This window comes from Gopherus flavomarginatus, chromosome 11 (genome assembly GCF_025201925.1).
Source record: "Gopherus flavomarginatus isolate rGopFla2 chromosome 11, rGopFla2.mat.asm, whole genome shotgun sequence".
NCBI classification, from domain to species: Eukaryota; Metazoa; Chordata; order Testudines; family Testudinidae; genus Gopherus; species Gopherus flavomarginatus.
In genome coordinates, this window is record NC_066627.1 from 16,745,192 (window position 1) to 16,803,955 (window position 58,764).

Consider the following 58,764-nt stretch of genomic DNA (forward strand, 5'->3'; position numbering starts at 1 on the left):
GCCTCTGCCTGGACCACACAGGGCTGGAAGCCCACTACCACCACCTGTTCCCGGCTCGCGGCACAGTGCAGGGCCACATCCCCCCGGGCACCCAGCCCGGCCAGCAGCTCGGCCCACTCCTGACCTTGTGTGGCCCAGCGCACGCCCTCCTCGATTGGCACCGTGTGGCAGCCCACCAGGCCCCCCAGGAGCTCCGCCGCATGCTGCAGCTTCTCCTGCTCCAGCCCAGCCACCGAGACGCCCTCAGAGGGCGCCAGCCCAGCATGGAGGTCCCAGGCCAGCTCGGTCCCTGAGACAGCAGTGGGGAGATCTAGGACGGCGGCAATGCCCCGGTCCAGGAAGAAGCTGGGGGTGAAGACATCCTCTCGGTGCTCCTGGATGAAGCGTGCCTGGAGAGGCGAGACGGGCACCGATAGGACCCGGAACGCTCTGAGCAGCTGCTGGCACCGGCTCTCCGCCTCGGCCACCTGCCGGCGGGGTCCCCGGAAGATGATGATAGCTGGGGAGCCCTGTCGAAGCTCCATGCTGATGTGGGGGGCAGGGAGCTCCTTCTCCACTATGTCCTTGACGATGACCCACCTGGGCAGTGGCTCGGCTGGGTACTCCCAGCTCACCAGCTGCCTCTGGAAGGCCCTCACAGCCAGGCGCCGGAGGAACGGTGCCATCTCCCTGATCAAGCCGACAAAGTCCCCCCCGTCATAGACCCGGATGGACCCGAACTCCTCCACCAGGGACGGCTCGGCAGCCAGGGCCTCCAGTAGGTCCTCCTGGCCCTCGTGATGCACCACGTAACGCTGGCGCACCGAGCGAAATGCCGCTTCCCAGCCGCATGGCTCCTCGGGGCTGGCCAATGCCAGGAAAGTCAGGATTCCCCAGTGGGGACAGGCCCGGAACCCGTAGCCGGCCTCCTCCAGGCGTCTCTTGAACTCTCGCTGCACGGCTGGGCTCTCGTCCACGTAACGAAGAAAGAGGGGGTGTTCTGGCCAGCAGAACCCCACGGCCTCTGCGAGGAGAGAGGAGAATGACTGGGACCCGCCGGGGAGCTGGGAGGGGACTGGCCCTGGGGAGTTGGGCATCCGACTGCCGTGGACTGTACAATAGGGGGGATGAAGCTACATGGGGGGGGTTAGATACCCTTGAGTCCTTCTGAAATACCTCAAATGGTGCTGAGGGGGGCTCAGCAGGGGGTGCTCTCCCCCAACAATCAGTGCTGGCCCCATTACAACACTAGGGGGTGCTGTGCTACAGGGAGCAGGACTTCAGCAGGGGGCGCTCTCCCCCCAGCAGTCAGGGGTGCGGTGGCGATGCAGAAGTTCAGTATGGCTGACCCTGGTGATCTGGGGAACCGGGGACATGCCCACCCCCCGGGAACCCAAACAAGAGGTTGGCAGTTGCTGCCTTTGATGGCTCCCAGCCTGAGTCACACAGCTGGTGCTGGGGCACAGCAACCACCCAGCTGCCTTCTCCTTGGGGTGGTGGAAGGCCAGGGGGGCTGCGAGTAGGGGAGTTGTCCGCAGCGGCCCACAGCTGGAGAGCTTGGGGGGTCAGCGCTGCTCCTGGGAGCCCCATTTCTGAGAAGCACCAGGGAGCAGGGCCTGTGCCAAAGAGGCCAAGGGGAGAGATGCAGGTCCAGCAGAGGGCGCTCTGCCACAGGCCCTGGAACGCAGGTAACGGCAAGGGGGCACCAGTATCACGCTCAATGCACCTGGGAGAGTCCCGGGTTCTTACCAGCCGAAGTGCTGGGCTCTTCAGCCACCTGCCAGGGAGGGCAAGAAAGGGGTCAATTTATTTATGAGCCACGCATGTCCCAGAGCTGGGGATAGGACCCAGGAGTCCTGACTCCCAGCCTGCCCCAACCCCTGAGCTCTAACAATTACACCCCCCTCCAAAGCCAGGGATGGAACCTAGGAGTCCTGCCCTGCAACTCCCCACCTCTCCCCCCAGGTGACCTGCCCCATTTACCGGGCAAGGAGCCGGCAGCCCCAGAAGGTGGACGATTTGCACCAGTTTCATCCAGGTGTTGGGATGGTGCTCCAGGAAGCAGCTGATTTCCTCCAGAATGGCTGGCAGGGTCTGACCGGTCCCCAGCAGTGGGAAGGACACGGACTCCAGGAACGTGCCGTACATGGAACAGAGGCAGCTTCGCACCATCTGGCGCATGACCTGCAGGGACCGAGAACCATGGGGGAATAGATTATGGGAATATGTAGGAAGAGTTTCCTTCCTATCTATCTATCTATCAGAGAAGTAAGCTGATATTCCTTCAGCGAGGCCTCCAGTTCTGGAAGTGGGAACTCGAGGAGAGAGGAGACAGATGGGCGATGTCTGTCCGTTATGCAGCACCCAGCTGGCAATAGAGGCTAAGAAACACAAGGTATTTCGGATTCGCTGCTATCTTAGCTTTGAGGATGATCTAACACCTTTCTTTCCTGGCTTCATTAGCCCGTGAGAACTCCCAGGCTTTTCTCCCCTGGAAGTCTCTATGGATGCCAGGGAAACTGGGAGCCCACTGGCAAGTTCTTTTGGTTTTCAAGATATATTTTTGCTTTTCAGAAACTGCCCGTAGCAACGGCTTCAGTAAAAGTTTCATTTTTGGTGGGGAAAAATTAGTTTTCAGAAACTGTTTCCAGCAACCCGGCTGCTTTTCAGTTACACCTCTGGGGGCTCAGCACAAATGTTCAGTTTACAAAACCTGCTGATGTTAAAACAAAATGGTAAAACAATGGCTATTAACCAGGAAGGGTGTCCCTAGCCTCTGTCTGTCAGGGGCTGGGAATGGGCGACAGGGGCTGGATCACTTGATGATTCCCTGTTCTGTTCATTCCCTCTGAGGCAGCTGGTATTGGCCACTGCTGGAAGACAAGATACTGGGCTAGATGGACCTTTGGTCTGATCCAGTATGGCTGTTCTTGTGTTCTTACATTCAGGTTTTGGTCAAACTTTTCAGTTTGGGGGAGAGAATCCGTTTTGGGGAAAGAAAGACTTTCCAATTTTCCTAGGACTTAGAGAAAAGGAGGGTGGTGACGCACTAGAATGGGTTACCTAGGGAAGTGGTGGAATCTCCTTGCTTAGAGGTTTTTAAGGTCAGGCTTGACAAAGCCCTGGCTGGGATGATTTAGTTAGTGTTGGTCCTGCTTTGAGCAGGGGGTTGGACTAGATGACCTCCTGAGGTCTCTTCCAACCCTGATATTCTATGATTCCATGAAAAGATTCTGATTTTCCCTAACAAACCAGCTACGGTGGAGGGAAAATGTTTGCCACAACTTTACGGTTTATTGGCTTTTCTATGAAAAACCGAAATACGTCAATTTCCCCAGGATGCTGTTTGGTTTGGAACAACGCTAGGTGGAGAACTGCCGACCTGCTCTACAGCATGATATTGCTGTACCAAGGGGTTTAGGAGCCTAAAGACAGAGTAGCCCCTCATTGGCCCTTAGACTTGCTAAGGCCTGTCTAGGCACCTAACCCCCTTGCTACGTCCTGTCTCAGGCATCTAGTGGAGCTCGGTAATGGGGGAGATCCAGGGGCTACAGCAGAGATCCATGGGGTATGGGGTGGCCCCCCCATTACCTCTGGCGCCCCCTGCTGCTGCAGTGCCTCGCCATCCAGCTGCACAAGGTACAGCGCTTTGCAGTGCAGATCCGGGAGGGCCGTGCCTGGCACCGTCAGCACCTTCCCTGGTTGGAGCGCCTTGCTGTGGCCTGCAGCTCCCAGCGCCCTCTCGGCCAGGGCCTGGACCTCCTGAGGGCACCACTCCAGCCCATCTGTCTCCAGCACCACCGGCAGCACCAGCACATCCGTCTGTCCCCAACACAGAGCCAAGGAGCGTCAACAGATGCTTGGATCAACTTCTTGGGGGCTCACCGCTCCCCCCTCTGGGCCTGGGGACAACGGCCCTGGGAGGCTCCAAACAAGGTGAGCCCTAGAGAGACTGTCTTCCTACAGAGCAGCTGGGAAAGAAGGTGCTAGAGATAGAACCCAGGAATCCTGGCACTCATCCCCCCTCCCGCCCCCCACCCTCGCTCTAACCACTAGACCCCACACTCCTCCCAGTGCAGGGATAGAACCGAGGAGTCCTGGCTCCCAACCCCACCTGCTCTAACCACTAGACACCACACCCTTCTCAGTGCAGGGATAGAACCCAGGAGTCCTGGCTCCCAGCCCCCTCCCTGCTCTAACCACTAGACACCACTCCCCTCCCAGAGCCGGGAGAGAAACCAGGAGTCCTGGCTCCCAGCCCCCCTCTAACCAAGGCACTGACCTTCTGGCTGGTGAGGGACCCGCTGACCACCTGAGTGCAGACTCTCTCCTGGGCCCGAAGGACATTCCCCAGCAGCTCCTGCTGGCTCTCGCCAAGCGGCCACCGCTTGGAACATGCCCTTTGGAAGGTGGCCACCAGGGCCCCATCAGCAGCCACCACAGAGATGCTGCTCAGGGGGGTGGTGGGGCGGCTCCAGGCAAAGATGTTGATGGCCTCAGCCACGGCCTCCACCAGCCACGCACCTTCCAAGTCCACACGGATGGCCACAGAGGTGACCTGCAGCCGGGCCGCAGCCTCCAGGGTCAGCAGCACTGCCCCGGCTGCCAGTCCCACAGCCCCTGGCGGGGAGCAGACTTCCAGGTGGGCGTGAGGAGCCCCTCGCCGGCTCAGCGCCCTCCAGGTCACCACGCTGGCCCCGCTGTCCGGGTCAGACTTGCCACCCAGCCTCACCACAGCGCCCGCCCGGAGTCCAGCGCCATCTCCCTCCCCGAGGAACAGGCTGAGCTCTGGGCACGGATGGAAGAACCGGCCCACCGAGGGCACTGCCCTGCCCACCAGGATCAGCAGCTCACTGATTGCCACCTTGGCAGCCAGTGCTGCCTCTCGGGGGCCGGAGAGGGCCAGGGTGCCAGCATCCCCCTGGCAGTGCCCGTTGGCCATCACCTGCCAGAGGGAGGGCACCAGGACCCCCAAAAGCTGCTCCCACAGGTCCATCTCTGGCAGTGTAATGAACAAGGTCTCTGTGCATCGGGCTTCCGGGGGGGCTCCCCGTGGGCCCCGGTGGGGGGGTCTCGGCTCCGTCCTCACCACAGGCCCCTCAGGGCACAGCTTGGCTCTCTCCCCTGCCTTGGTGTCGCTGGTTAGGGGCTGGAGGCATCTCTCAGCTCTGCCCCCGAAGGCCACCGGCACACCAAGCTTGCTTGAGAGTCTTCCCCAGACAGCCAAGACTGATCCCATCGTGGCCTGGAGCGCCCGGCAGGTCGACAGCGAAGCCTGCAGCAGTGCAGAGGGGCCAGGAACGGCTCACTGCCCACGCCTGGTCTTGGAGCTCTGCTAGAGACAGCGCCAGGTGGTGGGTAGAGTGGGCACCAGCAGACTGGACTCCTGGGTTCTATTCCTGGCTCTGGGAGGACAGTGGGGTCTAGTGGTTGGGGGGGGGCTGGGAGCAGGAGGAGAGATGTTCCCTCCACAGGGTGCTGGCCAGCCTGTGCCGCCCTTGCCCTGGGCCCGAAATGGGTGACTGGTGCCAACGCCAGTGCTGTGTCTGGCCCTTGGCTGTGCCAGCAGCCCCCAACAGATGATCCACTGCTCCATGGCCACCAATCCCCCTCCATCCCAGGCGCTCCCACGTACCTGCTGCACCAGCCTCTGTGCACACAGCCCCCTCTGTGGGCTCACACTCCTCCGACCCCTCCTTGGCCCAGGCCCAGCTGGGCAGAGGAGCTGCCAGGGCAGACTGAAACCTCCCTGGACGCCCGGCTGGGGAGTGAAGGTTCCCCCACCCGGGTTTCACTTTCCATTCCTCCCCAGTGCCGGTGAGTTTCATGCTCGTGGGTGGGGCAGGGAGGCCGTGGCCCCAGGAGAAGCCACACAGCTGAGGTGGAGCTGGAGAAGCCAGGGGCTCTGGGAAGCCAAGTGGAGAGATCGCCTGCAGGGCTGGGCACATCCAGAGCAAACCAGGGCAATGGGCCAAGGGTGTAGCTGAAATCTGTCTGCAGAGCGACTCACAAATACCAGCCAGATCTCCTTGTGCCCAGACTGAACGCTGAGCCTCGCCCCCTGCCCCTGGAGTCACTCCCAACAGCAGTGGGGACAGGGCTGGATTCTGCTCCCAGATCCCTGGGGTCAGTCCGGAGTCATGCCCTGCCTGCAATGGGGTCACTCCATTGGAGTCAATGCGGCCAGGTGCCCAGGTGGTGGATTGTGGCCAGTGCAGCATTGCAGCCAGCAGGGGGATGGTGGTTTGCTGGCCAGCCGCGTGAGCTGGGAGTGTTTGGGGGGAGCGTGTGCCCTGGGGGCGGGGGATGGAGAAGGAAGCTGGGGCAGCCAGATGGGGGGAAGTCAGCTGGCAGTTGCAGGTGGATGGACGTGCCAGAGCTGGACTGGATTTATTGCCCACAACCTGGTGGGGGGGGGGGGTGATGGGGGTCATCCTATCTCTTTGCAGTGTTGTCTGTGGCTGTTCCGCATCCCAGCACCAGACAAGCCATCCCTGTGCAGTGTTATATGTGGCTGTTCCCCGGGTGCCCCACCCCAGAGCTGGCTTCATCTCAGAGGCTGGTGCCCCATCATCTCTCCTGGGCTACATTCGCCATGCCCACTGCCCTCCACACCCTGCAGGCAGCCCCAAGGAGGGGGCTATCAGCCTGGCTCAGAGCAGGAATTTTGGGCTATTGGTGTCACTGGGCTCTGGGGCAGCCCTCTAGCATTGCCCCCCCTGGGTATCATGTATGGACCCACAGCAGCTGGACCCCAGTACCTTAGAGGCCATCAGCCAGCACCGGAGATTCATGTGGTATTACTCTAATGCGGGAGAGGAGAGCCCGTAGGTGTTAGGGGGACATCAGTCTGTGTGACCTGCAGAACTCACTGCTTTGCATGTCTGGGACAGTGGAGGGGCAGGGTGCAGACCATGTGTGGAAAGGGGCTATGCTGAGCAGGAATCACAGCCCACCAAGCCACCCTTAGTCCCTCGCGCTGTCCCCTTGCCTGGGCTTCCTGCATGACAGTGGTTCGCCCCGTGCTGAGATGCAGCTAGCTCTGGGGTGGGGCTGCAGGGGTGTGGCTAGCTTGGCACTGAGATGCAGCCAGCTCTGGGGTGGGGCAGCTGGGGAACAGCTGCACATAACACCACATGGAGATTCCCTGGGTTGGGAATTGGAAGAGACGGGGTGCAGGAGATTGGGGTGCATGGGGAGAGCTAGAGGCATGCTGGCAGGGCTGGGGGTACAGGAGACTGGGGTGCATGGGAAGAGCTGGGGGCGCACTGGTAGGGATGGGGTACAGGGATGGGGGTGCAGGAGGTTGAGGTGCACAGGGAGAGCTGGGGGTGCACTGGCAGGGCTGGGGGTACAGGAGATTGGGGTGCACAGGAAGAGCTGGGGGTGCACTGGCAGGGATGGGGTGCAGGAGATTGGGGTGCACGGGAAGAACTAGGGGCGCACTGATAGGGCTGGGGGTACAGGGATGCCAGCTATTGGGGTGCACTGGGAGAGCTGGGGACGCACTGGCAGGGCTGGGGGTGCAGGAGATTGGGGTGCACAGGAAGAGCTGGGGGCGCACTGGCAGGGATGGGGGTGCAGGAGATTGGGGTGCACAGGAAGAGCTGGGGGTGCACTGGCAGGGATGGGGGTGCAGGAGATTGGGGTGCACGAGGAGAGCTGGGGGCGCACTGGTAGGGCTGGGGGTGCAGGAGATTGGGGTGCACAGGAAGAGCTGGGGGCGCACTGGCAGGGATAGGGGTACAGGAGATTGGGGTGCACAGGAAGAGCTGGGGGTGCACTGGCAGGGATGGGGGTGCAGAAGATTGGGGTGCACGAGGAGAGCTGGGGCGCACTGGTAGGGCTGAGGGGGCAGGAGGTTGGGGTGCACGGGGAGAAGTGGAGGCACTGGGATGGGGATGCAGGAGCTTGGATGCACGGGGAGAGCTGGGGGCACAGAGACACACGCTCTACCCCGCCTCCATCCCCCTCCCAGCGCAGGGGCGGGGAGGCCCCGCAGGGCATGCCGGGACTTGCAGTCCCGCGCGGGGCATGCCGGGAGCGGTAGTCAAGCCCCGGGGGACACTGGATCCCACCAGGGTCCCAGCGGAGCGTGGCGCCCCCTGCGGTAAGAGCTGGGCCGGGCCAGTGCTGGGGGGCGGGGGCGGCTTCGGCTCGGAACCCAGGAGTCCGACCCCCTCCCCCAGCCACTAGACTCCCCCCCCCAGGCGGGACTCGGAACCCAGGAGTCCGGCCCCCTCCCCCAGCCACTAGACTCCCCCCCCCCGGGCGGGGCTCGGAACCCAGGAGTCCGGCCCCCTCCCCCAGCCACTAGACTCCCCCCCCCCCCCCAGGCGGGACTCGGAACCCAGGAGTCCGGCCCCCTCCCCCAGCCACTAGACTCCCCCCCCCCCCCCAGGCGGGACTCGGAACCCAGGAGTCCGGCCCCCTCCCCCAGCCACTAGACTCCCCCCCCCCCCCCCCCAGGCGGGACTCGGAACCCAGGAGTCCGGCCCCCTCCCCCAGCCACTAGACCCCCCCCCAGGCGGGACTCGGAACCCAGGAGTCCGGCTCCCTCTCCCAGCCACTAGACCTCCCCCCGGGCGGGGCTCGGAACCCAGGAGTCCGGCTCCCTCTCCCAGCCACTAGACCTCCCCCCGGGCGGGGCTCGGAACCCAGGAGTCTGGGTCCCCTCCCCCCAACCACTGGAACCTCCACCTCCGGGCGGGACTCGGAACCCAGGAGTCTGGGTCCCCTCCCCCCAACCACTAGACCCCCCCCTTCGCTTTCCTCCTAGAACTGGGATAGAACCCAGGAGTCCAGGCTGCCAACTGCCCCACTCAATTCCCATCCCCGAGTGGCAACAGGCAGCCTGGGGCGCTTCCATCTCCCTGGTGTTTCTCCTCCCGCAGGTGCCGGGCCGTGGAGCAGGATGGCCCAGGGGTCCCCTCCTGTGATGTTGACCCCGGCTGGGCTTGTAGCCCGAGGATGCCCACAGCAAGGTGGAGCCAGTGCCCCCCAGCAGGAGGGGGATGGCGACGGCGGGCACTGGGCCAGTGGAGACGTGGGGCCGGATGTGTGGTGGGAAGAGGTGCATGGAGACACGGGGACACTTTCAGATCTGGGTGGCCGAAGGAAGGGGGACCATGGGGGCCAGGCCGTGGGGGAGGGGGAGCAGACAAGGGCTGGGGGACAGGCTGCCTTGGCGCGCCCCCGGCGGTATGGGTGCAGCGTGTGCGGCAAGGCCTTCTCACAAAGCTCCACGCTGATCGTGCATCGGCGATCGCACTCGGGCGAGCGCCCCTACGCCTGCGAGGAGTGTGGCCGTGCCTTCGCCCAGAGCTCGGGCCTGGCCAAGCACCGGCGGGTGCACACAGGCGAGCGCCCCCACCCCTGCCCCGAGTGCGGACGGCGCTTTGGCAAACGCTCGAACCTGGCAGTGCACCGGCGGGCTCACACTGGTGAGCGCCCCTTCCCCTGCCCTGCCTGCCCCAAGACCTTCGCCCGGCGTGCCGACCTGGCTGTGCATGGCCGCACCCACACTGGGGAGCGGCCCTACCGCTGCGCCGACTGCGGCAAGGGCTTCAGCACTGGCTCCAACCTCGCGCAGCACCGGCGCACGCACCAGCCCGATCGGCCTTACCGCTGTGCCCAGTGTGGGAAAGGCTTTCCCGGCAGCTCGGAGCTGCTGCGCCACTGGCGCTCCCACACCGGAGAGCGGCCCTACCATTGCGGCATCTGTGGCCTGGCCTTTGCCCACAGCACGGTGCACCGGCGCCACCAGCGGGCCCACCTGGAGGAGTCGCCCTACCGCTGCGGAGACTGTGGGCGCAGCTTCGCCCAGCGCTCTGACATGGTGGTGCATGGCCGCACTCACACTGGCGAGCGCCCCTACCGCTGTCCCGACTGCCCCAAGGCCTTTGCCCAAAGCTCCCACCTGGCCACCCACCGGCGCAGCCACACCGGCGAGCGCCCCTACCGCTGCCCCGACTGCCCCAAGGCCTTTGCCCAGAGCTCGGCCCTCACCGTGCACCGGCGCACCCACACCGGCGAGCAGCCCTACGCCTGTGGCGAATGTGGCCGACGCTTCCACCGCAGCTCCAATCTTATCCGTCACCAGCGCACCCATACGGCCGAGCGCCCCTTCGCCTGCCCGCAGTGCGGCCGACGCTTCCACCGCCGCTCCAACATGGTGGTGCACCAGCGCATCCACTCCCGGGCCAAGGGGCTCTGCCCGCCGGCTGCCAGGGACTCTGCCAGCTGGGAGGCCTTGGAGACAGAGAGCCCTAACCCTATGCCCACAGCCACAGGGACTATATAGCCCTGCCCTGGCCCTAGAGCCTCGCTCGAATGCTGTGCTCTCCTCAGCCCGTGCTGGGCGCTGCGCCCCCAAAAGGCCCTCAACAAGGTGGGGCGAGCAGAAGGATTGCAACTACCTGGCAGGGAGAGCACTCGGCATGGCCGCTTCACCCAGCTGTGAGGCCCAGCCACGGCAGCAGCAGCGAGACAAAGTAGGCTGGGAGCTCAGGGGCCGCATTTGCATCTTGGGAGTGATTTGCCAGGGAACTGCCCCCTCCATCACTGGGCGCTGTTACAGCCAGACCGTGCTGGGAGGCAAGTGCTAGCTCCACCACCAGATAGGGTCTGGCCGCTGGGATCTTCGCCAGCTCCCGGCTCTGGCGTTCAGGGCCCAGCTACCGCTGGAACGAGGATGAGGATGGTCTGCAGGCTGCATGTGGGGAGAAGGGGAAGCTGGGCTGATGCTTCAGCTTTAAAATAAAGCATTTGTACCCTTTTGCAAGATGATCCCCATTTCCTCAGGGGCCCTTGTCCTGCTGGGAAGCCACCCTCCCCAGTGGTAGGTGGTGTCCCACCCACACATGGGTCATGCCGAGCCTCGGAGTTCATGGGCAGGTGGGGGCAGGACACACTGTCCCAGCATGCTCTGTGAGTGTAATGCCCTCCCCTGGTCCACAGCGCCCAGGTGAATGGAGACAAGCTGAAAATCTTGCGGGAGGGGAAGAAAATAATCTGCATAGAGGGGTAGCAGAAGGGTTCATAGCTGGGGCAGTGGGGGTGGGGGGGCCAGCCTGAAATAGGATGGATTACCGAAACGGCCCTAGTCCCGGTCTGGATGAGCTAAAATAACCAGACTGGGGCCATCTATACAGAATCTGGGGGGGTGGGGGAGGTTCAATGATCTGAACTGGGCTAGGAGTCCCTGTGGTCCATATGGGACTATATTGGCCCAAGCAGGGGGCTTCATAGATTCCAAGGCCTGAAGGGGACCATTGTGATCTTCTCGGCTGACCTAGTATCTCACAGGCCAGAGAACCGTTCCAAACAATTCCTGGAGCGGGTCTTGAAACATATGAGCGAGATTTAGAAATCATCAGCGATGGCGAATCCACCCGGTCCTTGGGACGTTGTTCCTGTGGTTAATTACTCTCCTTGTTAAAAAGCTATGCCTGATCGCATGGACCAGATTGGCTTGGGATATATGGCCTGGCATGTGTCTGTAGGGGTGAGATTCTGGCTTGGTTCTGTAAGAACCCATGAAGGGGTGCTGGTCAATATGGGATTATATGGCCTATGTGGAGGGAGGTCAGATATAAAAGGATTTGGAGTAGAAGACTCTGAATTGGGTTGTGAACCCATATAAGGGGTTGTGGGAAGGGTCTGTATAGAATCACCTCCTGGGGTAGAGCAATCGTAACCTACAAAGCTATATTGCCCTGGTGTAATTATCTATCACATTCAAGTGAACAAGGGGAACAAGTGAAGGTCGCAAGGTCAATCGCTGAAAACGTAGCCAGCAGCTCAATGCAGGACTGTGTCACCCTACAGCCCTAAGAACGAGGGCGCTTGGTGTCCGCACTCTGGACCCTGCCTTGTTTAGTTGCACGGGACAAACAGCAAGTCAATATCTTGGTTGGCAGGCTGTATTCACAGACCTGGATCTTATCTTCCCCGTGGCTTTGGGGGAACAGGGGGTTACCCCATCTGACAGCTGGTCTGCAGGGCCCATACAGATCTATATGGCTTACAGTAGGCTGCGAGGCAGCTGCAGGGCCTATACAGAGGGTTCAGGAGGAGCAGACAGAGCAGGACCCCTGAGGCTCATTTCACTAACCTACCGGCTGGTGGAAAGTGGCAGGAGAGAGGTAATGAAAAGGGTTAATTTCTAACCGCTGCTATATAAGCCTCCCAGATGCTCGCCTGTTTATGGGTGACGGTGAGCAGGCAGTGCAATACCCAGCATGCGCCGCGGGGTATGCAAATCGCACCCCTCCCTCGTCTTCACGCGAAGGGTTGATCTAAGGGGGCGCGCGGCCAGCTCCCAGCATGTGCCCCTCCGTCTATGCAAATGAACCGGCTCCGCCCGCCAGTGAGTGTCGCCGAGTGCTAGCCCGGTGCGTCTCTCCCATAATGCCCTGCGCGCCTACCCGCTAGGGGGCGGGACTTGGGCCCCTTCACGCCAAGGCAGGGGCGGGGCTAACGCAAATAAGCGATATGCAAATGAGGAGGGCTCCTCGAGAGCTCGGTTCCCGGAACTTTCCCTGGAGTGCGGGCGGGTGGGGAGGTGCTGCTGCCAGGTGGGGGAAGGGGAACCCTTGGGGGGTGCAATGCGGGAAGGGTGCAGGGGAGCAGTGAGGGAGGGGTGCATGGGGGTGCAATGGGGCGGGGAAGCATTGGAAGCGGTGCAGGCGTGGTTGGGGGGTGCAAGGGGTGGGGTTGCAGTGGGGGAGGGTTGCGGAGGGTTGGGGGGTGCAATGGGTCAGGGTTACAGTGAGGGAGGGGTGCAGGGGGACCCTAGGGGGTGCAACAGGGCTGGGGTTGCAGTGGGGGAGGGGGTGCTCTGGGAGTCCCGGTGGGGGTTGGTGTTCTGGGAGACGGGAGTAGGGGTCAAGGGGGAAAAACACAGAGGGTGAGGATATTGCATTGCAGGCTGGGTGGGGGGGGGACGCAGAGTCCCCGCGGGGGAGGGAACTGGTTCATGGAGCGCTCCGTAGATCATGGTGGGATGGTCCATATAGGGCTGTGTGGGTGGGTGAACATGCTCATTCATATAGGTCTGTGTGGCCCTGGGGATCTGCTGGTTCCTACAGGGCTGTGCGGATCTCCATAGGAAAGTCTGTATAGGGTTATATGGTGTGTGTTTTGGGGGGATGCTGATCCATACAAAACTGTATGAATTAATGTAGGCTGGTCAATACAGGGTTATATGGCTGGGGGGCCGGGTAAGAAGCTATATGGATTGCAGTAGAATGGCCCATCTCGGGCTCTATGACCTGGGGGCAGGGTTATGCTGGTAAATACTGGGCTATATGGATCTTGGTAGGATGGTCTGTATAGGGCTATATGTCCTGGGCAGGTGCTGGTCCTTACACGGCTGTATGGATGGCAGAATGGTTCATATGGGGCTATATGGCCTGGGATGTGTGTGTACTGGTCCATGCAGGCCGTATGGATGGTAGCAGAATGGTCTATGTGGGGCTGTAGAGCTTGGGGATCACAGTCTGTGGGTCCCTGCCTCCCTTCTCTCTGCTCGCCAGCCCCGCTTGTGACTCCCAGGATGAGCCGGAAGCGAAGGGCAGCCGAGGTGGGGGGCGCGGGCCTGGCACTGGAGCTGCGCTGGGAGTGGCAGGACCCCGGTGGCACCTGGCATCGCTTCGTGCCTGAGCAGAGCGAGGTGCTGACACAGGCGGCCAGGTGAGTGCCAGGGGGGGCGTATCGTGGCCCGGGCCATGGCAGGGGAGTCACAGGCTCTGAGCCACATCCATCTCCCCCCAGGGCAGGGAAGCCCAGCGTGGCTGTGGGCTCCCGTGTGGACCTGCGGCGGATGGTGCAGCGGGATGGGCAGACGGGGCAGGAAAGATGCGTGGCAGCCGCTGTCCAGGACCAGGACTCCTGTGAGTGCCCGGGGACCCCTGGCGGGGGAGCAGTGTTGTCCTGGATGCCTGGGTCCCACGCCTTGTCCTAATCACTCCCAAGTTATGGGGCCCGCTAGGGGTCAGCACCCTGCTGTGCTGCCCGGACACCTGTGTCCCATGGCCCAGTCACGGTCACTGCCCCAGAGGCTGAGAGCTGTTGGGCCCCCAGGGGTGAACGCCCTGCTCAGCCATCTGGACACTTGGATCCGATGCCCGGTCACCATCACTGCCCTAGAGGCTGGGAGCTGCAGGGCACCCTAGGGGTTAGCACTGGCAGGGAGCTAACAGGATGCCCGTGGCCCAGATTTCGTGTGGTGCTGGCAGGGGGACGAAGAGGGGCAATGGCTTCCCTACCCTGCCGATACCTGCCTGGCGCTGGAGCGAGCACGGCGCGGCGATGGGGGGCCCAGCCTAGAGGTGACGTTCAGCCGGACCCGCTACACATTGGACACAGCACAGATGACCCAGACCAACGTCAGAACTGGGTACCAGCGCCGGATGGAGCGGAGGGAGTCAGGTACCTAGAGAGCCAGGACTCCTGGGTTCTCTCCTTGGCTCTGGGAGAGGAGTGGGGCCTAGTGGGTAGAGCAGGCTCTGTGGGGAGCGGGAGAAGGGGTTCAGGCTCCCAGGGCCCAGCTCCGGTTGGCGAGCAGGTCTCGGGCACCCGGGGCGGGGCAGGCCTCGCTGCCAGAGTGTAAGCTCGTTAGTCATTAATCATCCCCCAGGGAGCTGGGAGGAGAATCTGACACCAGGCACAGCTGGGTCACAAGGACAACGCACAGGGTGACTCACCTGGTGCTGAGATGGGGCCAGCTCTGGGGTGTGGCACCCTCCCCTCCCCCTCTGACCCGTGGCCTCTCTTCACAGATGCTGTGGATGATGATGGGGGATCTGAGCCCAGCTTTGTCCCTGGCTCCTCGTCTCCCCAACGGCCCCCAGCGCCGAAGAGACGCCAGGATGTGGGGGCCAGCCCCAACCCCAGAGCCGGGGGAGAGAGCACAGGTGAGGGGTGCAAACTCTGCCGGCCTCTCTTTGCCAGCTGTTCCAGCCCTGGTTTTCTGGCTCTGCCCCCTTCCACTAGATTAGCATCTAGAACAGGGACAGGAAAACTTTTTGGCCTGAGGGCCACATCAGGTTTTGTAAATTGTATGGAGCGCTGGTTAGGGGAGGGGGTCGTGGCCTGGCCCCCACCAACTATCTGCCCCTCCCTGGACTCCTGCCCTATCCATACACCCCCGCTCCCTGTCCCCTGACCGCCCCTGGACCCCCGCTGCCCCATCCAACCCCTCCTCTCATTCCTGACACACCCTCCCACCCCCCCGGACCTCTGCCCCATCCAACCACCCCTTCTCTTTTGGGGGGAGGGATAGCTCAGTGGTTTGAGCATTGGCCTGCTGAACCCAGAGTTCAGTCCTTGAGGGGCCATTTAGGGAACTGGGGTAAAAATCTGTCTGGGGATTGGTCCTGCTTTGAGCAGGGGATTGGACTAAATGACGACCTGAGGTTCCTTCCAACCCTCATATTACATGATTCTTCCAGCCCCCTACTGCCCCATCCCACCCCTCCTCCTTCCTGACTGCCCTCCCAGGATGTCTGCCCCCATTCAACCCTCTGTTCCCCCCCTTGACCCCATCCACACCCCCACCCCCTGACCACCACCCTGAACTCCCCTGCCTTCTATCCAACCCCCTGCTCCCTGCCGCCTTACCGCGCTGCCTGGAGCACCGGTGGCTGGTGGCGCTACAGCCATGCCACTGCCACCACACAGCACAGAGACCGGGTCAGGCCAGACTCTGCAGCTGCACTTCCCCAGGAGCTCGCAGCTCTGCCGCCTAGAGCATTGCACTGGCGGTGAGTGAGCTGAGGCAGGGGAGAGGCCAGGGGCTAGCCTCCCGGGGCCAGGCAGGGCAGTCCCACAGGCCATAGTTTGCCCACCTCTGATCTAAAATGTGTGCTCAGGAATCCCAGCTGCCCCCACGCCCCCGCCTTGCTGCTCCTGGAGGAGTCACTTCGCATCGGTTCGTGCTCAGCCTCATTCTGCGTAGCCACCAAGCAATCCGGGGTGCCGGGCACCACCTTGGCATTACTTCCCCCTTCATCAGCTGGCGTCGCCAACAAAAACGTCCTGGCTACAATGATTCCCCAGTGGCGACGATGTGTGGGGATCTATCAGTTAGCCAGTTTTTAATCTACGTCAGGCACTAGCCCACAGTGCTCAGTTTTCAGTCGGGTCACACAGTGCCAAGTCACACACGCCATATAAAGTCCCTGTATCAACGAAACCCGTAACGTCACCAACGGATGAGATCAGCTTTGTTTGTTTTCCATGAAACCTGCCTGGCCTTGCTGAGGTTCTTGTGCTTTAACCAGGGATTGCTTGAATCCCACGGCAGCTTTTGTGTTATTCTGCCTGGGCTTTTTGTCAGGCTAACCGGCCTAAAGCTACCCACTTGCGCTGCACTCATCGGCTCTTCAGGAATGTTCCCTCTGTCCTGGGGTTGATTTCAGATGAATGCCAGCAGGTCGGAGCTCATCTCGGTCAGCTCTTTTGTGACTCTTGGGTGCGAGTTAGGCAGCCAAGCTGATTTGGAAATGGGTGTGGTTTATAAGTGCCTCCCCTATCCTGCGCTAGGAGTGTGTGACATCGGCCTTGGACGCTGCTGGCTCCTCGTGGCTGCCTGGGAAGGGACTGGTGGTGTGGCTGGAGCTCTGTTGTTCCTTGAGCATCAGGTCCTGCCTTGGTTCAGGTCCCCGGGATCCCTGCACTGATATCTCTTAACACCCCCTCCCCCCCATTTCTGTCTGTCACCCCCAGAGGCCATCAAGACCCTGATTGTGAAGGGGAAGGCGCCGGTGGATCCCGAGTGCTTGGCTAAACTGGGGAAGGTAACGCAAGACCTCCTGCCCTGGGGCTGTTCAGTCCCCACGCCCCTGAACCAGCCAGTCCCTGCCCTGGGGCGAGATCAGGGCCAGCGCCCCCTAGAGGGAAAAAGCCCCATGCCCCATTCCCTGCCCCCTGAACCAGCCAGTGCCTGATCTGGGGCAGGATCAGGGCCAGCGCCCCCTAGAGGGAAAAAGCCCCATGCCCCATTCCCTACCCCCTGAACCAGCCAGTCCCTGACCTGGGGCAGGATCAGGGCCAGCGCCCCCTAGAGGGAAAAAGCCCCATGCCCCATTCCCTGCCCCCTGAACCAGCCAGTCCCTGATCTGGGGCAGGATCAGGGCCAGCGCCCCCTAGAGGGAAAAAGCCCCATGCCCCATTCCCTGCCCCCTGAACCAGCCAGTCCCTGATCTGGGGCAGGATCAGGGCCAGCGCCCCCTAGAGGGGAAAAGCCCCATGCCCCATTCCCTACCCCCTGAACCAGCCAGTCCCTGACCTGGGGCGGGATCAGAGCCAGTGCCTCCTAGAGAGGCAAAGTCCCACATCCCTGAGCCAGCCAGTCGCCCCTGGGGTGGGATTGGGGCCAGTGCCCCCTAGAGGGGACTTCCCCACACTCCATCGCCTCCCAGGGCTGGCTGCGGCTCAGGAAGTGCCCATCTCCCCTCAGGCCCACGTGTACTGCGAAGGGGACGACGTCTACGACGTGATGCTCAACCAGGTGAGTGCAGCGCTGTGGCCCTCCTGGCCGGGGAGCCACCTGCTCAGGAGCTGGGGGAGGGGGGGCTGCTGCGGGCAGAGACCCCCCCAGCCCTGTCCCTAACGCCCAGCCCCCCATCTGTCCATCCATCCCCCAGACCAACCTCCAGTTCAACAACAACAAATTCTACGTCCTACAGCTGCTGGAGGACGATGGGCCGCGGAGCTACAGCGTCTGGACGCGCTGGGGGCGTGGTGAGCAGGGAGGGGGCCATGGGGGGCTGGGTGACTATCGTGGGGCACCAGACATGGGGGGGGGGGTTGGCCGGGGGCTGGGGTTTGGCGGGGGCTGGGGTTGGTGGGGGAGAGCAGTGTCCCCCATCACCACATTTGTCGTGTCCCTGCAGTGGGGCGGCCGGGCCAGCATGCACTGGTGTCCTGCGCTGGGGACCTCACCCAGGCCAAGGAGGTCTTCACTAAGAAGTGAGTCCCCCCCTCCCCTCCCCAAACCCCTTGGAGCCTGCCCCCTCCTCGCCCCCCTCTCCGTTCTCTCCCCAGGTTCCTTGACAAGACCAAAAACCACTGGGCCGAGCGGGGCAACTTCCAGAAAGTGCCTGGCAAGTACGACCTGCTGCACATGGACAGCCGGCCCCCTGTGAGTGTGTCTCCCCCCTTACAACCCCCCCCATACGACCTGCACAAGGACAGTTGCCCCCCTGTGTGACACCCCCCTTACAGCCCCCCCATAAAACCTGCACATGGACAGCCCCCCCATAAAACCTGCACATGGACAGCTGGCTCTCCGTGAGTGTTGTCCCCCCCTTACAGCCCCCCCCATACAACCTGCACAAGGACAGTTGCCCCCCTGTGACACCCCCCTTACAGCCCCCCCATATAACCTGCACATGGACAGCCGGCCCCCCGTGAGTGTGACCCCCCTCCATTACAGCCCCCCCCCGTACGATGTGCACAAGGACAGCCGGCCACCCGTGTGACCCCCCCCCTTACAACCCCCCATACGACCTGCACAAGGACAGCTGGCCCCCCATGAGTGTGATCCCCCCCCTTACAGCCCCCCCCCCGTCCCCCGTAGGACCTGCACATGGACAGCCGGCCTCCCATGAGTGTGACCCCCCCTTACAGCCCCCCCATACGACCTGCACAAGGACAGCTGGCCCCCCATGAGTGTGATCCCCCCCCTTACAGCCCCCCCCGTCCCCCGTAGGACCTGCACATGGACAGCCGGCCTCCCATGAGTGTGACCTCCCCTTACAGCCCCCCCATACGACCTGCACAAGGACAGCCACCCGTGTGACCCCCCCCGTACAATGTGCACAAGGACAGCCGGCCCCCCATGAGTGTGACCCCCCCTTTACAGCCCCCCCCGTAGGACCTGCACAAGGACAGCCGCCCCCCTCCCCCTTGAGTGTGACCCCCTACACATAGCCCCCTACCCCATACGACCTGCACATGGACCCCGAAGCCCATGCAGGCCCCTCCAACCTGCGTGGAGAAGCAGTGGCCCTGTGTCCCACCTCCATGGGAGCAGTGGCGGGATGGGGGTGCTCCGGGCACGGCTGGGAGATTCAGTAACAACCCTCCCCCCCACCCAGGCCGCGGAGCTGAGCTGCACAGGGGCCCCCCAGCCCAAACCGGCCTCACGACTGGACCCCCGAGTGCAGGCGCTGCTGGGGCTGATCTGCGACCTCCAGGCCATGGAGGAGATGGTGCTGGAGATGAAGTATGACACCAAGAAGGCTCCTCTCGGTGAGCCCCCGTGGACGTGGGTGGGAGGGATTGTGGGTAGTGGGACCCGGCGAGTCTGACCTATTCCCCCCAGGGAAGCTGACAGCAGATCTGGGCTGTGGTTGAGAGGGTTCTGGGGGGCAGGGGATCTTGGGGGAGTTGGGGGACCTTTGGGGGGGACCGGGTGCCAGTGGTTCTGACCCGCTTCCCCCAGGGAAGCTGACGGTGGAGCAGATCCGGGCTGGGTTTGAGGGGTATCTGGGGGGCAGGGGCTCTGGGGGGAGTTCAGGGGCCCTTGGGGGGGTGCCAGGCGCTGGTGGTTCTGACCCATTCCCCTCAGGGAAGCTGACAGCAGATCCAGGCTGGGTTTGGGGGGGCTCCGGGGGGAGTTCAGGGGCCCCTTGGGGGCGCTGGGTGCTGGTGGTTCTGACCTGCTCCCCCCAGGGAAGCTGACGGTGGAGCAGATCTGGGCTGGGTTTGAGGGAGTCTGGGGGGAGGTCAGGGGCCCCTGGGGGTGCCGGGCGCTGTTCTGACCTGCTCCCCCCAGGGAAGCTGACGGTGGAGCAGATCCGGGCTGGGTTTGGGGGGGCTCTGGGGGGAGTTCAGGCGCCCCTGGGGGGTGCCAGGCACTGTTGGTTCTGACCTGCTCCCCCCAGGCAAGCTGACGGTGGAGCAGATCCGGGCTGGGTTTGGGGGGGCTCTGGGGGGAGGTCAGGGGCCCCTGGGGGGTGCCGGGCACTGTTGGTTCTGACCTGCTCCCCCCAGGGAAGCTGACGGTGGAGCAGATCCGGGCTGGGTTTCAGTCACTGCAGAAGGTGGAGGCGGTTCTGCGGGCCGGGGACACTGGACGGGCCCTGCTGGAAGCCTGCAACGAGTTCTACACCCGTGTGCCCCATGACTTTGGGTCAGTGCCCCCAAGTGCCCTACCCTGCTCCCCCTCGAGTGCTCCTCCCAGCATGCCCCGCTGTGCTGAGTGCCCCCCGCCCGCTCCGAGCACCTCCTGCCTAGGGTTGCCAACTTTCTATTTCCACAAAACCAAACACCCTTGCCCCACCCCTCCTCTGAGGCCCCGCCCCCTGCTCACTCCATCCCCCCTCCCTCTGGCACTCGCTGTGCCCACGTCACTGGGCTAAGGCAGGGGGTTAGGGTACGAGGGGTGTGAGGGCTCGGCTGTGAGGGGTTTGGAGTGCAGGGGGGGCATTCAGAGGGCAGGGGGCTGCAGCGTGGTTGGAGTGAGAGCTCCAGCTCGGGGTGCAGGAGGGTGCTCTGGGCTGGGATCGAGGGGTCTGGAGGGGGCAGGGGTTGGGCACAGACTCTGGGCAGCGCTCACTTCAAGCAGCTCCCAGAAGCAGTGGCATGTGCCCCCCACCCCCCCGGCTCCTATGTGGAGGCACAGCCAGGTGGGTCTGCACACTGCCCTGTTCGCAGGTGCTGCCCCCGCAGCTCCCATTGGTCGGGAACCACGGTGCTTGGGGTGGGGGCAGCGTGCAGTCCCCTGGCTGCCCCAGTGCCTGGGAGCTGGAGGGAGGACAGGCCACGGCCTCCGGGAGCTGCGCGGAGCCAGGACAGGCACGGAGCCTGCCTTAGCCCCGCTGTGCCACCAGCTGGACTGTTACTGGCTCTTTCAGCAGTGCTGACCGGAGCTGCCAGGGTCCCTTTTCGACTGGGCGTTCCAGTCAGCAACCGGACATCTGGCGACCCTACCCTGCCCCGCTCTGCCTCCTCGCTGGGGCTTCAGGTCCCACCCCGCCCCCCAGGCCTGGCTCACTCTGCTTCTCCCCCACACACACCCAGGCTTCGGACACCCCCATTGATCCGGACGTGGCAGGAGCTTCAGGAGAAGGTGCAGCTGCTGGAGGTGAGCGGAGTGGAGAGAATCTGTCCCTCCATCTCTGTGTGTCCATCCCCCTCTGACCCCTGACTCCCCCCAGGCCCTGGGCGAGATCCAGATCGCCGTCAAGCTGGCGCGCTTGGAGCTGCACAGCCAGGAGCACCCGCTGGACCGGAGCTACCGCATGCTGGGCTGTGAGCTCTGCCCCCTGGAGCGGGACTCTGCCCACTTCCAGGTTGGGGGGTTGTGAGGGGCCAGCAGTGGGCAAGCTGGGGGGCAGGGTGGAGTGGAGAGTGGTGGGGAGCAGTGTAGGCTAGGGGGGCAGGCAAGGGGGGCAATGTGGGGCTGGGGAGGCCAGGTGAAGGGGCGTGACCAGGGGCATATGGGGGGTGGGGCCTGAAGGGGGCCAGGTGGGTGAGGAGGGGGGTAGGGCTAGGGTTGGCTCAGGCCCCACGGCTCCCCCCAGGTGCTGGAGCGGTACCTGCTCTCCACCCACGCACCCACCCACCGTGACTACTCCATGGAGCTGCTGGAGGCTTTCACCCTGCACCGGGCCGGCGAGCCCCCATTCCACACCAGCCTGCCCAACCGGTGAGGGGCCAGGGGAAGCTATCCAGGGGGCTGGGCAGGGGGGCCCGGCAGGGGGGCCCAGGGGTGGGAACAGGTGAGTTTGTCCTGTATCTGGTGGGTTACATCTGTCTGTGCAACCAGGCTGCGCCCCCCCCACCCCCCAGCTCTGTCAGCTCCTTCCCAGCGTTGCCCCCTCTCCAAGCTAAGCGAACCCTTCTGCTCTAGTGCCAGGCACGGGGGAAACTGAGGCACGCAGCAGCAGAGTAAAAGTGTTAGGCAATTCACGCTTGTCACAGGAATGGCCGGTGGGGTGGGGCTTGGATCCCAGCCAGTAAAGGGGCTGGGTACTGGGGGGGGGGGCTAGGCATGGGAGGGAAGGTTTAGGGGCTGGGAATGGGGCTCACTACCCCTCATTTCTTCCCCCCAGGATGTTGCTGTGGCATGGCTCCCGGCTGGGCAACTGGGTGGGGATCCTGAGCCACGGGCTGCAGGTGGCGCCCCCTGAGGCCCCCGTCACTGGCTACATGGTGAGACCCCCCCCTTGCCCCCAGCTGCCTGCCTGTCCCCCCTCTGCCCTTTCCCAGCTCCCCCCCCCCAGCCACTCTAATCCCTCACCCCCCCATCTCACCCCCAGTTCGGGAAGGGCATCTACTTCGCAGACATGTCGTCCAAGAGCGCCAACTACTGCTTTGCCTCGCGCCAGCGCAACGTGGGCCTGCTGCTGCTGTGTGAGGTGAGCACAACCCCAGAGCCAGCCGCCTCGCAGGGAGCCAGCCTGGCCCAGAGCACCTGGGTTCATGCCTGGCCCTGGGAGGGGAGTGCGGCCCTGGGATTAGGAGCCCGGACTGCTGGGTTCTCTTCCCCCTCTGGGCAGAGCGGACGGGCAGTTGTGGACTTGGTGCCTGTCTCCCATTGCAGGTGGCCCTGGGCGAGTGCCAGGAGCTGTTGGAGGCGAATGCCGAGGCCGGGGAGCTGCCGCCCGGGAAGCACAGCACCAAGGGGCTGGGGAAGCTGGCGCCCGTTCCCTCCAATAGCATCATGCTGTGAGTACCGGGGAGAGGGCAGGGCTGGCACAGCATGATGGGGGCCCAGAGGGGACAGCATGAGGGGGAAGCTCTGCCCCCTGGCACAATGGCACCGCCCCTTCGCTGCTGCTCACAGGGGAGACTCGCTTGGCCCCAGGAGAGGCTGGTTTGCGGGACTCTCCTGCCCCCCACCCCCATTTATTTCATGCCCCCAGGCAAGACACTAACCATGCCTGCTCCAGCCCCCCTCCTGGACTCCCCCATGGTTTGGTTCCAGGCCCAGAGGAGACATCGCCGTGTCGCGTTTGAACAGCCCGGCCCAGCTGCCAGCTCAGGGCAGTGGGTGAAGGCCGGCAAAGGGAGAACCCGGCCTGCAGGTGCAGCGGGTCAAGCAGAGCCAGGTGCTCAGGCCCCAGGGTGCTGCTCGGTGCCAGCCAGCTGGGGGGGGGGGCGCTCCAGGGAAAGAGCAGAAAACTTGTACAGCCCAGGAGCCCTGCCTGCTCGGTGCTGCTCCCCCAGAATGCGGGGGAGAGAACTGGGCATCTGGGGGGCTGAGCTACCCTCACCCTGACCCCCACCTCGTCTCCCCCCAGGGATGGGGCCGCAGTGCCGCTGGGCCCGGCCGTGGAGACGGGCGTGACAAACCCCCATGGCTACACCCTCAACTACAATGAGTTCGTCGTCTACGACCCGGGCCAGGTGCGGATGCGCTACCTGCTCCAAGTGCGTTTCAACTTCACCCCGCTGTGGTGAGCCCCCTCCAGCTCCTGGCGAAATGTCCCTGGGCTTCTTTCTACAGCAATAAATTGTACCAGCCCTGATTGCGCCCTGCTGCATTTCTGGCTGCAGCCGCTAGGGAGCAGCATGCTGGAAATGGGGGGCAGGGCTGCTGAGCCAGGAGGCATGGAGGTGCGACCCTCTCACCCTCATTCAGCCCCATGGAAAGGCCAGAAGCAGTAACACAAGGGTGGGGCCTGATAGTTACCAAGTTTACCAAGGCACTGGGGGGGGGGGGGGGAAGAGGCAGCCAGGACAGCTGAACAAAGGCTGGGTTCTGTGGAGCTCAGCAAGTGGCTTTATTGTGGTTCAGCCTCGGCCCCCTGCAGACAGGCCCACTCCAGGAAATAGACGTTGCCCAGGATGTCGCCCACAGCCAAGAGCAGCTGGGAGGCCGGACCGGGCCAGGGTTGCAGGCAGGAGACGGGGGCAGCACAACGGAACTGCCCCAGCTGCAGAGAGAGAACCAGGGGTCAGAGTCTGGGGCTGCAGGTTGGGAGTGAGGGGCACTAGCTGTGCTGGGCAGGGCTGCACCAGCAGGGGGCTGCAGGGTGGGGCACTAGCAGAGCTCGGGGTGGGGGGAGCAAGGCTGGGCTGGCAGGGGGCTACGAGTGGGGAGTGAGGAGCATCGTTTCATGGCACCCACCAGTCTCCCCGTGATGTGCTCCCAGATCTTGATGTCTCCATCCAGCGCTGCCGTCACCAGCACGTCCCCGCAGCTGTGCAGCGCCGTGACCTTGGCGCTGTGGATCTGAGGGGCACAGGCCGTGAAGGGGTTAACATGTAGGAACAGGAGGCCCCTGCCCCAGCCCAAAGGGTTTGCGGGATCGGCTGCCCCAAGGGTTCACCCCAGACTTGCCGCTTTCGGGGAAGAGAACGAACCCTCGGCCCCCCTGCACCAGGCTCAGCAGGGGCCAAGCCCCTCGGAAGGGCGGACAGACGGGCGTGCAGGTGCACGCAGCGCAGCCGGGGACCACTCACCCGCTGCTGCCGCCACCCCGCGCTGCTCCAGGACTCGGCTGCGTCATCCTCCTTGCTCCACAGGGCCCGAGTCCAGAGCAGCCCGGCCGAGCCGGCGAGGAGCAGGGATGAGTCTGCAAAGAGACAGAGCTGAAACTCCCACCTGCCCCTCACGCCCAACCCAAAGCCCCTGCTAGCCCTGCGGTGCCCCTCACTCCTAACCTGCAGCCCCTGCTCACCCAGCCCTGCGGTGCCCGTCACTCCCGACCTGCAGCCCCTGCTAGCCCTGCCCCCCCCCACTCCCGACCCGCAGCCCCTGCTAGCCCAGCCCTGCGGTGCCCCTCACTTCCCGACTCACCGGGGCTGAGCCAGGCCCTGCTGAACCAGCTGGAATCGGCATCCTCATCCCGATCCCAGAGGTGGATCTTGGCCTCCCGGGATTTCTCCAGTTCCTCCGACTCCCCCACCCTCTACAGAGCAAACAACACTGGTGTGGGTGCCCGGATTCCTGGGTTCTCTGCTGTGGGGCCTAGTGTGCTGGTGGGAGGGAGGAGGGTGGAGCGGAGTGGGGCGGGGCTGGGCACCAGGACACCTGGGTTCTCTGCCAGCCCTGGGAGGGAGTGGGGCCTGGCACATTTGGGGGGGCAGGGACAGGGCTGGGTGCCCGGATTCCTGGGTTCTCTGCCCAGTCACTCACCAGTTCGTACAGGGTGGGTTCTCTCACCCCCTTCCACAGAAGAAGCCGCCCATCTGGGGTCACAGCCACGTCAAACAGGTACTCGGGGGGTTCTGGAGCCCAGGTGTCCGGGCTGACTACGCTACAGGGGCAGAGATAAGGGTCAGAACCAAGAACATGGGCTGCCCCCCCAAATCCCCCATTCACCAGGGGAGCTGCAGGGTCCCCTCTGAACCCCCTACTCACCAAAGGAGCTGCAGACCTCCCCGACTCCCCACTCACCAGAGGGGCTTCAGCACTGTCCAGTGGGCTCGGAACAGCAGCACCTCCCCGTTCGCCAGCCCCAGGACCAGAGAGCCGGGGGCCCCGGCTGGCCCCATGCAGGTAACAGGAGCTGCCACCTCCCCCAGGGGGCGCTCACGCTCCAGGCTGAGAGAGAGACGCAGTCAGTGTGGGGCCCAGGCCAGACTGGTACGGGAAACGGGACCCCGGCGTCCTGGGTCAGTAGGGCATGGCACTCCCCTCCCCACCCCGGCTCCCCAGGGAGAGATGGGGCCAGGAAGGGACCCAGGCGTCCAGCTCAGCCCTGCTCCCCCAAGCCCCCCCCAACCTTACCTGAGGGCCCCGGTATTGGGGTCGCTATGCAGGCCCCACAGCCAGATGCTCCCAGCCGCCGGTGCCACCAGGAGGCTGCAGGAGGAGGTGAAGCCAAGAGCGCACACACTGCGCAAGCCGGCCTGTGTAGGAGGGGAGTGAGCGGGGGTTGGACTGAGGCCCCCTGCACCTTCCCCCAGCGACCCTGACAACCTCCCTCCTGCCCCCCATCCCACCCACTCCATCTGCCTTCCCCCCCACCCAGTCTCCCACCACACCCCCCAGCTTCGGGGGGCAGCCCCCTCTTCCCAACCCCCCCCCCCCCATTCAACCTACCTGCACTGCAGCCAGGGCCTTGGCGTCCCCCCACACAATCAGCTCCCCACACTCCCCGCCTGACACTGCCAGCGTCCCGTCGGGAGACCAGGCCAGGGCAGAGACGGCCCCACGGTGCCAGCCGGGCCCCTCGGCACATCCTGCCAGGAGAGAGACAGGATTCCTGGGTTCTCTCCCTGGCTCTGGGAGGGGCGTGGGATCTGATGGGTGAGAGCAGGGGGGCACTGGGAGCCAGGACTCCTGGGTTCTCTCCTGGCTTTGGGAGGGGCATGGGATCTGATGGGTGAGAGCAGGGGGGCACTGGGAGCCAGGACTCCTGGGTTCTCTCCTGGCTTTGGGAGGGAAGGTATCTGGTGAAGGAGTCTCTTACCCGTTTGCCAGGGTGCTGCCCACCCACGCACAGCACCATCTCCCGACACCGTCAGGACGCGGTTGGCAGCTGGGTTCACGGCAGCGCCACACACTGGGGCACTGTGCCCCACCAATGCCCGCGGGCGGCCGAACTGCAGGCGGGAGAAAGAAGTTAGTGGGGGAGGAGGAGCAGCTAGTGCCCTGGGGCAGGGTCCCCATGTGGGGGGAACAGCACCCAGGTCCCATCTCACCTCGAGGGGGCTCCAGAGCTGCACCCGCCCGTCGCAGCCGGCGGTGGCCACCACGAAATCGCCGTCTGCAGGAAAAGAGCGACACGGAGAGATGGGCACAGGGTGAGAGCCGAGGGCACTGGGAGTCAGACCCACACTGGGGGCGCAGCGCCTGCTCACCTGCTCCCACGAAGCCGGCGCCCTGGTTCACCAGCCCAGGGTGCGCCGGGAAGCGGGTCAGCTCCATGCCCAGCATGTCCCACGCTGCCAGCGTCCCGTCGCGGCCCAGTGCCAGCACGTGCCCAGCCTGCACCGAGAGAGGTGGTGAGGGACGGTGCCTGTGCCCAGGGTGCCCCCTCCCATCCCCCAGGTCCATACCGTGGCCAGGACGGCACTGACAGGGCCGCAGTGGGGCAGGAACTCACGGAGCTTCTGGCCGGTTGCCGGGTCCCAGAGCCGCACGGTGCCATCGCTGGAGCAGGACAGCTGTGGGGCAGAGAGAGGACAAGTCAGGGAGGAGCACAGGGAGCTGCCCCCCCCCGCCTTCCTCCCAACTACCCCCCACTCACCAGCAGAGGCCCGACCCAGACGCAGCCAGTGAGCCAGTCGCGGTGGCAGAAGGGGAGTGAGCGCCAGAGTGGGGGGGCTCCCGGTGCGGGGCCCCCCACGTCCCAGCACAGCAGGGTCTGCGGGGACACAGGCTGGTTAGGCAAGCACAGATACAGCACGTCTGCTCCCCCCACCTCCCAGTGCCCATCTCACAGCACAGCAGCCCCATGCCTGCCCCACGCCGCTGCCTAGTGCCCATCACACCGCACTGCTGCCCCACGCCTGCCCCACACCACCCCCTAGTGCCCAACACACCACACTGCCACCCCACCCTGCCCCCTAGTGCCCATCTCACAGCACAGCAGCCCCACGCCTGCTCCACGCCGCCGCCTAGTGCCCAACACACCGCACTGCTGCCCCACCCTGCCCCCTAGTGCCCATCTCACAGCACAGCAGCCCCACGCCTGCCCCATGCCGCCGCCTAGTGCCCAACACACCGCACTGCTGCCCCACGCCTGCCCCACACCAACCCCTAGTGCCCAACACACCACACTGCCACCGCCCCCTGCCCCCTAGTGCCCATCTCACAGCACGGCTGCCCCACGCCTGCCCCCACACCGCCCCCTAGTGCCCATCTCACAGCACGGCCGCCCCTCACCTTGTCCCTGCCTCCCGTGGCAAGGTGCCGGCCGTTGGCGCTGAAGGCGCAGCAGGTGACAGCAGCCGTGTGGCCCCGCAGGATGGCCAGGGGGGCTGGGGAAGGGTCCGGGAGGGCCCGTCTCAGCGTCTTGGCCAGCCACAGGCAGATGGTGAAATCCTCTGGGGACGGGAGGAAGGCTCAAACTATGGGCCCAAGGCCATGCCCCCGCCCACCCCATCCTGCCCCCACCCCACAGTCCTTTGGCACCCCCAGCCCCACCAATGACCCCCAAATCTCCCCTCACGGATCTGGAAACACCCTGCCCCCAGCCCCTCCCCACATCCTGCAAGCGGCCCTCCTGCCCCCAGCCTTACCTGAGGCAGATGCCAGCAGCTGGGGCGAGGCGGCTAGGCCCAGCACAGCCCCTTTGTGCCCCCTCAGCTCCCACAGGGGGCAGGCCGAGCTGCTCGCCAGCGCCCAGCCGCGCAGGGTCCCGTCCCCGCTGCCTCCGGCCAGCACAGCATCCCCGAGCCAAGCCAGACTGGGCACCGCCACCCCCCCTGCCAGGCAGCGCCGCCCAGGCAAGCCTGCGGGGAGAGGGGAGAATGAGGGAGGCCAATGCCACAAGGAACCCAGGAGTCCTGGCTCCAGCACCCACCCCCACCCCAGGAGTTCTGGCTCCCAGCCCTCACCCAACTACAGAACCCAAGACCTGGCTCCCCAGAACGGAGGAGTCCTGGCTTCCAGCACCGCCAACCCCCCGCCCACTAGACCTCATTTCCCCCCCAAGCTGGGACAGAACCCAGGTGTCTGGGCACTTACCCCAGGGAGTGCCGTAGACCCAAACATCATCTGAATGGTGCCCCACAGCGAGCAGGGTGCCAGCGGGATTGGGGGCCACACAGAGGGCTGGAGAAAGCGGCCCTGAGCCCAGAGCGCCCTGGGCACAGCCTAGGTGCCCTGGCCAGAGCTGAACCTGGGCCACAGATCAGGGGTTAGTGCTGTGCGTCCCCATCCCTGCCGGTGCCCCTCACTCCCGACCTGCAGCTCCTGCTGCCCCAGCCCTGCCCCCCAGCACCTCCGTCGGTGCCCCTCATTCCTGCCGGCAGCCCCTGCTAGCCACCCCCCCACCGGTGCCCCTCACTCCCGACCCACAGCCCCTGCAGGCCCAGCCCTGCCCCCCTCCCTGCCTGTGCCCCTCACTCCTGACTCACAGCCCCTTCTAGCCCAGCACTGCCTCCCCCCCCCCGCCGACTCTGCTGGTGCTCCTCACTCCCGACTCGCAGCCCCCTCTAGCCCAACCCTGCCCTCCAACCCTCCCAGTGCCCCTCACTCCTGACCCCCAGCACCTTCAAGTCCTCGCCCGCCGTGAGGAGGACGTGGCCCCCGGAGAGAAACTTGACCTCAGAGACGAAGCCCCGGTGTGCTGGGAATGTGGCCAGGCTCACAGCCTCCCGCCAGGACCAAAGATGCACCGTTCCGGCCAGGCAGCCGGACGCCAGCACAGTGCCCGCAGGGGAGAAGGACACGGCGCGGACGGAGGCATCATGGCCTGAGAGAACCTGCAAGGGGAGTCAGAGTCACAGCCCAGCCCGCCCCACCGGTGCCCTTCACTCCTGACCCGCAGCCCCTGCCAGCCCAGCCCCGCCGGTGCCCCTCATTCCCGACCCACAGCCCCTGCCGGCCCAGCCCTGCCGGTGCCCCTCACTCCCGACCCGCAGCCCCTCATAGCCCAGCCCTGCTGGTGCCCCTCACTCCCGACCCGCAACCCCTGCCAGCCCAGCCCCGCCGGAGCCCCTCACTCCTGACCCACAGCCCCTGCCGGCCCAGCCCTGCCGGTGCCCCTTACTCCCGACCCGCAGCCCCTCATAGCCCAGCCCTGCTGGTGCCCCTCACTCCTGAGCCGCAGCCCCTGCCAGCCCAGCCCCGCCGGAGCCCCTCACTCCTGACCCGCAGCCCCTGTCGGCCCAGCCCTGCCGGTGCCCCTCACTCCCGACCCACAGCCCCTCATAGCCCAGCCCTGCCGGTGCCCCTCACTCCCAACCCACAGCCCCTGCCGGCCCAGCCCTGCCGGTGCCCCTCACTCCCAACCCGCAGCCCCTCCTAGCCCAGCCCTGCCGGTGCCCCTCACTCCTGACCTGGAGCCTCTGCCAGCCCAGCCTTGCTGGTGCCCCTCACTCCTGACCCACAGTCCCTGCTGGCCCAGCCCTGCCGGTGCCCCTCACTCCCGACCCGCAGCCCCTCCTAGCCCAGTCCTGCCCCATACCGAGCTCACGCTCCGGTTCTGCAGGCCCAGGATGGTCACGGCGCCATCCCAGCCCCCGGTGGCCACTAGCTGCCCGTCAGGGTGGAAGGCAGCACAGTTCAAGGGGCAGGAGAGATCCAGCTCCCAGGTCTGGTGCCCCTGGGCAGAGTCCCACAGCTGGGAGAGAAGGGAACAGTGGGTCAGAACAGGGGCCAGGCGCCCCGACATCTGGATTCTCTCCTGGCTGGGGGAGGGGAGGGGAGTGCGGGCTAGTGATTAAAGCCGGGGGGGGGGGTCGGGCAGTGACCGCAGCCGGTACCTTGAAGTGCCCGTCCAGGGAGACGCTGGCCAGCTGTCTGCGATCAGGGCTGATGCAGCAGCCTGTGACCCGGCCCTGGTGAGCATCAGTAGCCAGGAGCCTGGAAGAGAGAGAGATTCCTATGGTGTCCCCACCGTTGCCCCAAAACCAGCCCCGCCACTACCCTTTAGAGCGGCAGCCCCCCAGCAGTACCTGCTGCCCTCACGCAGGCCCCAGGTCTCCAGTCCCCCAGCGGAGGTGCCCAGGCAGAGGGTCCCGTCAGCCAGGAAGACGCAGGCCGAGATCCCAGCACCGCCACTCAGCAGGGTCTTCAGCTCCTGTGGGCAAGGTGGGGTGGGGGCTGAGACTGCAGAGCCCCCTGCCGGCCTCCGGCTTCCCCTGCCCCCCAGCTCCTCCTGCCCCTAGCTTGCCCCCAGCCCGCTGGCTCCCCTGCCTCCCCATCCTGCCCCCCGCCTCCCTCTGCCCCTGACCCGAAACCAACCAGCCCCAGTGTCGTCCCATGGCAAGAGATCCCCTGAATCTGCCCTGCCCTCCCCCCGGTACCTGGCCACTCTGCATGTCCAGCAGGAGCAGAGTCCCGTCGGTGCTGCCTACGGCAGCCTGGCGCCCGCAGGGGGAGACGGCCACACAGGTGGGGGACGTGGGCAGGGCCAGGGCGATGCTGCGGGTGGGGGGAGGAGGTCAGGGGGGAACGACGCCCAGGAGCAGACAGGCACCCAGTGCTGCCCACCCTCAGAGCTCGGAGACAGGCAGCACCCCACCCAGGACACCGTGCCCCCCAGGAACTCCTCCCCTCCCCCAATGGAGCCCCCAGTCCCACAGGGACCCAGCCCCTCCCCTCCTTCAGGACAGAGATATGCAGCCCCTCCCAGCCAGGATCTCCAGCCCTGCAGCCCCCCCCAGTCCATGGGACCCGCACACCCCATTCTCCCACCAGGTTACAGGAGGGTCCCCCAACCCAGAACAGGCGCCCCAGGCTGTGGACCAACTCAGCCGGGAACAGGGCTGGGGCCTGGCTGAGTGACAGCCCTAGAGGGCAGGCGCCAGGACCTGTGGTGAGGGGCAGGTGGGCGCCTGGGGGAAGGGGTCATGGTGAGGGGCAGGTGGGCGCCCGGGAGGAGGGGCAGGGCCTCCCTTCTACGGTGGCCCCATTACCTGTCAGGGTGGGGGGTATCCTGGACCTTGTTGCGCCAGAGCAGCAGACGCCCCCCCGGGGGGGCCAGGGCCTGGGCCTGGGTGCCCAGCGAGGAGCCGTCGGGCGCATTGGCTGCCAGCTGGGCCAGGAGCAACGGGTTCTCAGAGAGCAGCGCCGCGCCTGCCTGCACCATCGCCCGGAACGCGCCCACCTCGCCCCGGGGTTTGGCGCTGCCCGCTGTAGGGAGAGACGCCTGTGTCAGGGGCACAACAGCCCCCAGCACCCCCCAGCCCCGCCATTTCAGCCTCTGGTAGCTCCCTCCACCTCCTATTCCTCCCACGGCAGCCCTCCCCGCCCCATTACACCAAGGCACCTCCCCATGCCCCTGCGGACAGCACCCCATCTGCACAGGGCTGACTCCTGACTGGCAGCCCCCGGAGGTGCCCCCCACCCCAGGCCACCCCACTCACCGTGCAGGGCATAGGCCTGGCCCAGCACGGGCAGCAGCCCCAGGCGAACGTGGGCAGCCACAAAGCGTAGGTCCGTCAGGAGGGAGCCCAGGAGGTCGGGGCGTCCAGCGCAGACCTGCTGGGACAGCGGGGTCACCCAGGGGTGCTGCCCACCCAGCCCGCCCCCGCTGAGCCCCACCCTATGCCCAGCCCCGCTCCTGCCCAGCCTCTGCCCCCCCCTCCCGAGTTCCCCACCTCACCCCACCCGCCCAATCCTGCCCTCCTACCAAGCGCACCCCCGCTTAGCCATCCACCACCAGCCCCAGTGCCCCGTACCCACCAGGTGGTAGGGCAGAGCCGCCAGGGGCCCAGCCTCGCTGCCCTGGAAGCTCCGGGACACGTCCGGGTCACAGAGTTTCCAGAGATGAGCTGGAGGTGAGGGGGAGACTGTCACTCACAATGCTCAGCAGCCCCTGCCCGGGGGGTCACAGGCCCAGCCGACACTACCCCACGGGGCAACCTCCTGACCTGCTATCAGAGCGTGAGCTGCTCGTTCCAGGCCCGGTTCCTTCAGGTAGCGCCGTTCCACCGCCGTCCGCAGGGGGGCACCGCAGAGGTGGAGCCGCGAGCCGGGGGCCTCCGAGGGGGCCCCACACACCCCCACCAGCCTGGGGAGGGGACAGACGGGGGACAGAGAACACTGGCTTCTGGCCAGCGACAGATGGCGACAGAGCTCGGAGCCAGGTCCTGGGGGCCTGCCAGAGCCCGAGAGGACCCAGGCATCCGGGATCCCAACCCCCACTCCCCTCCCAGAACAGGAAAGAACCCAGGAGTCCGGGCTCCCAGCCCTCCCTCTCTTACCACTAAACCCCACTCCCCTCCCCCGGCCAGGAGAGAACCCAGGCGCCCTGGCCCCCACTCACCACCTCAGGCTCCTCATCAGGGAATAGATGGGGGCCTTTGGGATGGCCGCCGCACGGCCCCCAGCAGCCATGCCTCCCTCCCAGGTGATGGGTGCCCCGCCCAGCTCCCTCCACATGGTGAGCATGGCGAGGAGATCGCACTCCAGCAGGCCTGCGGAGGACAGAGGCTCAGGGACGATTCGCCTGGTGCTGAGATGCAGCCAGCTCTGGGGCACGGTGGCTGGTAGCAATGCCAATTAACAACCCCCAGCACCTCGAGCTGTCTCTTACCGTCTTTGCTGGCCCAGAGGGCGGCGACGGCTATGGCCACTGGCTCAGCCCCGTGCTCCTGCTCCAGGCAGCCCAGTATGTGCTGGAGCAGGGCGGGCAGCACCGGGGGCAGCATCTGGATCCTCTCCGAGACCTGGAGGGAGGGACACAGGACTCTGAGGGGTTCGGAAAGCCCCACGCCGCCAGCCTGGATGCCTGGATCCCCTCCTGTCCCCATCCCTCTCCTGGGGTCCCTAGCAGGGAGAGTCCTGCATTGCCGGCCCAGATACCTGGGTCCCCTTTCATCCTGGCCCCACTCCTGGGGTCCCTAGAGGGCAGAAACCCATGCTGGTGGCCCAGATGCCTGGGTCCCCTTCCATCCTGGCCTCTCCCTTGGGGTCCCGCACAGAAACAGATCTGTGCCGCCAGCTGAGATGCCTGGGTCCCCTTCCATCCTGGCCCCTCCCCTGGGGTCCCCAGATGCCTGGGTCCCCCTGTGGGGCTAAGGCACCTTTTCATAGATGGTGAAGGCTCGCAGATCCTGGGTGAGCAGTGCCAGGTAGAGGGGCTGCCGAGCACCGCGCTTCAGTAGCACCAGCCGCATCTGGAGAGAGACAGACGGGGTCACAGCAGGCAGGGAGCCCCTGGGCAAAAGCCAGTGCCCCTGCCCCACCCAGCCAGAGCAAGAGAGAACCCAGGAGTCCGACCCCCAACCCATCCCTGCTCCAACCACTAGACCTCACTCTCCTCCCAGTGCTGGGATAGAACCCAGGAGTCCTGGCTCCCAGTCCCCACCCCCTCGCTCTAACCACTAGACCCCACGCCCCTGCCAGAGGACCCAAGGATCCGTGCACCTCTCCACCTGGTTGTTGAAGGCTGTCTCCTCCAGCTTCTTGCCATACATGGCGAGGTCCCGGCGGACCAGCCCAGCCCGGTCGCAGGGGTCCAGAGACCCCAGGGGGATGACGACTGTGTCCGCCCGTCGCTGTAGGGAATCTAGGAGTCTGGAGCCCTCACCAATGCTCACAACCAGGCTCACACGCTGGGGGGAGAAGAGAGGAGCTGAGCAGGTGGCGGGGTTGGCGGGGGGAAGGAGAGGGTCCCCACAGGTGGGGGGCGGGGGGGGCTGGACTTACCGGGGGCAGCCGCGCTGGGAGCCAGTCAGAGACGGGCTGCCCACTGTCCCCGTGGATCTGGTCAGCCCCGTCGAGCAGCACAGCAAGGCGCTGGGCTCCCCGGAGCAACCCAGCCACCGCGGGCAGGAGGGACTCCAGACAGCACACCAGCTCCCTGCAATGGGCAGGCAGGGATAGGACCCAGGCATCCAGGGGTGCCCAGCCCCCCCAGCTTTAACCCCTAGACCCTACTTCCCTTCAGAGCCTGGGGGAGAATCCAGAGGTCCTAAGTCCCAGACCCCCTGCAGTAACCACTAGACCCCACTCCCACCCAGGGCCAGGAGTCCTGGCTTCCAGACCCCTGCCACACACACCCCCTTGCCCTAACCACTAGACCCCACTCCCACCCAGGGCCAGGAGTCCTGGCTTCCAGACCCCTGCCACACACACCCCCTTGCCCTAACCACTAGACCCCACTTCCACCCAGTGCCAGGAGTCCTGGCTTCCAGCCCACCCCCCCACACAGACTCCCTTGCTCTAACCATGTCATAACTATAAAGGGAAGGGAACAGCCCTCCTGTGTACAATACTATCAAATCCCTCCTGGCCAGGGACATCAAAATCCTTTTACCTGCAAAGGGTTAAGAAGCTCAGGTAGCCTGGCTGACGCCTGACCCAAAGGACCAATAAGGGGACAAGATACTTTCAAATCTTGGTGGGGGGAAGGCTTTTGTTTTGTGCTCTTTGTTTTGGAGTTGTTCGCTCTTGTGACTAAGAGGGACAAGACATCAATCCAGGCTCTCCAAATCTTTCTGAACCAGTCTCTCATATTTCAAACTTGTAAGTAACAGCCAGGCAAGGCGTGTTAGCTTTATCTTTGTTTTCTCAACTTGTAAATGTTCCTTTTTGCTGAGAGGATTTTACCTCTGTTTGCTGTAAGTTTGAACCTAAGGCTGGAGGGGGTTCCTCTGGCCTCTATGAATCTGATTACCCTGTAAAGTGTTTTCCATCCTGATTTTACAGAGATGATTTTTACCTTTCTTTCTTTAATTAAAAGCCTTCTTTTTAAGAACCTGATTGATTTTTCCTTATTTTAAGATCCAATGGGATTGGATCTGGACTCCCCAGGAACTGGTGGGGGCAAAGGAGGGGGGATGGTTAAATTCTCCTTGTGTTAAGATCCAAGGGGGTGGATCAATGTTTCACCAGGAACTTAGTGAAAAAGTCTCTCAAGGCTACCCAGGGAGGGGAAGGTTTTGGGAGGAAAGGGGGTGTTCCAGACTGAGGAATCTGGCTGGTGGCAGCGAAACCAGATCTAAGCTGGTAGTTAAGCTTAGAGGTGTTTATGCAGGTCCCCACATCTGTACCCTAAAGTTCAGAGTGGAGGAGGAACCTTGACAAACCACTAGACCCCACTCCCACCCAGGGCCAGGAGGGAACCCAGGAGTCCTGGCTTCCAGCCCCCACACACCCTTGCTCTAACCCCTAGACCCCACTCCCAACCAGGGCCAGGAGGGAACCCTAGCGTCCTGACCTGTAACTGGTGGGGGGCGAGGTCGTCTGGCCCAGCAGACGGCTCAGGCGGGCACACAACTGTCTCAGCACCACCCTGGCGCTGGCCTGGTCCGGCCGGGCCCCGGTGAAGTGGGAGACGACCAGGCAGTGGGTGGGGGAGGTGTCCTGGGCCGGGGAATGGGCGCTCAGCTCCCGCGCCAGCGCCGCCTAGGGAAGGGACACTGAGTCGGCTGGGGGCGGGGCCTCTCCAGGCCCCTCTCACCATAACCCAGCACAGCCAGACCCCTCCTCCTCTAGGCCCCTCCCACCTGGCCCAATACAACAGACCTGACCCCACCCCCTCTTGGTCCCCAAGTCCCACCCCCTCCTTCAGGCCCCTCCCACCAGGCTTTATGCAGTAGACCCAGACCCTGCCCCCTGCAGGCCCTGCCTACAATCCATCACCAAGCCCCACCCCTTTCTGCCCCCAGACGCCTCCCCCCATTGCCCATTGGGTGCCCCAAAGCCCCTCCCCTCAGGCCTCACGCAGACCCCTCCCCCAGCCTCACCATGAAGACAGTCTTGCCATCGCCAGGCGCGCCCGTCACCACGTAGAGCCCGCCCCCTGGCCCGCGGCGGGGGGGCCGGCCCTCCCGCACCCGGCCAGCCACGGCGCCCAGCAGCTTGCCCCGGGCACAGAACTGGCGCTGCTGGAAGTCCTGGAAGGCATCTTGCAGCTCCTGCCCCTCCTCCTCCTCGCTCCCAGGGGGCTCCGACTCAGCCTGGGGGTGGGGGGCAGAGACAGGCGTCAGCATGGAACCCAGGAGTCTGTGCTCCCAGCACCCTCCGCTGTAACCACTAGGCCTCACTCCCTCCCCGCCAGGGACAGCGTCACGTTACCTGGAGGAACTGGCGCTGGAGGGCACCCCACAGATCCTGCAGCACCCGGGCCCCAAACTCCTCCAGCGCCTTGACATACGGCCGGCCCTGGGCCACGCCGCCCCACTGGCAGGAGTATCTGGGGAAGAGAGCAAAGCCATGAGGGAGACACCGTGGGGCCCAGAGATCCCACCACACCCACCAATCTCCTGGCCCATTACCTGCGGACAGACGCCACCCCCAAGTGCTGGCTCAAATGCCCCTTCAGAGCTGCCATCCGGTGCTGAGCGTCTTCTGACTCTGCCACAAAATCTGCCCTCCAGGCTTCCGGCACGGACCTGCCCCACCACAGATAGGTCAGGGGCCCCATGTCCCATTCCCACCCCCTGAGCTAGCCAGCTCCCAGCCACTGGGCTGGATCGGCACCCCCTACAGAGGAAAGGCCCCATGTCCCGTTCCCCAGCCCTCCATCATGGGGCTGGATCAGCACCCCATAGAGGGAAAAGGCCCTGTTCCCCATCCCCCTGAGCCAGGCAGCTCGCCATCATGGGGCTGGATCGGTGTTCCGTAGAGGGGAAAGGCCCCATGTCTCGTTCCCTGCCCCTTCCCCACAAGCCAGCCAATCCTTGCCATGGGGTTGGAGGGGAACCAGCATCCCCTAGAGGGGAAAGGGTGCAGAGTTACCCAAGGAAATCTGGCTCGCGGAGGTAGAAGAACGCCTGGCCAGCAGAACCAGAGCTGCGCCGGCTGCTGAGGAACTGCATGACCTCCAGCTCGGTGATGGAGCGGCCCCGAGGGTACGACTTCACCTGCAGCAATGGCACACCGGACTCCATCATCAGCCCCCACGTGGTGGGATCGAGCCTGTTACCTGGAGGGATCCCACCGCTCCCACCAATTGCGCCACGAAGTGAAGGCCAGCCATGCCAGCCCACAGGCAGAACAGCTCTCAGGCAAGGTTAGACTAACAGGCATCATGGGGAAGAAACACACCTGGGCCATTGTGAAGTGGGATTCCCGGCTTCCTCCAACCGGAAGGCTGGGGAGGTTTTGGTCTCCGCCATGGGTCTGTGCGTCTGTGAGCCGCACTGTGTGGGCATGGCCAGCAGGCCAAGGCCAGTGCCAGCCACAAAGAGCTTTGTGCTGAGGTGAGCCTGGATCCCACCGCACCCACCAACCTCAGCAGAACTGAGGGGTTCCCATTGACCTTGGCCACCTCTGAGGCTCCCGTCCCTGGATGCAACACTTCTGGAGCGTGAAACTAAGCAGCATGTTCACAGGCCTGCACCCTCTTCTGTGCTTCACCCCATCACCGGAAGGGATCCCACCCTCACCACCAGCACTATTCTGAGATACCCAAGCTCTGTCTCTACCCAGGGTACAGGACACTCTGGCAGGCTCCGACGTGCTATGAAGCCTGGCATGGGCTGACAGAATAACCCCTCCAGCGGCTTTATACTGTCCTAGTGGGAGCGATGTCATTGCTGCACCAATTTCCCCAACTACTGGAACCCTCCCTGGCGTAATGAGAGCAGCACATCATCTGGCCATGCCCATTACTGCAGGCCACTTCCCAGATTGCCCAGCCCTGAGAGGTGTGACTCAACCCGGGGACGTGGGTGGGGTGGCAGAACGCCAATGCCAGTAGGTACCGGAAGCAGCTGTGCAGGGTCCCCCGTCCTACCACTAGAGCGACTTGGCAGACTGGGTGAGGGAGGCCGCAGCACGATACCCAACCGTCTAGAGTAAATAAGGCAAAATCCCACTTCCCCCAAGTGCGAAGAAAGGCTCAGCGGCCAGGTTCCCGCAGGCAAGGGGGCTGCAGGGCAGTATCAGCCACTAGCTGGATGCGAGGGGCACTGTCTGCTTGTCCCCCCACCTTCCGATACAACTGACAGGGTGCTGGCAGCGCTCACCCACTCGTACTGGGGGGCGTCCGGCAGGGAGTATTCTCGGGGTACGTAGCCGTAACGCTCCCCCAAAATGCCCACGAAGAGCTGGCTCCGGGCCACCTCCGAGAGGCACAGTTCCAGCTGCCTGCATGGGGAAAAAGACCAGGGGTCAGCACCAAGTGGGGGCCCTCGCCGAGCCCCCCACCCCCTCATGGCACCACCCAACTCCCCGACTCAGCATGGGTCCCCCCAGACTCCCCCCTCAGCACAGCACCCCCTGCCCCACTCCCTGCAGCACGGTTCCCCCCGCCCCCTGAACCCTCCGCCCGCAGGGTGGGCACCCACCGCTCCTGCCGCGCCTCCTGCTCAGTGATGCCCCAGCGCAGGTCGATCTCCTGCAGCACCAGGTGATGGGGGGCGGCGCGGGCACGCAGGGCGGGCAGCACGGCCCGGAGCAGCACGTCCCGCTCGCCCTGCATGTCCCGCACCGGTGACGAGATGAACAAGCGGATGCTACGCCACCTGGAGAGGGACCCATCAGACCCTGGCCAGGGGAGCCCTAACCGGCTCGGCCCGGCCCCCTCACCGGCCTCTGCCCACCCAATGGACCCTTGTCACCCACAACTGACCCCTGCTCCCCCGATGGACCCCTGTGTCCCACCCCACCGGCCTCTGCCCGCCCTGATGGATCCCTCTGTCACCTCACCACTGGCCTCTGCCCCCCAATGGGCCCCTCTGTCCCCCCCACCGGCTTCTGCCCGCCCCGATGGATCCCTCTGTCACCTGCCACCAGACCCTGCCACCTTGATGGGCCCCTCTGTCACCTCCCACTGGCCTCTGCCCCCTCAATGGGCCCCTCTGTCACCTCACCACTGGCCCTTGCCCCCCCGATCGGCCCCTCTGTCACCTCCCCACCGGCCTCTTCCCCCTAATCGGCCCCCTGTCACCTCTCACCAGCCCCTGTCCCCCCAATGGGCCCCTCTGCCACCCCTGACGGGCCCCTCTGCTGCCTTCCACCAATCCCTGCCTCCCCGATGGGCCCCTCTATCCCCCCTCATTGGCCTCCCACCGGTCCCTGCGTCCTCAATGGGTTCCTCTGCCCCCTAACAAGTCCCTACTCCCTGCCCCCCCGGACTGGCCCTGCCCCCACATCCCCTGTCCCCCCCATGGGCCCCTCTGTCCCCCCGCCACCGGACCTTTTTCCCCACGATGGGCCTCTCTGTCACTACCCCACTGGCCCTTGCCCCCCCAATGGGCCACACTGTCCTATAAGCCTGGTTGTCTCCTCTGGACCAGCACCAGACTACCCAATCCGGACCCTCCCCCTCCAGCTCAGCCCTAGACCCCACCATGACCCCCTCCCATGCCCCAGAGAATCAGCTCCCTGCCTACTCTCTCCCCACCCTCGACTGGCAGTGGGCCTTGCAAACCTCTCACCTGCTCCCAGGGGCGGGGATCAGGGTGGGAGGGGAGGAGGAAAGCTCTGGGTGCCTGCGGGGTGCCCCCAGCGCGGGGGGCAGCCCGTGGATCTCGTCCATCCTGCCCACGTGCTCCAGCAGGCGGGAAGTGCCGCGCACGGCCAGGAACCTAGGGGAGGGGGGACATTGCAGTCTATATAATTTTATAAAAATATGCTAATACGTGAATATAATGTAACTGGAATATGCTTCATGCAAAAGGTCTCTTGTAAGGTATCATTACTAAGCTTATAATCTACTGAGTGTGGTTCTCCTATGTGTATAAATGTACCACTCTTGTATCAGGGACTAGCAATATGAAATATAACTCTGAGGGCCTATTGTCATGATGCAAAGTGTGGGCCATTCATGGTGGTTTGGAATCTTGATGAGTCTCATTAGCAGGACAACTGTCTGCAGATGGGTGTGTTTTACCTGTAGGTCTCCCTGTATACCTGTGTGCTGGCAAGAGGGCAATGAAGTCTTGCAGTGACATGTGATCATGGCACCTGAACTGGAATCCATTTTTAACCTGGTGTCTTTCCATTGCGAAGGAGGGGGTGGGAACCCAGAGAGAGACAAAGGATTCCGGCCTTGTGCAAAAGATATATAAAGGGGTGGAACAGAACAAAGGGAGAGAGGAGCCATCATGAAGAATCCCCTGGCTACCACCTGAGCTGGAACAAGAGCTGTACTAGGGGAAAGAATTGTGCCCAGGCCTGGAAGGAGTCCAGTCTGAGGAAAAACTTACTGAAGCATCTCTGAGGGTGAGATTATCTGTATTCAGTTTGATTAGACATCGATTTGTGCATTTTATTTTAGTTTGCTTGGTGACTTACTTTGTTCTGTCTGTTACTACTTGGAACCACTTAAATCCTACTTTCTGCATTTAATAAAATCACTTTATAGTTATTAACTCAGAGTCTGTATTAATACCTGGGCGGGGGGGGGGGAAACAGGTGTGAATCTCTCTCTGTCAGTGTTATAGAGGGCGAACAATTAATGAGTTTACTCGGCATAAGCTTTATACAGGGTAAAACGGATTTATTTGGGTTTGACCCCATTGGGAGTTGGGCATCTGGGTGTTAAAGGCAGGAACACTTCTGTAAGCTGCTTTCAGGTAAACCTGCAGCTTTGGGGCAAGTAATTCAGACCGTGGATCTGTGTTGGAGCAGACGGGCATGTCTGGCTCAGCAAGACAGGGTGCTGGGGTTCCGAGCTGGCAGGGAAAGCAGGGGTAGAAGTTGTCTTGACACAGCAGGTGGCAGCTCCCAAGAGGTTTCTGTGATCTAACCCGTCACAGGGGAGAGTTACAGACCTGGCCCACGTGACACCCCCTGCCCGCCCCCCTCCCCGTAAGGCTGAGACTCACCTGAGCACCTGCTCACTGAACCCAGCCAACTCCACCTCATCCACGGGGCCCCCCTGGCACCTGCAACGACATGGGTAGGGCCACCTCAGCAGTGGGGTGCCGCAGAGAGCTCCCCTGACCCTCCCAGAGACACAGGGAGCCCCCCTGCCAAACCACAGGGAATCCCCGCCCCCAGGGGATCCCCCTTCCCTACCCCTAGAGAATCCCCACTCCCCTCCCCCAGAGCCACAAGGAGCCCCCCGGCCGCAGCCCCTGAGTCCCAGGGATCCCCCCTCCCTCTCTGAAAACCACCAGGGAACAGCCTGGGAAAGGCCCCAGAAGCCCCCACCCCGCAGGCTAGGAATTGGGGGGGGTCCTTGCCCCCAAAGGGGTACAGTGGGGTGTTGGGGAGGGGCAGGGGGAGAGTTCATACCCCCAGGTCTCCAGGCAGAGGTTCACAAAGAGGCAGTGGGGGGCAACACGATCCCGCACCAGCCGCAGGGCAGGGCCGGCCAGGGGGGCCTCAGAGCTGGGGCTCAGCACGAGCAGGGTGTCGACCTGGGGGAAGGGGGGAGAGATACAGTCAGTCTGTGCCCAGTTGTGGGCCCCCACCCTCAGCTAGTGCCCCTCACTCCCGACCCGCAGTCCCTGCCAGCCCAGCCCCCACCCCCAGGCCTGCCAGTGCCCCTCACTCTTGACCCACAGCCCCTTGCCAGCCCAGCCCCCAAACCCAGGCCTGCCAGTGCCCCTCATTCCTGACCCACAGTCCCTTGCCAGCCCAGCCCCACCCCCAGGCCTGCCGGTGCCCCTCACTCTCGACATGCAGCCCCTTGCCAGTCCACCCCCCGCCCTGCCAGTGCCCCTCACTCCTGACCCACAGCCCCTTGCCAGCCCAGCCCCCCACCCCTAGGCCTGCCAGTGCCCCTCACTCCTGACCCACAGCCCCTTGCCAGCCCAGCCCTCACCCCCAGGCCTGCCAGTGCCCCTCACTCCTGACCCACAGCCCCTTGCCAGCCCAGCCCCCACCCCCAGGCCTGCCGGTGCCCCTCACTCCTGATCCACAGCCCCCTGCCAGCCCAGCCCCAACCCTGCCAGTGCCCCTCACTCCCGACACGCAGCCCCTTGCCAGCCCAGCCCCCCACCCTCAACCCTGCCAGTGCCCCTCACTCCCTTGCCAGTCCAGCCCCCAACCCCTAGGCCTGCCAGTGCCCCTCACTCCCGATACGCAGCCCCTTGCCAGCCCAGCCGCCCACCCCCAGGCCTGCCATTGCCCCTCACTCCCCATCCACAGGTCTTGCTAGCCCAGCCCTGCCTCCCCCCAGCCCTGCCACTGCCCCTGACTCCAGATGCGCAGCCCAGACTCACTGGCTCCCCACGAGCCACCAGGTCCCAGAGGACGTCGCTGACGGTGCTGGAGCTGCTGCTCGGCTCCGTTGTGGCCTGGGGAAGAGACGGGGTGAGACACGGAGCCAGGCCGGGCCTGGCTGGGGACTCCCCATGGGCACAGGGGGAGAGGGAGTGAGTAGGGACCAGGGGGCTCTCACCTGGACCTGCTGGTGCAGGCTCTGGACATTCTCCAGCAGCGACCCGGCCAGCGCCTGCGCCTCCTCCCAGTGGCCACGGCCATACAGCACCAGGCGCGCCCGCTCCGCCACCGCCCGACCCATCAGGCCCAACAGCAGGGCCACCTCCAGCGCCTAGGAGAGATGGGGGACTGTGAGCCGGGCACGGCCCCACCCACAGAGCACTGCTTGGAGGTGAGCGCAGCACCCTGCCCTGCCCCCAGAGGGCACTGCCAGGGGGTGAGCGCAGCATCCCGCCCTGCCCCCCACCCCTACAGGGCACTGCTGGGGTGAGCACAGAGCCCCACCCTGACCCCCATCCACACAGGGCACTGCCAGGGGGTGAGCACAGCATACCCCCCCCCCACGACTCACTGTCATGGGCTCCGGACGGGGGCCGCGCAGCTCCCGGGCCCGGTGGTAGGGCGTCGCCATGGCGTTGGAGGTGCAGCAGAGGATGAGGGTGCGTCCAGGCAGGGGGGGCAGGTTGTGCCGGGCGGAGATGCGGATGGCGGCGTCCAGGGCCCCACGATAACGGAGCAGGAGGATGGGGTCAGGACACAGCTCCCTGGCGAGCACAAGCTGCTGCTGAGCCCCTGGCCGGCTCAGCCCCCATCCTGCCCGCTGCCCAGTGCCCCCCCAAACCTGGCACCCCCTGCCCAGCCCCTCACACTGCCCGCTGCCCAGCCCCCCCCAAAGCCTGGCACCCCCTGCCCAGCCCCCACACTGCCCTCTGCCCAGCCCCCCCCCACAGCCTGGTGCCCCCTGCCAAGCCCCCACACTGCCCTCTGCCCAGCCCCCCCATCCCACCCCCTGCCCAGCCCTCCCCGAGCCTGGCGTCCCCTGCCCAGCCCCCCATCCTCCCCGCTGCCCAGCCCCCCCGCAACCTGGCACCCTCCCCCCAGCCTGGCGCCCCCTGCCCAGCCCCCATACTGCCCTCTGCCCAGCCCCCCCATCCCACCCCCTGTCCAGCCCTCCCCCAGCCAGGCGTCCCCTGCCCAGCCCCCCATTATGCCCGCTGCCCAGCCCCCCTGCAACCTGGCACCCTCCCCCCAGCCTGGTGCCCCCTGCCAAGCCCCCACATTGCCCTCTGCCCAGCCCCCCCATCCCACCCCCTGCCCAGCCCCCCATCCTGCCCGCTGCCCAGCCCCCCTGCAACCTGGCACCCTCCCCCCAGCCTGGCACCCCCTGCCCAGCCCCCCATCCTGCCTGCTGCCCAGCTCCCCCCCACAGCCTGGCACCCCCTGCCCAGCCCCCACACTGCCCTCTGCCCAGTCCCCCCATCCCACCCCCTGCCCAGCCCCCGTGGCAACCTGGCACCCTCCCCACAGCCTGGCACCCCTCCTGCCCAGCCCCCCCATCCTGCCCCCTGCCCAGCCCTCCCCCAGCCTGGGGCCCCCTGCCCAGCCCCCCACACTGCCCTCTGCCCAGTCCCCCCCCCACAGCCGGGCACCCCACCTGCCCAGCCCCCTACACTGCCCTCTGCCCAGCCCCCTCATCCCACCCCCTGCCCAGCCCCCCTGCAACCTGGCACCCCACCTGCCCCCCACAGACTGGCACTCCACCTGCCCAGCCCCCTCATCCCACCCCCTGCCCAGCCCCCCTGCAACCTGGCACCCCACCTGCCTCCCACAGACTGGCACTCCACCTGCCCAGCCCCCCCATCCCACCCCCTGCCCAGCAACCCTGCAACCTGGCACTCCACCTTCCCAGCCCCCCACACTGCTCTCTGCCCAGTCCCCCCGACAGCCTGGCGCCCCTTGCCCAGCCCCCTCATCCTGCCCCCTGCCCAGCCCCCCTGCAGCCTGGCACCCCTCCTGCCCAGCCCCCCCATCCTGCCTCCTGCTCCCTGCCCAGCCCCCCTGCAGCCTGACCCCACCCCTGCCCAACCCCCCACACTGCCCTCTGCCCAGCCCCCCTGCAACCTGGCACCTCACCTGCCCAGCTCCCCCATCCCACCCCCTGCCCAACCCCCCTGCAACCTGGCACCCTCTCTGCAACCTGGCACCCCCCCGAGCCTCACACCTCACCTGCCCAGCCCCCACCCTGCCTCCGTGGCCACGCCTAGGAGCCAAGCATGGAGCCCTCACCTGGCCTTCTGCAGCCGCTGCTTTTTGCTCTTCACCGCGCGGAAGAGGAAAGGGATGGACAAGGCCGCGCGCAGCTCCCGGCGCGTCCAGGGCGGCCGCGCCCGCACCCCGGGCAGGGCCCCCGGCTGCTTCTTCCCGCGCCTCAGCAGCACCCGCAGCAGCTCCACGTTAGAGGGGCAAGGACTGTCTGGAGGTGTGGGGGGAGAGAGACAGTGCCCCTCACTCCTGACCCGCAGCCTCTGCTAGCCTAGCTCTGCCAGTGCCTCTTGCCCAGGGGTGGGCAAACTACAGCCCGGGGGCCGCATCCAGCCCTTCAGACATTTTAATCTGGCCCTCGAGCTCTTGTCAGGGAGCAGGGTCCAGGTCTTGCCCCGCTCCGTGGCTCCAGCCAGGGGAGCCGGGTTGGGGACTTGCCCGGCTCCATGTGGCTCTCGGAAGCAGTGGTCCGTCCCCACTTTGGCTCCTATGCGTAGGGGCAACCAGGGAGCTCTGTAGGCTGCACCCACCACAAGTGCTGTCCCCACAACTCCCACTGGCCGGGAACCACAGCCAATGGGAGCGGCAGAGGTGTCGCCTGCGGACGGGGTAGCACGCAGAGCCGCTTGGCTGCACATCCATGTAAGAGATGGAGGGGGGACATGCTGCTGCTTCTGAGAGCTGCTTGAGGTAAGCGACGCCCGGAGCCTGCACCCCAACCTCCTCCTGCACCTCAACCCCCTGCCTCAGCCTTGATCCCCCTCCCGCCCGCCGAACCCCTCGGTCTCGGCCCAGAGCCCCCTTCTGCACCCCCAATCCCTCATCCCCACCCCAGAGCCCACACCCCCAGCCAGAGCCCTCACACACACCAACACTAAACCCCCCTGCCCCAGCTCGAAGCCCCTTCCCACACCCTGAACACCTCATTTCTGGCTCCACCCCAGAGCCCGCATCCTCAGCCGGAACCCTCACCCCCTCCCGCACCCCAACCCCCAGTTTCATGAGCATTCATGGCCCGCCATACAATTTCCATATCCAGATGTGGCCCTCGGGCCAAAAAATTCGCCACCCCTGCTCTTGCCCCTGGTTGTTCAGGGGTCTCAGTGCTGTCAATGAATCAGTTAAATCACGTGATTAACTCAAAACAAATTAACAAAATTAATTGTGATTCATCGCAGTTGTAATCGCGCAGTTAAACAACCGTTGAGTAGCACCTGAAATGTATCAAAGATTTCTGGCTGCTTTTCTACATTTTCAAATGTATCGATTTCAGTTACCACATGGAAAACACCAAGTGTCCGGGGCTTCCTTTAGATAACTATTTTCGATTACCAATATTTCTCTTCACCTCATACCAGTGCCGTCGTGCGAGCTCTGTACAAATGGGGAATTATGTATAATAATAACGCCACTCAGAGACCAGCCAGTGTAAAACTTTAGCGCCTCCGAGTTCACTCAGTCCTACTTCTTGTTCAGCCGATCGCTCAGACAAACAGGATTGTTACAGTTGCAGGAGATAATGCTGCCCGTTGATTTATACTGTCACCTGAAAGTGAGAACAGGCGTTCGCATGGCACTGTTGTAGCCAGTATGGCATGGTATTTATGTGCTAGATGCGCTAAACATCTGTATGCCCCTTCATGCTGAGACACGTAGCTTTTTCTACTGTGCAAATATTTGTAATCAAAACTAATAATCTCACAAGAGCCCTGGACACTTTGTCTTCTGCATTGTCGGTGCAATCGCTAGATTTGTAAATGGAGGAAAACAGCCAAAGATATTTCGGATACGTTTCAGCTGCTATTCGATCAGTGACAGTGTGATTCAACCTGCCATGAACCACGACTTCTCTTTTAAATCTCAGGATTCATTTGTGTCACCGCTTGGCAGCCCCGGTCTCACCTTTCTTCCTCAGCTGCTCCTCCATGTCCTGGATGACTTTATTCGCCGCCAGGAACCGGAAGGGGAACTGCCGGCTGCGGATGACGGACTCCTGGAAATTGGGGGGTGTCAAGGTGGGGATCCCAGCAGCCCCCCACCCCACTCCAGCCATCCCATCTGGGGGGGGAGGGGATGGGACTTTGGGGCCGTATCTAACTCTGGGGATCAGCAAGGGGGCAATTCAGGGTCCTCGGAGCCATACTATGCTATGGAGACCCTGGGGGGAGGGGGAATTCAGGGTCCCCGGGGCCATATCTTGCTCTGGTGACCTGAGAGGAGGAAATTCAGAGTCTTCTGGACAGGATCTCACTGTGGGGACCCTGGGGGGAGGGGGAATTCAGGGTCTCCAGAGCCATAGCTCACTCTGGGGACCAGAGAGGGGTGAATTTGGGGCCCCCAGGGCTGTATCCTGCTCTGGGGACCCAGGAGGGGGGAATCAGGGTCCCTAGGGCCGTACCTTGTTCTGCAGCCGGCTGAGCACTTGCTGGTGGTGCCGCTCACTCACCCCAGCCCGGATTATGTTGCGCAGGTTCCTGAGCATGGCCATGAATGGCAGCTTCCCCGAGTCTGCAAGGCAGAGCCCAAAGCATGGTTAGGAGACCACCCCACCCACAGCCAGGGGGCGCTGTGTCCACAAGGGTGCTGGGCCGGCTGCTGCTCCCAGGGGGCGCTGGGCCCCACCGGCCACATTTATAAGGGTGTTGGGCCAGCTGCAGCCCCCAGGGGGCGCTGGGAGACCTGTGGCTACCAGGGGTGCATTCCGGGGGGCCCTTATCCCCACACAGGCCCCTCGTTGCCAAGGGGGGCAGAGGCCAGCTCCTCATGGAGCCTCTTTGTGCCACAGCGATACCCAGCCAGCCCATGGGCCACTCAGAGACCAGTGCCATGCCCCCCACTCTGCCTCGAGGCTAGACTCTCCTCGAGGGTGTTACAGCACCGGGCAAACCCTGCTCCAGCTAGGCTGGCCACCTGCCCCATGGCAAGCCCAGCCAGCCCCACACACGCCCTGTCTCCCTGCTCTCAACACTAGCTCACACCCTCTGAGAAAAGAGCTAACTGTGCCCCCTGGTGACACCTACACACTCAGGGCACCACTGGGGGAAAGCGCAGCCACACCTGAAGCCCCTCCTTACCGATCAGTTCCTCCCAGACCGCAGCCTTGTTCCCGCGCTGGCTAAGCTGCCGGTCCCAGGTCTGGGGCTGCGGAAGTTTCATTCGGGTCCCGGCCTGGGTGGAGTCCCAGGGCCCTGGCAGGTGGCTCCGGGAGAAGGAGTTCAGGTCCGAGGGATACCTGGGGAGAGGGGGGAGCAGCAGAAACAGGGTGATCCCAGCAGGGGCTACAAGGGGGTAAAGGGCAAGCCAGGAGTCCTGGATACTGTGCCACCTCTTGGGTCTAGGGGATAGAGAGGGGGAGGGGCTGGGAGCCCTCCCCAGGCTCTCACCTGCAGCCCAGCAGACTCATGACGTGCTGGGCCGGCTTGGAGATATGCAGCCATCGAATCAGCGCCTTCAGGGAGAAGGGCTTCGTCTCACGCGGCTCCTCGGATGGCTGACCACTTTCAAACTGCAGGAGACATCAGCATAGAACCCAGGAGTCCTGGGGTCCGGCCCCTCTGCTCTAACCACTAGACCCCACTCCCCTCCCAGAGCAGGGGACAGAATCCAGGAGTCCTGGGTTCCGGCCCCTCTGCTCTAACCACTAGACACCACTCCCCTCCCAGAGCAGGGGACAGAACCCAAGAGACCTGGCTCCCAGCCCCACCTCACTCTAACCACTAGACCCCAGTCCTCTCACCTTCGTCTGAAGCTTGCCAAATGCCTCGCGCAGCCGGAATCTCCTCGTCCAGGGCAAAGGTCTCTGGGGGGCGGCTCCAGGAGGAAGACTTGGCTGGCAGTGCTCGGCCCCGAGCGCAGGACTCCTGAGTTCCCTCCCCGGCTGGCGGGGCCGTGGGCGCCCCCTGGCTTTTCCGCGGCTCTTGCGCGAGTTGTACTTGGCCAGCTGGTAGGCATCAAATTGCTGGAACTTGTCTGCCAGGCCAGCGCGGAGGCAGCGAGGCAGCGGGGCCAGGGGGCGTCCTGCGCCCGCCAGGCTCTGCAAGGGAGAGGGATACGGGTCAGTGCTGGCCAGCAGAGGGTGGCACTGGCTGGCGGAACTACTCGCCACTGGGGTTGAGCCGGGGAGGAAGCCGGATACCTGGAAGAGCGCCACCACCTGGATCCAGTCAGAGGGCAGCTGCAGAGTGGCACACAAGTAGCGGCGCAGGTGGGGCCGGCAGGGCGGCAGCCGGGCTGCCAGTGCCAGCAGGAAGTTGGCCGTTCCCCGGATGTTCAGCTCTTGGCGTGTATACAGGGCGACCTGTAGGGAGAGAGGGGAAACTGAGGCCTGGAGCAAACCCAGGCATCTGAGCTCCCCTGCTCTAACTCACTAAAGCACATTCTCCCTCCCCAAGCCCTGGCATAGGGCACCTGAGACCACCCGCCACCCACTCGGACGGCTTGTCCCCTGCCCCGTACGTGGGGGGAACCCAGGCATCCTAGCTAGCACCCCACCTCCTAGTACCTTAAGGATGAACTCAGGCTCCAGCTGGGCCAGCTCCTCACACAGATCTACCAGGCGCCCACGTGTCGCGTCACTGGGGGTCCCCAAATCGGGCCCCTCCACAAGGGAGCAGCACACCAGGTTCACCAGGGCCAGCTGGGGGGAACAGGGAGCAGGGATGAATCCAGAAGTCCCAGTCCCAGCCCCCCCCTGCCCATCCACTAGATAAGGGCTGGGCAAACTTTCTGGCCCGAGGGCCACATCAGGGTTGTGAAACTGCATGGAGGGCCGGGTAGGGAAGGCTGTGTCTCCTCAAACAGCCTGGGCCCCGCCCCCTCCCATTTCCCTCCCCCTGACTGCCCCCCTCAGAACTCCCAACCCAGCCAATGCCCCCCGCTCCTTATCCCCTGCCCACCCCCTCCCAGGACTCCCTGCCCCTAACCACCCCCCTGGGACCCCACCCTCTATCCAACCACCCCCGATCCCCATCCCCTGACTGCCCAGAACCCTATCTACATCCCTACCCCCTGGTAGGCCCCCTGGGACCCCCACAGCTATCCAACCCCCCCCTTCCCCGTCCCCTGACTGCCCCCCCCAGAACCTCCGCCCCATCCAACTGTCCCCTGCTCCCTGACGGCCCCCGCTGGGTGCCCCTTATCCAACCCTCCTACTCCCCACCCCATTACCATGCCACTCAGAGCGGCAGGACTGGCAGCCTTGCCACCTGGCCAGAGCCAGCCATGCCGCCCAGAGCGCTGGCAGCACAGCGAGCTGAGGCTGTGAGGGAGGGGCCAGGGACTAGCCTCACCGGCCGGGAGCCCAAGGGCCGGGTAAAATGGTCCCACAGGAGGATGTGGTCTGGGGGGGCCGTAGTTTGCCCACCTCTGCACTAGACCCCATTCCCCTCCCATAGCCAGGGACAGAAAACAGGTACAAGGCACTGGTGAGACCTCATCTGAATACTGTGTGCAGTTCTGGTCTCCAGTGTTTAAGAAGGATGAATTCAAACTGGAACAGGTACAGAGACGGGTTACTAGGATGATCCGAGGAATGGAAAACCTGTCTTATGAAAGGAGACTCAAAGAGCTTGGCTTGTTTAGCCTAACCAAAAGAAGGTTGAGAGGGGATATGATTGCTCTCTATAAATATATCAGAGGAATAAATACCAGGGAGAGAGAGGAATTATTTAAGCTCAGTATCAATGTGGACACAAGAACAAATGGATATAAACTGGCCATCAGGAAGTTTAGACTTGAAATTAGATGAAGGTTTCTAATCATCAGAGGAGTGAAGTTCTGGAACAGCCTTCCACGGGGAGTAGTGGGGGCAAAAGACATATCTGGTTTCAAGACTAAGCTTGATAAGTTTATGGAGGGGATGGTATGATGTGATAGCCTAATTCTGGCAATTAATTGATCTTTGACTATTAGTGGTAAATATGCCCAGTAGTCTGTGATGGGATGTTAGATGGGGTGGGATCTGAGTTACTACAGACAATTCTTTCCTGGGGGTCTGGCTGGTGAGTCTTGCCCACATGCTCAGGGTTTAGCTGATCGCCATATTTGGGGTCAGGAAGGACTTTTCCTCCGGGGCAGATTGGCAGAGGCCCTGGGGGGTTTTCACTTTCCTCTGCAGCATTGGGCACAGGTCACTTGCTGGAGGATTCTCTGTACCCTGAAGTCTTTAAACCACAAATTGAGGACTCCATTAGCTCAGACAGAAGTCAGGAGTGGGTGGGTGAGATTCTGTGGCCGGCGTTGTGCAGGGGGTCAGACTAGAAGATCATAATGGTCCCTTCTGACCTTAAAGTCTGAGAGTTCTGGCTTCCAGCCCCCCCCCCTGCTGTAACCACTACATCCCACTTCCCTCCCAGAGTTGGGAGAGAACCCAGGAATCCAGGCCCCCTCACCCCCATCTCTTACCTTGTGCTCTCTCAGGTGCTGCTGGGGGCCCTTCCCGAGGGGCTGCTGGGTGCTAGGGTCCCTCTGCCTCAGGGGCTCTGGGCTCGGCTCAGCCGGCAACTCTGCCAGGGTGTACTGGGGCAGCGAGCCGGAAGGGTCAGGGGCAGTGTCGGCCCACTGCAGAAAGAGCAGGGGGTGACCCACGGGGCTGAGGACCTCACACAGTGCCCCCTGGCCCGACCACCCTCACCCCAACTGTCCCCCCTAAGCGATCCCCTGCGTTGACCATCCCGTCCACCACCCGCTACAGCCCCTCCACCCAACAGCCCCTCCTCAGCATCTCCCGTCTGAATCACCCCCGCCACACACCACCCCCTCCCTCTGACTGCTCCCAGCATCCCTCCCCCTGGGATCACCCCCTTAGTGGTCAACTGTGAAACTGCAGCCTCATGTGCTTCGCAGCTACCATGCGTTGGTGCCCAGCCTCAGCCCGGTGCCCGTCTTACCCAGGGCAGCTCCAGCTCCTTGCTGCGGCCCGGGGTCCCATCCTCACCTCCAGGGGCAAGGGGCACCTGGCTGGGTGCAGAGATGGGGGAAGACGCCAGGCAGGGCCTGAGGGTCAGGGAGCTCAGCCAGGGGGCAGGGGGTGGGAGAGGGCGAAGAAGCCGGGCCCTGGTCTCCTCGACCCATGCTGGGAGGAGGGGGCTGTGGCCCCCCAGGAAAGGGTTCTCCAGCCAGCAAGAGGCAGGGCTGGGGCGGAGGGCGGGACCCGGAGTTTTCATGGCTGCAGCACCTGGAGAGAGAAGAGCGCAGTGAGGTCAGGCTCCTGCTCAGAGCCAGGGGAGAACCCAGGAGTCCCGGCTCCCAGCAGCCCTGCTCTGACTACCAGACCTCACTCCCCTCCCAGAACCAGGAGAGAACCCAGGAGTCCGGGCTCTCAGCCTCCAACGCAATCTCGGGGTTGGGGGGGGACAATGTCCCGCCCCTGGCCCCAGACCTGTCCGGCTCCCCCATCAGAGGGTCAGGAATGGGGGGGGGGGGCCGCCTGGCCCTGGTAGACCCCCAAGCCCTCCCCCCATGAAGCCCCTCCCTAGACCCGCCCCCTTCTGCGTTGCGCCTGCGCCTTCCCCTCTGCATTGGCCCACAGGCCCCCCACGGGCCACGCTGCCCCCGGCCCCGCACCAGGAAGCACCGCACCCAGCCCGGCCAATGCCCGGATCCGCTGGTGGGAGGCGCCTGCAGGACCCGCCCCGGGGCCGGTCTCAGATTTCAGCCTGCCCCTGGGAGAACCCAGGAGTCCGGGACCGATCCCGGAGCCCAGGCTCCGGTTCTGGCTGAGCGCGGGGGGGCTCTGCTGCCCCCATGTCGGCGGGGGGGTATCCTGCTCCCGCCCCCCAAAGCGCCGCGTGGGGTGCATGGCGGCAGCCCGCGAGTGGGGAATGACCAGTCGAGGGCTGAGCTGAACCCTCTTTATTGACCCGACTCGCGCCCCAGGAGCCAGCGCCCCCCGCCTGGCCCCCTCCCCATCCTCATCCCCAGGGGGCCGCGGGGGGTGTCCCAAGGAGAGGTGTCAGGTCCTTGTCAGAGGGGCTCCCCCACCCCCTGTGGAGAAATCGGGCTCCCCTATACCGCTGAGGGGTGTTGGGGGCTCACCCGCCCCATAGGGGGTCCCCGTTCTGTGGGAAACAGGCTCCGTCCCGGGCGGAGGTGCTGGGGCCTGCCGGGTCCTGTGGAGGGGTCAGGGGAGGGTCTCATCCTATGGGGGACTCAGAGGTATCCCCTGTTTGGTGCGGGATGGTCAGAGGGGGCCCCATCCCATGGGGATATCAGAGGGGTGGTTCTCATCCCATGTGGGACTCAGAGGGGTGCCCTGTTCTGTGGGGGGTGGGGTCAGAGGGGGCCCCATCCCATGGGAGACTCAGAGGTATCCCCTGTTTGGTGGGGGGGGGTCAGAGGGGGCCCCATCCCATGGGGATATCAGAGGGGGGGTTCTCGTCCCATGTGGGACTCAGAGGGGTCCTCCGTTCGGTGAGGGGCAGGGACCCCATCCCGTGTGGAGGCGCCAGGGACTGCCTGGTCCCGTGGGGGGGCATCAGGTGGGCCGGGTCCCCCCGCAGGGCGGGCGGCAGCAGCAGGACGCAGGCCCGCAGATCGGCACAGGCCTGGGGCAGGGTGCCCAGCATCAGCCAGCGCTCTTGCCCCGGCTGGTAGGCGTGCACCAGATGGGTGTCCCGGTAGGTCTCCTGGCTGTAACCGCCCAGCACATAAAGCTCCCCCTGCAGCACGGCCGAGGCGCCCCCCACGTGGGCCTGGGGCAGCGGGCTCAGCCGGACCCAGGCATCCGGGCCGGGGCTGTAGACTTCGCAGGCCAGTTGGTCGGTGTAGCCCCCATCGCGCCAGCGCAGGCCCCCAGCCACATAGAGTTGCCCCCCCAGAGCCTCCATGATGTGGCCAGCCCGTTCCTCCAGCATGGGGGCCAGCTGGGCCGAGGGCCCCCCCAGACTGAGCTGCAGCAGCCAGGCCCGGCACTTGCTTGAGCCATCACAGCCCCCGGAAACGTAGATGGCGCCATCCAGGGTGCAGGCGGCATGGCCGCAGAGCGGGGCAGGCAGGGGGGCGCATGGCCTGGGGGGGAGAAAAGAAAGGAAAAGAGAAAAATCAGCCAATGAAATAGAGGAAAAAGCAGAAACAAACAGCCAACCATGGCCCCCCATAGCACCCCTACTACCACCCAGGGCAGCCCCCCATGGCATGCCCACAGCCCCTCCATAGCACCCTCCTGGCCCCTACCAGGCCTGGTGCCAATGGGACCCCAGATATCCAGGTTGTGGGTACTTTGGCTCAGCCATGCAGGGATGGAGGCCCTGGAGGGAAAAGGGGACCCAGGCGTCCGAGGGCAGGAGTAGGCACTACCCCCCTCACCTCCAGGCATCGGCAGGAGGGTCGTAGCACTGCACCCCATCCGTGCAGTAGGCATCCTCAGAGCTGCCTCCCAGGGTATAAATCCGCCCAGCCACCCCCACAGCCGGGAAGGAGCTGCGGGCACTGGGCATGTCGGCCAGGCGCTGCCAGGAGTCCTGCGCGGGGTCGTACCTGCAATGGGGTGAGGTGGGCACTCCCCATATGGATCCCATTGCCTGCCCCAGGTCCCATTCTCTGCCTCCCTGGGCCGGCCAGTCCCCTGCCCAGCCCGGGCCCAATTCCCTGTCCCCTGGGCTGGCCAGCTCCCCCACTTCACCCAAGCCAGACCCAGGTCCCATTCTCCCCACCCCATCCCCCCAGTCAGCCCCTCACCCCCACCTCAGGTCCCATTCCCTGCCCCCCAAGTCCCATATCCCCACCCACCACAGATCCCTTCCCCTGACACCAGCCAATCAGACCCCCACCCTGGGGCCTAATGGGAGCCGGCACCCCCTAGATGGGAAAGGCCCTGTGCCCCATTCCCCGCTCCCCTGGGCCAGCCTTCCTGCTCAGAGCCGAATGGGAGACGGTGCCCCCTAGATGGGAAAGGCCCTGTGCCCCATTCCCCGCCCTCCTGGGCCACCAGGCTCCCTGCTCAAAGCCGGATGGGAGCTGGCACCCCCTAGAGGCCAGCACCTGCCCCACTCACCGGAAGGCCGTGGCCAGCATGTCCCGCACCCCGTAGTAGTGCTTCCCGCCCAGCACGTAGAGCATGTTGTCCAGCACGGCGGCAGCGTGGCGGAACCGTGGCCCGTCCGGGAACTGTCCTAGTCGCCTCCACTCCACCTGCTTGACCAGCCCCACACCACTATGGAACCGGTGGGCGAACCACAGCTCGCGGGTGGGGCGGCGGGTAGCTAGGCTGGGCGCTAGCCCCTCACCCCCGCAGATCACCAGGGCCCCAGCCGGAGTGCGCACGCGGCAGGGCCCCTCGCCTGCCACTGCCGCCACCAGCAGCTGGTAGAGGCGGCCTGGCGGTGCCAGGAGGTCCACGGCTCGCACCCGGCGCAGCTCCCGCGTGCCCATCAGGGAGAAGCGGATGCGGCCCAGGACGGCCTCAGCATGGGGCAGGCGGCGGGTGCAGTCGGCATCCAGCCAGCGCAGGGCAGCTTCGAAGGCCTCCACCTCGCTGGCCACGTAGAGCTCGTCTGAGCCCAGCAGGGCCAGCAGCTCGGCCAGTGGCAGGGCCGGGAAGCCGGGGCACCGTGCCACCCCGCTGAAGTTGGCCAGGGCATAGGCCTGGGTGGCAGTGCCCAGCGGGCGCAGGTCATAGGCACGGGCAAAGGCCAGCAGGTCCAGGCTGTGGGCTGGGCTCAGTGCCCGTTGCAGGGCCTCCAGGCAGAGTGCCAGCAGCCCCGAGGCCTGGTACTGCAGGGCGGTCTCAGCTGTGCCCAGCAGCTCGGCCCAGCTACCCGCCACTGTCCCCGAGTAGGCGAAGGGCAGCAGCAGGCGCAGGTCGGCTGGGGCCATGAGCGTGGGCAGGGGGTCAGCTCCCTGGCGTGCCTCCCGCATCCCGCTGCAGAACATGGCCCGGAAATACTCACAGCCACAGCTCAGGGCGACCCGGTGAGCTGTGGGGAGAGGGGGGAGGTCAGGCACGGAGATCCCAAAGTCACCCTCGGGCCGCCCAGCCCTGCCCCCAGTGCCGGCCACCCCAACCCTGGGCTCCTCCCTGCCCAGGGCTGCTGGTGCCCCTCACAACCGGCAGTCCCCTGCTCCCCTAGCGATGGGCTCCTTTGCAGCACTGCCAGTGCCCCTCACTCCCGACATGCAGCCCTCTGAACCCCAGCCCTGCCCCTAGTGCTGGCCACCCCAGCCCTGGGCTCCCCCCAAGCTCTGCCAGTGCCCCTCAGTCCCGATCTGCACCTCCTGCTAGCCCAGCCCTGCTGGTGCCCCTCACTCCCAACCCGCAGCACCCTGCTAGCCCAGCCCTGCCCCCTCCCCACCTCTGCTGGTGCCCCATTCACCTCGGAAGGTCTCTCCTTCAGTGGTCAGCTTTAGGTCACAGCCCACCCCGGCTCGGTACAGCTCCTCCATACCCCGCAACGTCTCCCACTGCTCCTCATCCGGGCTCCTGCCCTCCAGCCCGCCACCCATCTTCCGGCAGATCTCCACCACTCGTGGTGCACCCAGGGCCTGAGCTGCAGCCTCCAGCTCCCCGGCCGTGCCCGGCATGGCAGTGAAGGCCCCTGTATAGGCAAAATCCAGCACAGCCTCCCAGCCGCGTGGTGTGGCCAGTGGGCTCACGTCCACTTCCCTGGCAGCCCCGCACGCCAGCTGCTGGCAGAAGAAGGTGCTGACGGCAGCCAGCACCACGCCGTGGGCCTGGTACCGCTGAGCGCCGGCCAGCACTGTCATATCCACCAGCTGGCCCTGCCCGCGCAGCTCCAACGCTGCCTCGAAGAACTGCTGGGCGTGGCACTCGCTCCGCAGCTCCCAGCGTGGCTCGGGTGTGTCGCCCTCCTCGTCTGGCCCCTCAGCTGGCTCCGGCCCCTCGCCTGGCCACATCACCCTGGGGGTACCTGCCAGGAAAGGACGTGAAAGGCCCTGGCCCCTGAGCCAGTCAGCCCCCGCCCTGGGGCCGGATGGGAGTTGGTGCCCCTTAGAGGGGCAGGCCTCGTGAGCCATTTGCTGCCCCCCCTGAGCCAGTCAGCCCCCACCCTGGGGCCGGATGGGAGTTGGTGCCCCTTAGAGGGGCAGGCCTCGTGAGCCATTTGCTGCCCCCCCTGAGCCAGTCAGCCCCCGCCCTGGGGCCGGATGGGAGCCGGTGCCACCTATAGGGAACAGGCCGTTTTCCATTCTCTTTTTGCCATTCAACAGCTACTTAAGTGTGTGTGTGTGTGTGTGATTGTAACTGGGGAGGGTGTTTTTGTGGCATGTGTGCATAATTGCAGTGTGGTGTTTGTGTAACAGTTGGGGGGTTGTGAGCTGTGGGTATTGGGGACGTATTTGAGAGATTTTATGACGTCTTGTGTGCTGTGTTGGGGGTTGTCTTTGTGCTCTGGTGGTGGTGTATGCTGAGCGGGAGTATCTGTGGTGTCTCTGTGTGTGGTTGTGAAGTGTGTGGGGGGTGATGTATGACCGTGTGGTGTCATTAACCTTCTAGTGTGTGCAGTTGTGCAGTGTGTTGCTGTGTGTGGGTATGGTGTTTGCATGTTCCTGTGTTCACTTTGTGTGAGAGTGTTTGCTGTGGATAGTTGCTGTGAAAAGTGAGAGAGCTATTGTGGTTTGTGTGTGTAGTTCCTCTCTGTTGTGTGTGTGTGTAGTTGCTGGGGGGGGTTGCAGTGTGTGTGTGTGTCTAGTTGCTGCCTGTGTTGTGCGTGTAGTTGCTGGGGAGGGGCATGTAGTTGCTGGGGCGGGGGTTGCGGGGTGTGTGTGTGTAGTTCCTGTCTGTGTTTGTGTGTGTGTAGTTGCTGGGGGGGATTGTGGGGCGTGTATGTGTGTGTGTAGTTGCTGGGAGGGGATTGTGGGGCATGTATGTGTATGTGTAATTGCTGTAGGGGGTGTTTATATAGTTGTTATCTGTGTTGTGTGTGTGTGTGCTTGTGTGTAGTTCCTGCTGGGGGTTCTGGTGTGTGTGTGTGTAGTTCATATCTGTGTTGTGTGTGTAGTTGCTGGGGTGTTGTGTGTGTGTATATGTGTGTGGTTGCTGTGGAGAGGGTTGCAGTGCGTGTGTGTAGTTGCTGTATCTGTGTGTCTGCATTTGCTGTGGGGTGTAAGCTTGATGCACACCCTCACCCTGTCCTTCTCCCCGTTCCAGTCCCAGAGTTCCTGCCCCACAGCCTCCCTCCCCACCCCAGCCCTGCCCCTTACCTGCTGGGGCCCGCTGTGGGGTGGGCTGTGGGATGATCCTTCCCGAGGCCTGGAGACGGGTAGCCGCAGGGGAGTGTTGGCCCCAATCCCAGGGGCTAATTATAGCCCGGTCTGGGCAGGCCAGGCTCCCTGCCAGCCCACCGCATGTCCTGGGCCCCATACTGCCCTCCCCTTGGACTGCAGCCCTGCGGCCAGGGAGCTTCTGGCCAGGAGCCCTAAGCCTGGAGGCCCCTGGCTGTGGGGCGTAAGTGGGATTCCTGGGAGCAGAGAGGGATGTCCTAGCCTCAGTATTGCCCCCTTCCTCCGCTGGGGATTCACCAGTGGGGAAGGACAGAAGTTTCCAGGAGCTGGTGTCTAGGAGTCCAAAGCACAAGGGCTTCAGGAGGCAGATGGGGAGTGGTGCCTAGTGGTTAGAGCAGGGGGACTGGGAGCCAGGACTCCTGAGTTCTGTCTCTGCAAGGGAGTGGTGCCTAGTGGTTAGCGCTGGGGGCTGGGAGCCAGGATTCCTGGGTTTTGTCTCTGGGAGGGGAGTGATGCCTAGTGGTTAGACCCCCATCGGAGCATGACACCCCCCCCCCCCCATGGGGGCTGGGCAGTGCTAGGGGATAAAGGCTTTTTTCCCAGCTGAGGTCAAAACAGTTTGTTTAAATTAGTTTTTCCATCAGAGTGTAAAGAGCCAGAATAGAACAAAGGGGGGTTGGGGAGTTCAGAATGAT

General features: G+C 64.3%; 4 protein-coding genes across 16 annotated transcripts; 2 read left to right on the top strand and 2 right to left on the bottom strand.

The window, feature by feature from the left end:
- The first annotated feature begins 8,008 nt into the window (after nucleotides 1–8,008).
- Nucleotides 8,009–10,758, top strand: LOC127031113 (zinc finger protein 664-like). The gene is made up of 2 exons (XM_050917876.1): nucleotides 8,009–8,089; nucleotides 8,874–10,758. The coding sequence occupies exons 1-2, from the start codon at nucleotides 8,014–8,016 to the stop codon at nucleotides 10,280–10,282; spliced, it is 1,485 nt and encodes a 494-aa protein (XP_050773833.1). The 5' UTR covers nucleotides 8,009–8,013; the 3' UTR covers nucleotides 10,283–10,758.
- A 2,016-nt stretch (nucleotides 10,759–12,774) lies between these two features.
- Nucleotides 12,775–23,465, top strand: PARP2 (poly(ADP-ribose) polymerase 2). Of its 9 annotated transcripts, none has more exons than XM_050917843.1 (19): nucleotides 12,783–13,674; nucleotides 13,756–13,874; nucleotides 14,200–14,412; nucleotides 14,763–14,897; nucleotides 16,711–16,781; nucleotides 17,444–17,494; nucleotides 17,673–17,727; nucleotides 17,880–17,955; nucleotides 18,031–18,127; nucleotides 19,086–19,239; nucleotides 19,766–19,818; nucleotides 19,929–20,122; nucleotides 21,013–21,076; nucleotides 21,150–21,284; nucleotides 21,516–21,640; nucleotides 22,047–22,146; nucleotides 22,254–22,352; nucleotides 22,538–22,662; nucleotides 23,238–23,465. In XM_050917843.1, exons 1-19 carry the CDS (start codon nucleotides 13,400–13,402, stop codon nucleotides 23,395–23,397), a joined length of 2,301 nt encoding a protein of 766 aa, XP_050773800.1. In that variant the 5' UTR covers nucleotides 12,783–13,399; the 3' UTR covers nucleotides 23,398–23,465. The 9 variants fall into 9 exon arrangements, 8 of the variants coding, with proteins under 8 accessions (XP_050773806.1, XP_050773804.1, XP_050773802.1 ...); XM_050917842.1 differs by having other exon boundaries at nucleotides 12,785–13,674; nucleotides 17,631–17,727; XM_050917848.1 differs by having other exon boundaries at nucleotides 13,577–13,674; nucleotides 14,220–14,412; nucleotides 17,631–17,727.
- A 255-nt stretch (nucleotides 23,466–23,720) lies between these two features.
- On the bottom strand, nucleotides 23,721–52,697 carry TEP1 (telomerase associated protein 1). Of its 4 annotated transcripts, XM_050917837.1 has the most exons (54): nucleotides 52,457–52,697; nucleotides 51,781–52,067; nucleotides 51,296–51,451; nucleotides 49,395–49,529; nucleotides 49,029–49,190; nucleotides 48,630–48,926; nucleotides 48,277–48,398; nucleotides 47,968–48,125; nucleotides 47,292–47,401; nucleotides 46,796–46,886; nucleotides 44,918–45,104; nucleotides 43,203–43,395; nucleotides 42,810–42,962; nucleotides 42,631–42,705; nucleotides 41,699–41,823; nucleotides 41,287–41,346; nucleotides 39,895–40,044; nucleotides 38,803–38,979; nucleotides 38,482–38,602; nucleotides 37,250–37,374; nucleotides 36,787–36,903; nucleotides 36,587–36,704; nucleotides 36,256–36,468; nucleotides 35,727–35,914; nucleotides 34,214–34,367; nucleotides 33,940–34,119; nucleotides 33,589–33,681; nucleotides 33,099–33,231; nucleotides 32,829–32,979; nucleotides 32,434–32,573; nucleotides 32,246–32,334; nucleotides 31,927–32,041; nucleotides 31,477–31,693; nucleotides 30,865–30,982; nucleotides 30,514–30,638; nucleotides 30,322–30,421; nucleotides 30,024–30,179; nucleotides 29,107–29,319; nucleotides 28,580–28,733; nucleotides 28,132–28,344; nucleotides 27,776–27,936; nucleotides 27,138–27,254; nucleotides 26,947–27,054; nucleotides 26,749–26,875; nucleotides 26,590–26,654; nucleotides 26,358–26,490; nucleotides 25,988–26,127; nucleotides 25,673–25,794; nucleotides 25,340–25,486; nucleotides 25,079–25,199; nucleotides 24,740–24,851; nucleotides 24,403–24,515; nucleotides 24,068–24,172; nucleotides 23,721–23,873 (listed from the first exon to the last, which is right to left on the bottom strand). In XM_050917837.1, exons 1-54 carry the CDS (start codon nucleotides 52,689–52,691, stop codon nucleotides 23,721–23,723), a joined length of 7,830 nt encoding a protein of 2,609 aa, XP_050773794.1. In that variant the 5' UTR covers nucleotides 52,692–52,697. The 4 variants fall into 4 exon arrangements, 3 of the variants coding, with proteins under 3 accessions (XP_050773794.1, XP_050773795.1, XP_050773796.1); XM_050917838.1 differs by lacking the exon at nucleotides 52,457–52,697 and having other exon boundaries at nucleotides 51,741–51,873; XR_007768503.1 differs by lacking the exon at nucleotides 24,740–24,851 and having other exon boundaries at nucleotides 23,780–23,873.
- KLHL33 (kelch like family member 33) lies at nucleotides 52,696–58,123 on the bottom strand. Of its 2 annotated transcripts, XM_050917850.1 has the most exons (5): nucleotides 58,049–58,123; nucleotides 56,203–56,757; nucleotides 54,885–55,806; nucleotides 54,197–54,367; nucleotides 52,696–53,899 (listed from the first exon to the last, which is right to left on the bottom strand). In XM_050917850.1, exons 2-5 carry the CDS (start codon nucleotides 56,741–56,743, stop codon nucleotides 53,224–53,226), a joined length of 2,310 nt encoding a protein of 769 aa, XP_050773807.1. In that variant the 5' UTR covers nucleotides 56,744–56,757; nucleotides 58,049–58,123; the 3' UTR covers nucleotides 52,696–53,223. The 2 variants fall into 2 exon arrangements, with proteins under 2 accessions (XP_050773807.1, XP_050773809.1); XM_050917852.1 differs by lacking the exon at nucleotides 54,197–54,367.
- Between the last annotated feature and the right edge of the window lie 641 nt (nucleotides 58,124–58,764).

Bases quoted from the DNA above. Each gene is read 5' to 3' on its own strand.
- LOC127031113 (XM_050917876.1), top strand. From the start codon at position 8,014: ATGCCGGGAGCGGTAGTCAAGCCCCGGGGGACACTGGATCCCACCAGG. The intron at 8,090-8,873 runs GTAAGAGCTGGG...CTCCTCCCGCAG, and splicing joins GGAGCGTGGCGCCCCCTGCG to GTGCCGGGCCGTGGAGCAGG.
- PARP2 (XM_050917842.1), top strand. From the start codon at position 13,400: ATGTGTGTGTACTGGTCCATGCAGGCCGTATGGATGGTAGCAGAATGG. The intron at 21,641-22,046 runs GTGAGGGGCCAG...TCTTCCCCCCAG, and splicing joins CACACCAGCCTGCCCAACCG to GATGTTGCTGTGGCATGGCT. The intron at 22,147-22,253 runs GTGAGACCCCCC...TCTCACCCCCAG, and splicing joins CCCCCGTCACTGGCTACATG to TTCGGGAAGGGCATCTACTT.
- TEP1 (XM_050917837.1), bottom strand. From the start codon at position 52,691: ATGCACCCCACGCGGCGCTTTGGGGGGCGGGAGCAGGATACCCCCCCG. The intron at 42,963-43,202 runs GTGAGTCGTGGG...CATCTCTCCTAG, and splicing joins CCCGTCCGGAGCCCATGACA to GCGCTGGAGGTGGCCCTGCT. The intron at 25,795-25,987 runs GTAGGTTGAATG...CCTCCTACACAG, and splicing joins AGGCCCTGGCTGCAGTGCAG to GCCGGCTTGCGCAGTGTGTG.
- KLHL33 (XM_050917850.1), bottom strand. From the start codon at position 56,743: ATGTGGCCAGGCGAGGGGCCGGAGCCAGCTGAGGGGCCAGACGAGGAG. The intron at 55,807-56,202 runs GTGAATGGGGCA...CTCTCCCCACAG, and splicing joins TGAAGGAGAGACCTTCCGAG to CTCACCGGGTCGCCCTGAGC. The intron at 53,900-54,196 runs GTGAGGGGGGTA...TCTCCCCCCCAG, and splicing joins CCTCCTGCCGATGCCTGGAG to GCCATGCGCCCCCCTGCCTG.